This window comes from Leptosomus discolor, chromosome 4 (genome assembly GCF_034619465.1).
Source record: "Leptosomus discolor isolate bLepDis1 chromosome 4, bLepDis1.hap2, whole genome shotgun sequence".
Classification (NCBI taxonomy): Eukaryota; Metazoa; Chordata; class Aves; order Leptosomiformes; family Leptosomidae; genus Leptosomus; species Leptosomus discolor.
In genome coordinates, this window is record NC_141394.1 from 11,818,621 (window position 1) to 11,889,723 (window position 71,103).

The window sequence follows — 71,103 nt, forward strand, 5'->3', positions numbered from 1 at the left end:
TTTCCCTTGCTGCTCAGAAATGGTTTAGATTGAGTTTTATTTCCATTCAGAAGATTTGGGTAAGATTGGGGAAGAAACCAGACATTCAGAAAGGTCACAGAAGGTCTTCAATTTTTGCAGTCTATAGCTGAATGAAGGAAGGCTGTTGAGTCTTAGGAAGTTGTGCTCCTTCAGTATTTCCATCTGGATTCTTTAATGACCTCACTGAACTCCTCTAGCAATGACAAGCAGGACAAAACACAGTATTTCCTGCATTAGGGATCCCACACAACAGAGGTTGCCTGCTGTCACAGCCCTGAGTGCACCGATTGGCCTTAACAGCCCTCATGAGCCTCACCTGGAGCCTTCCCAAACACACCCTCATGCCCAGAAGCCCATTTAAGCTCTGGCTTGAGCCTCTTTGCTCTTTTTGACCTATGTTGGAGGTGTGCTTGTCTCTGGTTTAGCCTCAGCCTTGGGTTTGCCTGGCCATGGACCGCAGCCATCTTGTCTCATTGCCGTGACTTTGCCTGGTGATGGGGACTTGTGGTTGAACCTGGCTGTGATCTCTGGGCCTGCCTGGCTCACCTTGCTCGAGTCCCTTGCGGGGGAGCCTGGGCAGTGAGGGTCCCTGCCCTGCCTCTGGGTTACGGTGCTTTGCTCCCAGTCCCTTGGGGAGCAGCTGGTCCTAGCTGGGCCCTGATACCCACCTACTGTTCACTTACCTGCTTGCTATAAACTTGAGCGCTGACTCCTGACAGTATTTTCTGGTTGCTATCTCACTCAAGGTATAATAAATTATGTTGATTTTAATTGGAAATAAATTTAGACATATTAAAATTGTGGGATTCAAGTAATAGCAGGGGAGACCTTTTGCTTTGCAATCTGTGTTTAAATAAAGGTGTTTTCAAACGGATTCTGTGAATTAATTTCTGGTGTCAGTAACAATATTGTCAGTTGGTACCCTCCTATAACATCCCCTCCTTACTGGGGTCTACTCACATAATGCTTCATCTCAGGATTTTTGAAGTAAAATACTCCCATGGACTCTAATGGTCATTAAATGATCAGATCCTGATTATGTTCACCTGTTTCACACCTTTTGACACAGAACCATTAAACCTCTGAGCTCAGAAGACTGGTGCACTATGCACATGCAAAAGGAATTTCATGTTGTAGGAATGGCAGCAGTGTCTTTGACACCTAGATGCTTGAAGATTGCCCTGTACCACAGGCCAGAAGAAAATCTTGGCAGTGTTTTTAATTTAAGCAATCTTGTTAAGGCATGTGAGATGGGGGGGGGGGGAAATCTGAGATTACACAAGTGAAAGTGTGATAGGGAAATCACCTGAGAGACTTCAGCATTAAGACCCTTGCAATCAACAATGTATTAGGGAAGTCATGCACAAGAGAAATAAATCATGCAAATCCTCCATTAGAAGTGTCACTTGGGCCAGCTCCTGGCAGGAAGTTCAGCTTTCAGCTAGAGTCTCTAACTGGCATTCCTACAAAAACAAAACAGGTTGTGTTGAAAACCAGCGTATCACCCACAGCTGAATTTCCTGGCTCAGAGATGTGGAGCAAAACCATAATCCAACTGAAATGTTTTTTTCTGTGTTAGTTTATTTGTTTATGAAATGCGATGAGGGTGAAATACGTTGCTTCAATCCTTTCCAGAGGATCGATAAGGTAGACGTATTTCAGAAAGGAAAAAGCAAGCCCTTGCTTTTCTGATTCCATTTTAGAAGGTTAAAGTGTCTAAAGTGTTAAAGATAAGATCACACCCATAATGTGCATCTTTTCATGCAAAATACACAGAATGAAGGTGAAGTTTCTTTCAAAGGTCTTCCATATCCACACTTTAAAGTATACTCGGTAACTCACTAATCCTACTTTGCAAGAAGAAAACCCAGTTTCACTTACATTGTCTGAGGCCAGTACTTGTTGTGACCAAAACCTGTGCCAGTACTTTATTTAATAATCACGTAACCCATGGCAATCCTCTGCTCCTGTTTTTTAAAGTGTTTATATTCTTTAATAAAATAAAAATATTAGTCACTCAGTTCTCAAGGCCTTTAAACTAACTTTCCTCCATGCTGTATACTTTAGAGTGTTTCTTTTTCTGAACCCCTAGAAAAAAGTCACTCAAACACATCTCCTGGGAGACAGGCAGCTTCAACCTCTGCAGCTATGAAATTTTCTAGAGGAGAAGTCAGACACAAGGGAATAAAACTTAAATCTTCAGAGGCAATTAATTTGCTCTGGAATCTGACCTTAGAGGATGACAACCTCATCTTTGATGAGATCTTTGCAGATCCTGGCCCAATCTACTCTCCCGGAGTCACGAAACGCTGCACCAAAGCCAAGAGTTGGACTGAACTCTCCAGGGTTCCAGGTTAACTCTTTAGGCATGCGATTCTATTTTCTCTGCGTTTATCGACCTTCCACATCATGTACATGCAATAAATCTAATTTACTTGCTGATTTTGTCCATGTACGTGCAATAAATCTGATTTATTTGCTGATTTTGTCCTGCTTTTTCCTTTCGCAAGGGACTTGCCTTAAGCTGAAAATTCCTATGTGGGCACTCCTAAAGTAAGTTAGCGAACTTGTCTTGATTATTGCTCTCACAGATACCCAGCAACTTCAACAGCAGTTATAAACGTGAACATCAGGCCACTTATTTATCTATCCACATGCAGATTCACAGGTATGACTTTAAATATCAAAGGCCATGTTGTTAACTTGCCTGCAGAATGTTAACATCACATCTCATACCAGATAACACTAGCTAGAAAACATGCACGTCTATGTTTTCTTCTCACAAAGTGATTTCATATCCTTGGTGTGTGCCTTAGACAAAATTTCTGTATTCAAGTACCCACACGGGAATGGGAGCTTCAGATCCAGATTCTGATCCGAGCTGTATGATTCAGACCTCCTCTTTGCTGCTTTGGACAAAAGCAAGTAGCTGCTGGTTGTGCAAGAGCGCTGAAGAGTGCCGCAAGGCTCTGTCTGATGTCAAAGAGCTGGGGCTCAGCAACAGGTCAGGGCGCGGAGCACCTCGGGCTGAGTCACCGCTACTGGTATTCATTTTTGCCTGAGGCAGTGTGCAAAAGCTTGGCTTCAGGTAAGTAGCCCGTTATTCCAGGTACTCTTCAAAAACCGGAAAATGGGATGCTTGCTGGTGCTAGAGTGTTACAACCCACTGTAAGTCCTGCAACAAAGGCTCTAAGATGCCTGTCTGGTCAGACTGCAGGCACCGCTAGACACCCCACATACGCACTCTGCCGTTCCTGACTTTTGTATGGGTATGCTGTCTGCTGCATTTCTGCTGAAAGAGAAGATCTAATGCATCCACTTACTGACCCTCTTACAGAGGCAGAAAACTCTTCTGAACCCGCTAATGAGCTACACCAGGAACTTCGGCTGAACGGTGGTGAAATGCCGCATGCTCGAGGCAGAAGCATTCTCACTCAGCAGAAATGTTAAAATGCTGATTGCTGCTGCTAGGCAGAAAGCTGTCCTGACAGAGGGTCCACCACTGCTCTTTCAAAATGACAGTGTCCTTGCTTGTGTGCCATTGTCACGGCTTGAGGGTGGGCCGGCCACTAACAAATGACAGACGCTCTCTATTAACCCCTCTACCCTCCCAAAAGGGAAAAGGAGAGAGAACAAACTTTATGGTTTGGAAAAGAAAATTAAAACAGCTTTAATGAAATAATAACAATAAAAGAAAAGATAATAATAAGAATACGGAAATAATGAAATATATCCAAAATGTACAAATATATACAACTAGATCCAAAACCAATACCAAACCCAACTCCCCCCACCCTGATGACGATACGTCACCACCACACTGCAGGGCTGGCACTGGGGCAGTCCCAGGCTGGACTGGGCAGCAGACAGGGACGGGATGCAGGAGCTGGACTCAGGCACTGGATTCAGGGATGCACGGATCGGGATCGACGCCAGAAGAACAGACAGAGTCCTCCTCAGATGTCGGCCATCGAAGAAGAGAGAGAGACCCTTGTGATCTCTCAGCTTTGTACTGAATATGATGTATATGGGATGGAATACTCTGTTGGTCAGGTTTGGGTCACCTGTCCGGTTCCCTCCTCCCTGCAGCTGCGACCTTTTTTGTGCTTGTGACCCTTTTCACTCCTGGCACCCCAACATGGAGTACAAGATTTAGCAGTGACCTTGGTCGCTATAAGAACAAGTATAAGCAAGGGCCTCTCTGCATCCCATTCCTTGGTACGAACTGTAAACACCAGGCCTTATCACTGCTGGGAGCAGTCACTGTCTGGAAAAACATGCTGCTGTTTCAGAAAGTGCTGGTAGTTAGAGGAGACTTCACTGAAAAGTTAAAGCACTAAACCAGAATTAGTTCTGGTTTAGCCCAAACCAGGACAGCCATTAGTGCAGAAGTGACTTCTTACACAGGGCTCCCAGGATGACACTGCGCAACACAATGAGATTGCGACGTGACGCGGGTATGATTTTATTGTCTTGCTGGAACTCATTACCAAGTTCCTGCCTCCCAGTAAAAGAATGACCTGAAAATGACATTAGATGTCCCCACAATGAATGATTCATTTTGAAACGAGCGATGGCTAGTACATGGCCTTGAGGATGAGTGGTTTTTAGGGGAAAGACAGCAAAGATGCAACATACCAGCATTGCCTTTTGCAGATAAACAGCACAGGGAGACACATTCACAGCCTGAAAGACACGAGGCACGTCTGAGAGCAACTCACCTTAGACAACACAGCTCTTCTGCCTCCAGCCTGCTTGTCTTCCCCTTATACCACAGCAGTCACATGCAACACAACGCTCTAGCTGTAATGCTACAGCTGGGATAGTAGATGTCAACTAGAAACAACAACAGTATGGTCTGACTGCTTCCTGAGCAGCACTGAGTGCCTGATACCTCCGCTGGCCGCTGTTGAGGGATTCAGTGTATTATTAGAGATATCCAGCACTCCTTAAGTCGCCCCCATTGCTGCTAGCAGGAAGAGCCAACATGACTTGCCATGAAATGAAGTGACCTATATGTTGGTACGGCTTAATAAAGACAGCTTTTGTTTTGTGATAAAAATGTCATTAGGTCTTGTAGTTCCATTTTGTCATATAACTTCATTTGGTGGCGCCTTAGTACTTTAAGGCTTTAGAGTAATCATCGCTAATCCTTCAGATGCTATCTGCCAGGTAAGTACCAGCATGCCTGATGCTTCATACAATGGGTTACAGTAAATCATTTTCTAGGCTATGTTGTTACAACTAAGGATGTAGTTTGAGACATACAGCTTTGGGGAAGGCAGCGTAGGAAGTTCCTATGCCTTCCTCAGCCCTAGACTCTTGTTCCTACCTCCACAGTGCAGCTTTTGTGCCGGCTCCTCAGTTATTTCACTACCGCTATCATAGAGCCAGAGCATAAAATGGGACCCCCTCAAATAAAAAAGGAAGAATTTAAAAATAAAATGACCAGCACTGGAATGAAAAAAACATGTCTGTAATAACGAGCACCTCAGAAATCTCAGCCCATTGCCATTCCCAGATCTCAAAATAAGTCCCAAAAGTCCTCCACTTGAAACTCTGACTTGACTGCATGTTAATGAGAAACACTATTCCTTTCTGGATTAATCTGTCCAGTCTAAATACAGTAAATTGGCACAGTAACTGCCGGTTATCGGGAAATGTCTTTGCTGCAGAGAAGAAGTAAGGAGCGGCCAATAAAGGAGGACTCCAAGGAACTCATCGTGGCACAACACAATGCGCCGTAATGTTCTGCCTAAACAGTAAAATGTAATTTTTAGTATCTTCAGAAGGGAAGCAATTCATTCATTGTCTGAACTTGTGCCACCTGGTGTACTCTTCTTACCTTCAACAAATCACATAAGTACTCAAAAAATGTATAGGAAAACCAAACTTCTTTGCTCTTATGCCTTCTGCTACAGACACATACTTTTCATCCGGAATTTCTTTTGGTAAATCATTACCATAAGGTTTGGCATTTCCTTTCAGACTGGTTTTTGAAAAGAGTAGGACATGCACTGGCTTATAGAGAATTACAAGCATTCTTCTCAGAATGCACTATGGTGAGTTTAAGACATGACACACAATTTTGAATTAGTAACTTTGGAAACAAGTATCACAAAACACTAATGAAAAAAGTACATGATGAAAAGTACTACTGCGATAGAAAGCTTTGCACGGGATCTTCTTGTCTGTCATGGCAGGAGTGTTCAGGCCACAGCAACAAAGAACACATCAGCTTTTTCATTCTGAATGTATGTTTCAGTAGGCAGTGCTTCACAGGTTGATGATAAATTGAGCTCTATCTTGAAACCGGACATAAAAGACTAAAAATTTCAATTAGGCTGCACAAATATCCTCCAGAATTCATTTTTCCCCTCCCCATCCAATTCTATACCTTGAAACTCAAGCCTTTTTACTCAAAGATTGTAATAACAAAGGCTATGAATTCAAGAGTAATCTGTAGCTATTCCCTTTCCCACACTTCTATAGCATACTTCAAAAACTCATGTGAAAGGTGAACAGAGTGACGCTCTAGTCAACAAGTGCACATCCTGCTCATTTTGCAACAGTAGCTGGAAGGAAATTGTTTTCAAACTCTGGTTTAGTAACCATTCCCTGTTCAAAAATACTGTTACATCTCCCTCACTAAAGCGCAGAACAAATCCTTATGAACTAAGAATTGCACAGTGTTTTACAACTACCCACCACTTAGAATGAGATAATGCACTTGAGCCCCTTCACTGCTCCTGGTACACAGAACCGGACCATTTTATTACCTGCAATACCTTCCAAAGTGACTTTCATTTCACAGAGGAGAGCACTGAAAAATTCCAGAAACACAGCTGAGAGGTGCCCTGTGTTTACAGAACCTTTGCAGTTGTTCCACATGTGTAACTTAAAAGTTTTCACTGAAGATGGCTCCAAGTTAACCCAATTGTACATAAGTACATACTTACCCAGGCTGGACAGTCGAATGCTTTGGATACGGGACTAGGTAATTACTCTTTACTATCACCTGAAAATCGTCTGTGTCCCAACTGTTTAGCTTGTTAGGCCTTCTGTGCTCATGAAGACTTTCGTCACTCTTCAAACACTCATCACACTCCACCTGCAATCAGTACCAAATTTGCAGTCAACATAGAAGTAACAATAAAGCTCATGTACAGTAGGAGGAGTGTTAGAGCAGCCATGTTACTGTGCTATGGGATTTTATAAGATTCAAGGTTGGACATAAGGTTCAAACTCTGAATGCCGTACACTGCCAAAGTAACTGCCACCACCCAACTGCTTTGCCAGGATCCCCGAATCACCCATTGTTACACATGACACAGAGTCACAGAGCCAGGTTCTGGCAAACACTTGACTACAGTTTTTGTAATGGTGCTCCTTGCTGGCCTGAGTAATGTCACTCTCCTGTTAGCACCCCAAAATAATTAGGTTGTTAGCATAAATCATACTGGGGCAACTGTGGCTGCAGCACCCTCAGTGGTATAGATCAAGATCCCAAAAGGAGGAGGCAAGGCAAAAACAAGATCACAGCTGCGGACTTCAGGAGAGCAGACATGGGTCTCTTCAGGGATCTGCTCAGAAGAATCCCATAGGACACCATCCTGGAGAGCACAGAGGTCCAGGAGCGCTGGTTGATTTTCAAGGATCCCCCCCCTGCCAAGCTCAGGAGTGGTCCATCCCAGCAAGCCGGAAATCAAGCAAAGGCAGCAGGAGGCCTGCATGGATTAATAAGGAGCTCCTGACAAAACTCTAACATAAACCAAAAGCATACAGAGGTTGTGAAGTCTCCATCCTTAGAGATACTCAAAACCCGAATTGACAAGGTCCTGAGCAACCTGCGCTAGCTAACCCTGCTTTGAAGAGCAAGGACGCCTGTGTGCACACGCGTATGGGTTTGTATGAGTGTGGACTGGGCGTTCTCCAGAGGACTCTTCCAACCTTGTTCTCTGATGTCTTTCTGTGAAACTGTGATTCTCCCTCTGGCTCAGGAAGAGGTAACGAAGTCTGGTTAGATGATACCTGCAATGCCATTGGACATCAGTATTTCTGACCCAGAGTGTTCATGCAATGAAAAATGAGAAAGGGAAAATGTTTTTAGTTGTGGTGACAGATTTGATGCTAGTACCAGAAAAGGTTAACTGGGGAAGTTCTCGCTCTCAAGGCTGTGCTACAAATCAGACAGTGAATGGCGAGCTTACAAGGTTTCTCCGTTTATTTCCTACCAGCTCTGACGAATATCTAGTCTCTAAGGTTTGCTCCATCAGACCTCCTGGGTAGTGGGAAAGTCAGAGTTGCTTTTAGACCATCTCAAAGAATCCTAAGAAGGACACACTAAGCATGAAGGAGAAAAAAAATTGTCTCAAAGTATCTCAAGTGCTTTAAGACTGGCAAATATTTAGGGGATTTGGTGGAACAGAACTTGGTCACCAAGTGCCTCAAGTAGAACAGTAAAACTAGAATACATGAAGACAATCTTCAAGAGAGAACCTCTTAAATCTCATCAAAGCCAAAAAACAGATGCAAATGTAAAGTCTAACCAAGAAGAAGAGGTCCTAAGTCTCTTGAATTTCCCACCTACTCTCTGACAGTCTCTGAGAAACTCTTCTGGAGAACATCTTACTACACAAGGAGTTTCTGTCCTCCAGAACTTCAGAAATCATGAAGATTTTGCAGAAGCAATGGAAACCTTTTCTGAAGAATATGTGTGATTGACAGTACGAACTTCATGAAAGACTGTCATCCAGCGTGCAGTCATGCATGCCACTACAGACATAAAAGATATGCTGGAATCAAAGTTTGTAACAACTCCTAACAGTCCCCAAGCTCTCCAGCGGTTATTACACTCAAGAAGAATGGGGAAGGGATATTGTTTTCCGTGGGTGGTTAAACATTCGGCTCAATGACTACACCGAGCGCACGCCTTACGCTCCTAACGGATGGTTTCCTCGTTACCTGTACTGGGATTGGATATATCAACAGGCTGGACTTAACAAACAGGTATTGGCAGATCTTCAGGAAAAAAGTGCTGGGGAAAATCAAACCCCTGGCTGATTTATATCCTTGATCTACTTTAAAGATTCAGACGTTTGGGTTTGGCACCGACCACTAATAGTCTGTGTCAACACAGCTGTTTATGCTATATTGAAGTGGGTAAATTCCTGTATTCTAATTACATTATTTTTTATAAAAGTAAATTAGCTCTGGGCTGAAAGTAAGTGAAACAGTGATATATAAGAGTAATTTTCACACCTTTCTTTGAATCCCAATGACAAATACTTCTCCTACAACAAATAGGAGAAGATGCCTTTTATTCAAAGAAAATCCAAGCCCAGAATGGACAAACACTGAAGCATAATACTGAAGCAAGGGTAGGGTAGGAATGGCAGAGGGAGACGAGGGCTTTCAGAAGTTCAGGACACACCTGAACTTGCAACAGGGAGGCCAGGGAGTAAGGGAGGGAGTGTGACCAAGTGCTACTCCCAAGTACCTTCTCCAGTCCTTTCCTTATTCTCAACTTCTGTTTCTGCTCAGTCCTCAAAGTATTGGCCTTGTCAAGTTCAATGAAGTATTCGTTTGAGTAACTCTTTGTTTCAGGTATTGTAATTGGTTTTCAGTTACTTACGGTGATTAATGAAAACAGGTATTTAATTATGATGAAAGAAATACTGAAATACTGGAAAGTCCCTGAGTAATCCTACTGCATTTTTTTTTCTTAAAAATGCAACTAATACAATATAAACCACAGTGGTCACTTTTTCTTTGAAGAAGTTGGTGCATGTTGAGCAGCATGACCATCCTGATCATGCTTCAGGCAGCATCCTGTCCTTTTTCTTACTTTTCTTCTTTTTTTCTTTTTTTTTCAACGCTACTTCCCTTTTTGGATGTGACTTCATTTCCTATGCAGTTACTACATACATGGGGAAACCCCAGGAATATACAAAGGCAGATATTTTCCATCAAACCTGATCAGTGAATGGCTTTTGATTGTATTGTGAATGGGCCAAAGGGCACGGAAAGGAAGGACTGCAATTTTGTACTCCTTCAGACTGATGAAAACTGTGAATGAACTTCTGAGTCAACTACCAATGTTCTGCTTGAGGCTCAGGGACTTTGTTGAATCAGTGCTCTATATCACCATTAATGAATTTTAGAAGTCCAGCTGCAAGGGGGGAGTATTAAATGCATAGTGCTAGGATCCAGAACAGCTACCACGATGAACAAAGGGAAATTAAGCTGGCTAACAGAAAATTCGGAAGCGAGAGGAAGAAGCAATAGCAATGGTTTTAGATGTGTTATGTAATTGTGCATTGCTGGAGCACTTGCTTCTGCTGCAGGGAGATCCACCTGCCAGGTCCTCTCAAGACAGAACTCAAAGATGCTTCACCTGCCTCTAAACCAGAGATTTCATCAGCAGTGTAGGCGGAAAAAAGTATTCACCAGCATAGGTGTTGCAACTGTAGTTCTCTGCAGCAAGAATCATGGTCCGCACGGAAAATACAGAAATAGGGATCATCACCTCCTGCACTGTGAGGAAGTAGCACTGTGGCACAGCAGAGCTCTGGCTCTCATCCTTGTTCTCAGAAGACTTTGTGCAACTTTATGACTAAATAATACTCCTTTGCTAAAGCACTTGCACAGTGACCTTTGTAACACCTGCCCAGTAAAGGACTGATTCAGAAAACACACTTCACTCCAAGCCGAGCACTTCTATTCAATGCAATTTCCATTCTTGTTAGTGGTGGTAAATATCAAGCATAACTAGCTTCAGGAAGAGGGGCAGAGACAACCACAGGAATCTTAGTGAGCCTTTCCTGAGAAGAAAGGCTTATTAAAATGAGTCAGGCTTTCAGAATTCCATATTAAGTAGACAGAATGAATCTTTCTATAGAGGGCTGACCCAGACACTGCTGAAGCTCATCAGGAAGATAGGTGATAAACATGTATCCCATGGCTGCATTTCTATTTACAGACGTTTATTCCGTACCTTTCATAGAAGTGTGACAGTTGGCAAACTTAAATTCTTGGGGTTTTGTTGCTGTCTAATTAAGAAATAGTTAGGGGGAAAAGACATATACTTGCGGTATTCGTAACTGTAAGTAAGTTCTGTCTTTGGCCCTCTCAAGTCATTCAAGTTGCCTCAGGTAAGGTTCACAGTAGAGACTGTCTCACTGCCATAATACAGCTTAGACCAAATACCCAGACTGCCACACAAGGATGCGAAGAAGCTGAGACATTTTCCTTTTGCAGATCACAAATATGCATAGATTTTGCATACAGGGTCACAGAAGTCTAAGAAAATAAGAGGAAGAATTTGCTTGAAGGAAATCAAAAGCTAAAGCAGGACTACCCTTTCCTGCTGAACCGAATATTCTTTAAAAAAAACCCAACAGGAGTTGTCACATTCACTGACTCAGCTGCTCCGCTATTTCTAAATGATCGTTTACATGTTTGGATCTAAAATTCCAGGCATGAGGCAGGATTTCTAAAGATACCAGTGAGCAACCACTGAGGGAGATGAGGACAGAGCAGTACAAGGGGATCCCCAGGGGAAAGAAACCCCCCATTGCTCATGGGAGCATAAGGAAATGTGAAGTTCCAGGTCACTCGCAAGTCAGGGAAAGTTGGGGAGAAGCATATAGAAAACCATCTGAGAAACTCCAATTTTCACACTTAGGTACCTCAAGCTCTCTCTTGCCCTTTGCTATGCTACAACATAATGGATGTAGGAGTCTTGATTAGTGGAATTAGCGAATTTTATGACTGCGTTAGCACCTACAGATTGAGTCAAACTAATTTAGCACGTACCAGTTTGCCATGGTGAGGGCAATGGATTTGGACAGGGACTTCTGTACCACACATCAGTGTCAAAAGTCGGATGCATGGTAGTCTGCATTCCTTTGTGTCACATATTGCTGATAAGCCCATCATTTCTCATAAATCTTATTACTTGGTAGGTGTTAAGGCACTCTTATGCCAAGAAAACTGAGGCTTCTCAGTAACTATATGTATGACCCTTACAACAAAGTGTTTATTTAGCTGGAGGCTACCAGATATTGTTCATGATACCCATATTTAAGGCTTAGGAATTATTCTCTTCAGCCAGAGACTGTATGCATTAGAAATGCAGCAGCTTTTAATCCACCTGGCTCGTGTCTCTTGGGTCCTGGTAAATAAACAGAAACAGCAGCTCCTCTCTTTTGCCCAAATGACAAGAGTTTACAATAAAACGTAATGTTTTAATTAATGGTTCATCTCTGTAACCACAAAAGGAATTTTATCTTTGTTGACTGTGGGTTTTTTGCAGTCTGAAGCTCACTACCCCTTAAATTACAAGGCAAAACACAAGCTCTGAACTCTGCAGTTGTTCCCATTGCTCCATATCAAGATTTAGTATACTGTAATCATTTTGTCATCTATGGTAGATGTAAGACCTCTAAGCCCTTTCTTTACATTTGAGTTGTAACATACAAGAGCCACAACCTTCTTACCTGTCTGGATCAAGAAAGCAGAAATAAAGCTTCCTTAAAACACAACAGGCAGTGATTTTACACAAAGAAGACAAAGTATAACACTTTCATTGCAGATACGGTACAGCAGCAATAATTTTATCTTTGAGTTAATGAAAATCATTAATGAAATTAAAGATGAAAAACAGTTTCTTGGGTTTATTTGGAAAAGAGGTCTACACTCCTCAGGCAATGCAATTCATATTTCCATTTTCTCCTTGTATGCAGGCCAGAAGACATTCCCACTGAAACTCTAGTGTGCTTTTCTGTAAACAGTCTGCTGTGCATGGAAACAGTGTGTTAGGGGGAAATAAAAACGAATAACCCAGTCAATGCTGCTGTCAGGCGACAGGACTACATTCGTAAAAAAGAGATCAACCTGGAGACGCGATAAAGGCCTACAGAATTGCGAAGGAGGTGGAAAACAGGGATAAGGATTAGTATCTACTGATACCTTTTTCTTGGTTTCCCATAGAAGAATCAGGAGGCAGCACATGAAACCAGGCTCAGAGTGGGAAACTACTAGGGATAAGTCTCAAACACATTTGGTCTTTTTTTACACATTCCTAGATGTCTGCCAATGGCCATGGTTGAAGAGAGGATGCTCCCTAGGCAGACCTGTGGTTTGACATAGAAGGGCTATAATTAAGTGCTTATGTGCTGATGTTAGCTAATCCAGCTACGTTCACTGCAAGACGGAAATTTACAGGAAAAATTACGGGTGCTTAATCCCACATCTACACATCTTATTAGGCTACTATTCAGAACACAACCACTAAGACTATTTATAAACTTAATTGTGTAAAACTACTGACAGTGATATATATACAGTAATATTAAGTGGAAATCAGTCTGGCACACATAAACCTCTGTCTTCATGATGAGTCAGAGAACAATAAACCTATATTCATTCATATCTGGCCCTATTCTTTGTTCCTTTGGCTGTTTCCATTACCTGGCAGAAGAACAGTAACAGGATTCTTTAAGGTTTAACCCCCCAAAAGCCCACTTGTGTTTTAGTATTATTTTCTGCTGTCAATAAAAATGGTTGTACATCTCTGACGTTATCTGAATAATCCTCCTTCATGATCCCATCTTCACTTTTCCTTTAATTTTATCATAATCAGAAGAAATCTTCTCTTTACAGGGTTCAATTTAAATTTGTGGAAGTGCCTAAATTTATTTCAGAAGCAGAATCCTGCAGCAGCTTCTAGAATTTTCCTCTGTCCAAATTCAAAGCAGCAAACAGTTAAGACGTTTCGGCTTCAGAAGAAGCAGTCATCCTCAAAAAATATCCACATGATTACGCAAAGCAATTAATCATATCATAATAATATATTCCATATGTTCTCAATAGTGTGACAAAGTCACTATTCTCTTGCTTACTTCAGTGATGCTAGGTTTTAATGTATCTAAAAGTACTGTAAGTATTTCTGCAGGAATTATCTCAGCATATAAAGAAAGATTTTTGAAAATGTAATTGCATATAAAGACAAGGGGAGCTCATTAAAATCTGCTTCTAGTACCCACCATTTCTACAAAGTATTAGCTCCTACTTCTATCATGTCTTAAAATGAAAAAAAAAATCAAAGCCCAAAAGCACACAGAAAGAAAATCGCAAATTAAATGCCTTCCTCCAGAAGTGGAAAGTCATGAAGAGTAATATCATAAAAACATTAAAAGCAGGAAGGTACAGAAGAAAATAATCACAAGAAATACAGTATTGCAAAACCCCTATAGATTCCGCAAAGCTAAGTACAGGGTATTTTTGCACATATTCTATGTTTTTTATATTTCTTTAATTAATACAGTGTTTTCTGCCAATGAAAAGCAATTTTGTGGCCATCGAGGGAAAGGGGCTTGCCCACTCACCTGTGACTCATTTCACAGCAGCATCTCCCAGGTTCGGAATTTCCATGGGTATGACCCACCCGTGACGCTGGAGCGCACAGGGGAGGCCAAGGCAGTATATAAACACAGCAGGTCCCAGAGCAGGGGCACTGGCCACCCCTGGGGCTGCCGGAGCTCACCACAGCACTAGACCCAGGCGACGCAAGGAAGAAACACTCTTGCATCATGACGGGCAAGGCTCTGGCTGCTGTCCTGACTCTTCTCCTGATCTCAGCGGTTGGAACAAAAGGTAAAGAAATCCCTTCCTAAAGCTCTCCTAACTAATTGCTAGTGTAAATGCTGATGGGGGAGCTACTATGCTGTCTTACAAGTGCAGCAAATAGCTCTTCTAATACAGAAAGCAAAAAGAACATGTGCTTCCTGCGGAAACAGTGTTACAGTCCAGCTTTTTTTTTGCTTCTTGTTTTACAGGTAAGGCCCTGCCACGCTCAGCGATTGAACTGCGGTGCCAGTGCATAGGCACCCATTCCAAGTTCATCCACCCCAAGTTCATTCATAACGTGAACCTCATCCCCAGTGGACCTCACTGCAAGAATGTTGAAGTCATGTAAGTGCTTTTGCAAAATCCTCCCGATTACTTAACAAGAAGGAAACAGATTTTACATTAAGGGTGATGTAGTTGTTCTCTGAAAGATATAACAAGCCAGCAGGTACAGCTACGCAGAATGCAGAACAGCAACGCTTGTTGCTCTTGCAAGCGACATGCTACATGTTATAAGTTGCGTGTTGTTTTTTTGCCAAACTCTACTTTTTAAACAACCCATGCAATATTTTGACCTAAACTCACAGTCATCAGACAGCAAATCACTTTCTAAAACTCTGAATTTGACCAGCATATGAGAAGATAATGAAATGCATGGAGTCATGATGAGCAAGCGATCAAAACATGAATTTTAATGGCTAGGTCAAAAAAATGATCACATTTCTACTCAAGTCAACGAAAAAATACTATTAGCATACGAATCATATAATCTGGTCACAGTTCCAGAACTTTTACAGTAACAAAATTCCTATGGACTGGGCAGTACAGTTTCTGAATCAAGATGAAAAGGTTTAGCTCTTCCGTTAAACACCATCACAAATAGAAAGCAAGCTGGGGAAAAAAAAAAAGAAACCATTTTTAAGACCAAGAGTCCTGTAAATGATTTAATGCATTCAAACAAACAGATAGAGAAGATATGGAACCATTTAAAAAAAGCCCTTTAGGTTAGGCTACAGCCTCAGCTGGTACAGCTTAAGGTAAAGGAGAACATGTCAGTGTACCCCTAGAAAGATGTTATGAGAGAAAAGGGAAATTGCCTTGGAATTCCCTAAGCAGACCTTTTTCCTTCCTTTTTGATTTGTTGCAGAGCTACCCTGACAGACGGCAGAGAAGTGTGCCTGGAGCCCACTGCTCCCTGGGTGAAGCTGATCATCAAGGCAATTCTGGACAAGTGAGTCATTTGTTCGCAATGTGCACGGCTTATCAAAAAAATGAGTTTTAAATGGGCCAGCAAACATGTAAAGCGCTCAAAAATTCTGTCTCCTCAGGCAGTTACTACCATTTGTGTTCACTAACTGGGACAAACACTGCGATTGCTTTGAGGTCTAATTATAGCATTAAGTTCAATCTCCTACTGTGGTGCACACCCATGTGAATGTTGGCTACATGCCTCGTAAGGCACAAGCATTTTGAAAATCTGCAACTCAAGCGCTCAGGAAATCCAGGCTTAACTGACTGGTCTTCTCTTGCTTGCAATGGTAGAAAGAAACAACCAGTTTTTCAAAACTAATGGCATTTATATGAGTGGGGCAAAGATCAGGCCCAAGAGATGTCAAGTGAAGCATCAAACCATGGAAGCCCACAGTTACTGAGTACTTGGGAAAGGGTCCCAATATACAGGTGTCCCTTAGGTTCAGTTACAGCTTTTCAGGGGCTTGGACACAGAAGCACAAACCCTTAGTGGTGGATTTCATCTGATTCCAGCGAGTGATACCTGTTCCACGGACTAGTTCTAATTGTCTCCTTTTCCATTTTCTTTCTTTCTAGGGCAAACACCAAACCTGAGACAGTGTCCTAAGATGAAGAAGAAAAATGTCCTACCTCTTCCATCAAGGCAAAAACAGGAGAGATGCGCATGCAGCTTCTGGCAGCTGACCTCCTCCTGCCTCCTGCATTCACAATTCTAATGCATCTAGAAAGTATGGATTCCCTGGTTTTGTAGTTCCTTGACAACAGCACCTTAAGTCTTTCAAAGATGTCTCCTTATGTGGGAGAGAACCACTGACACCAGAAAAAGCTTGCAGAAAGCATGGCTTGGGAAAGGAGATGGAGACGATTCTGGAGTCATTTTTGCTAAACACAGCTGGGTCAGTGCAGTGCACTCTCAGCAGAGCTTTCACTAAATGACACCTTCCCTTTCTGCTAACAGTTTAGGAAAAGACCAGAGACTCCTTCTCTCCAGGAAAGCACGGATAGGTAGGATCAACTGTACCTAGCTCACTGTCACTCAGAGTGGGCTACTGACCTGAAGAGCGGAGCTTGCAAAATTAAGAAGCCAAAATTCTAAGAAGACATCCGTTTTTGTACCATCACTTTCAAGATATTATTTATTGTGAATCAGTGTTATGAAGGTATAAACATGTATTTTAATGCCATCTTTCGGTTAGAAAAAAGCACTTTGTTTATATATTTATTTTTATATTAATTTTTATTTATTTACTTTTGCATATTTATTTACTTTTGCATAAGAATGTGGTTGATCTTCAATATTTATTTATTTGTTTATTTATTTATTTATTTATTTATTTATTTATTTATTTATTTATTTATTTATAGGAAATACTTATGTTTATGTACCTAATAAATGTTTGTTGAAATGTTTTCACTTTGATATTGTGGGTTATTAATGTCCCCATTGAAACAGAGAACTGAAAAAGAGGATGCTTTTTCTTATATTTTGTGTCATGTAGTGGGTTCTCAGAAGGGCAAGAGGTGGCCGAGTTGTGGGGGGCAGCTAATTACACCACCAAGTTCTTGCCTCTGGTGAGTTCAGATGGTTTCCAATAGAAGCAGTCCTAAAAATGATCTACTTTCTTCCTCTCTTCTTGCCAGACTCAGTGTTTTCAGAGGCCTGGGTGATAAAATTCACAGATAGAATGTAATGAACAAACAACAGCTAGTCACAGAAGTTCCTACTAGCGGTGGTTCCCAGACAGCACGTCAGCTGAGAATCTGGCACTGAACAAGATTTTTCACTAACTTAAATAAGCAGCGAAAACTGATAAACAGTGATGTAGCAAGGAATGGTTGGAACACAAGCAGGGAATGCCTGAGAAAATAAAGCTGAGCAAATGTTTTGATATTTGTTTTGCTTTGCTCTTTTCAAATAAGGAGCCACTCCATACTCTGCACAAACAGCCCATGTTTGCTCACGGTGCAGGATAAAAGCGAGTTTCTGGCACTGTTTGAGCAAGCTCTTGTGCAAGATGACAACTATTCCAACCACACTCTGCTCCCTATTGCCATCTCTGCCCGTGCCACAGCACTGCATTACACAGCCTGTTAGAGCTCATCCTCAGAATGTAAAGGAGACAAAGTTTCTCAAGGGGACAGGTTTTGTTCAGACTTGTCTTACAACACTAAGCCTTCCTGTTTTCTGAGTGATTTTTACAAGCCGGCTTCTTTCAAAGATGTAATTTGGAGGTAAGCATGTTAAAAATATCTGCCAAGAATGGGGAGAGGTGGGGAAGAACCACCTTATGTGCACGCCCATAAAAGTATGCGTGTGTCCTAAAGGACTGGCACCAGTTTTAGTGCTATACAGATACTTACTGCAAGCACGTAACCTTTGTCACCAGCAAAATCCCAGTCCATTTACTGGAAGCTGAATCACAGCCAAAGAATGGGTCTTCTCATAGTTCTTCTGTGTCTCATAATTCTCACAATTCAGCAATGGCTGCACTCCCCAGACCCCATGCAGAGCATCTGCACAGCAGCTGAACCATACTGCTTTCTTTCTCCATAATTATTGCTCAGTGGTGAGACAGGACTCAGAAGCTGTCTAGAAATAATAAAATACTGTATTTCTGTTCTGTGTGCACCCACAGGACACCTTTCTTAGGGACACAACAACCCTCATGCTTCCAAAAACGTGTTTCAGTGCTCTCAAGAGGCTAAGAGAGGCACCGCAGCAATCCTGCCTTGACCACCTTTGTCAAACGTGGGCTGTTCTTCCATGTTGTTTCTGCTTTGCTAATACTGTCTCTCCAAAGCTGAACTCGGACGCCATGAAATTACTAATTCTCCTGGCAAAGTACTTTTATGTTGAGACACTTAACAATTAAATCAGTTAGGAACTGTTAACACTCTTAGCTAACATGCCCAAAGTGCTGTGCTGCTCCCCACCGAGCAAAAGCCAGACACTATGTCCGTTCAGCATAAGCGACCATCTCCCCTACATACAATACCAAGGCTCTCATTTGGTGGGCTCCTTCTTTTTGAAACCCAACTGCTTTCTTAATTTTAGTAAAGTACTGAAATTCACACGGACAACATATTTTATCAGATCACAATTTGGTCCAGTTTCTTTCTTTGAGATCACCTTTTTTTCACCTCAGAAAAGTAGGAACTTCCAATATCCCAAAGAGTAAACAATGCACACTCTAGAAGCAGATTCCTGAGGAACACTCAAGAGATTTCACTTATGACATGAATTCATCTTCTGTTTTAAACACCTGTAATTATTCTAAATGCAAGATGTTGGAAAGAAAACAAGTAACTTTCTAAGTGCTTATTTTAATCAGGTGTTATTACAACTCTTATTGTCAGATACTTTCTTTTTATATTCTAAACAAAGGACATTTCCAGGAGAGCTTAAGTGATTCAGGTGACAATGCCTCAGTCACTTTAAGCTCAGCATTTCCTGTACATTTTCAAAACAGTATTAAGCATCTAAATCCTTTCAGAGAACAATAGAAACTTGTTATGTCTTGCCTTCATACGACACTGGCTAAGTAACTTTTGGAGTCATATCAAAATATAGTCCATAAGACTGGGACAAGTTCCCGTAATTATGTTGGGTAAAAGTTTTTGCCCAAGGCATTTAAACTCAGCGCACAGAGCTGAACAGAAATTATACATTCAGAGAGGGGGAAAAGAGGTCTCTCTGTTTTGGCTTGGAGGGATGTCTGGTAATGCTGTATTGATTTCCAAGTGCAAGCTCAGCATTGTTGCCTAGAGCTAATATCGCATGAAGAAGTGCAAACAAAAAGTGATGAATAATAATTGCAATTCAAAGACATAATTAAAAACATACAGCAGAAGAAGTAAGTCAGGGAATTCTGAGGTGCCACCGAATGGACTGCACAGAGATTTGGATTTCTTACACCACACTCTGACGCACTAGGCAACCTGCGTGTGCAGAACCCCCACGCTGTGCTGGAGCACACCTGTGTGGCACTCGGGCTGCTGGGAGTGCACCTTTCCCAGACAAAACCTGAGGTGAAACAGAACCAGAGCAGGACCTCTGTCAAGAAGAAAACTTCTGCACAGCAATGGACGGCAAATCTGTTGCTGCTGCTTGTGTTCTCCATCTGGTCTTAATGGCGGGGTCAATGAATAAATACACATATGCAGATGCAAGTGGCTTATGCTACGTTAATGCTGACTTTTTGCAAGAGATGTGTATTTTCGATAAACGGTCATTCAGAAGTAAAAAGTATGATTTGTATGTGCATGTTAGGATGCTGTGGCTGTTTCTGGGGGTAAAATACGCTTCTGTCAGGAAACGAGTTTATTCCCATGCCAGAAGACATGCTTTGCTCTAGATTTTAAGAACTGTTTCAATTAAAACAGTGTCATGGCTTAAGGGTAGGCCGGCCACTAACAAATCACAGATGCTCTCTATTAACCCCTCTACCTTCCCAAAAGGGAAAAGAAGAGACAACAAGAGAGAGAGACTTTATGGTTTGGAATAGAAAACTAAAACAGCTTTAATGAAATAATAACAATAAAATAAAAGATAATAATAAGAATACAGAAATAATGAAACATATACAATATGTACAAATATATACAACTAGATCCAAAACCAATACCAAACCCAACTCCCCACACCCTGATGACGATACGTCACCACCACACTGCAGGGCTGGCACTGGGGCAGTCCCAGGCTGGACTCAGCAGCAGACAGGGACGGGATGCAGGAGCTGGACTCAGGCACTGGATTCAGGGATGCATGGATCGGGATCGACGCCAGAAGAACAGACAGAGTCCTCCTCAGATGTCGGCCATCGAAGAAGAGAGAGAGACCCTCGTGATCTCTCAGCTTTGTACTGAATATGATGTATATGGGATGGAATACTCTGTTGGTCAGGTTTGGGTCACCTGTCCGGTTCCCTCCTCCCTGCAGGTGCGACCTTTTTCGTGCTTGTGACCCTTTTCACTCCCGGCACCCCAACATGGAGTACAAGATTTAGCAGTGACCTTGGTCGCTATAAGAACAAGTATAAGCAAGGGCCTCTCTGCATCCCATTCCTTGGTACGAACTGTAAACACCAGGCCTTATCACTGCTGGGAGCAGTCACTGTCTGGAAAAACAGGCTGCTGTTTCAGAAAGTGCAGTTAGTTAGAGGAGACTTCACTGAAAAGTTAAAGCACTAAACCAGAATTAGTTCTGCGTTAGCCCAAACCAGGACACACAGGATCTTTTTTCTAAACACATCTATGCATCTCTTCTTTCCCAAACAACAACTTTCTCCTGTTTGTACTTTTATTCTCAGTAGGCAGGTTGATGATAGTGCTTCCTCAAACCAAGAATTATGCAATTTGCGGAAAACAGTAAAGAACATGAGCAGATGATCATGGCAGAAATTAGTAAACAATATGTGGACATAGCTAATGACGTTCACCTACTTTGTTCAAGTGATGCAACTTAGGCGTAGAATCTCGCCAGGCACAAACGCACTCTGAAAACATCCAAGCCTTTTCACTTAGAGATTCAAGTTTAATTTTAAATGCACTTGCATACCAGCAGCTCTGGAAATGGAACTGCTGCTGTTGTTTAGATGCAGATAATTTTATCTCAAAGTCTTCAGCATATCAGTGTCTGAGTAATAAAGGGTAAGGCTGACAGAAGGGACTAGTCTTTGCTTCATAGGAACAAATAATGGGATTGTTCCTTTTCTCAGACATAACATTTTTGTTCTACAGGTAAGGCCCTGGCGAAGCCAGAAGAAAAAGGCTTCCAATGCTTGTGCATAAGCACTCATTCCGAGTTCATCACTCTCAAGGCCATTCAGAATGTGAGGCTAAGCCAGAGAGGACCTCACTGCAAAAACGTGGAAATCATGTCAGCACTTTTGCAAAAGAGCATCTTCCTTTCAGTAGGAGGAAGTGACTCAGCACTTCACAGCCGAGTTGTTATTTACTTTGGGTGGAATTCTATATCCCTTGCAAAGCCTCACAGATATGTACGAGATATCAGGCCTTCTATCCCAAGGAATGAGCTAACGTCCTGCCAATGTTACAAACCACTTCCAGACAGTACTTTAAAAGTCTCCCCATGCTAATATCTTAATTATGACTAACATGAGAGAATTAGATTCCCATAACACATGCGGGGCTTGATTAATAATTTAGACAACGACGAGTCAAAGACAAAATCTTGATCCCATTGACATGAATTAAAACAATTTCCACTATCTTGGTCTGCATGTGGTAAAGTTTGAAACATCGTGAGTCATTCCCTATGTCAGAATTGCATATCGAGCTTTTTCCTACACGAGGAGTGCGGAACTTAAATTGTAAAATCCACAAGAGTACAAAGTGGAAGATTTGGTAAGCTTCATTTAAAATCACATCAGGAACTATTTCCACAAATTGAATCAATGTATTCAGGTAAACAGAAATGAGCTTTCAGGGGTTTAGGTTTCCACTACAGTTCCATAAGCAAATAATACTCGTACAATCACACCCTCTGAGCAGCACTGCATGTCATCCAGTTCCACCTCATTAGTAATCGGTAATTTCAGCCAGGTTTGATTTAAAAACCAAAAAGTACCTGAGATAATTAAGTTCATGAAAGATCTGCTAAACTATGACCAGATAGAGAACAGAAACCAAATAAAAAATTAATCAGGCTCATTAAAAAGATTGCATCGTAAGCACCTATATTGACATCACTCATTAAAAAAAAAAACAAAACCAAAACCCAACTTAAATGCTCAAGTATAGAAAAAGTACAAGAAAATCATTAAAAATCAAACAAATACCTAAGATAAATTTCAAAACATTGGGAGAGTGGGAGCGATCCCCCGAGCCTTAACTTCTTTGTTTCTTTCTTGTCAGATCTACTCTGAAAGTTGGCAGATGAGTGTGTTTGGAACCCACTGCTCCCTGGGTCCAGCTCACTGGAAAGACTATTTTGGCCGGGTCGGTTGTTTTCTTTACTAGAACAGCTGCAGTTGAAAGCTATTTTTAGAAGGTAAATTTTAATTTCTTGGCATGAAAATGTTCACGCTTTTCAGGCATTACTAATTCTTTCCAACAGTTCTCTCTAAATCTGTATTTCTAAAAGCCTGAGGATTCAAATAATTTCCTAGCTTCGATACTTTCCCTGTGAGTTAAGCCACCCAAAAGCCACACGTATGATGCACCTAAACATCTGCTGAGAGACAGCACAATCTGGGTGTGTGCTTGACGCGTCCAAAAATCAAGCTCTAAAAGACTCAGTTCCTCTTTCTAGGTATCATTCAGATGCACAGCTGTCATTTCTAAGCTTATTAGCTGTCACTGTGTTAATGGGGACAATCAGGTCCCTGCTTCGCACAATTTGGACACAGGCATATGAAGTCCTTCCTGCTGGAGCAGTACTTGTGTAAACACAGGATTCGTCTTTGCACACATGTCAATTGGTTGATACAGTAAAAACAGGTCATTAACAACTTGTGAGAACCTGTTGCTCTCCCTGTAGCCTGTATTGTTTATATTAATTGTATTAATAATTTCTGGATTCACTTTATACTTCATCTAATTACAGGGCCAGAGACAATATTGAGTCACCAATCAAATAAAAGTCAAGGAAAAATATACCTGGGAGTTTTTCAAGGATATGAAATGAGACGAAACACTTGCTGATGACAGTGTCAAGAACAGACCCCTCTTCTGTTACTTTACTGCATTTGATTACTTTTTCTTTCCCCAAGATGGTTGCTGATTCTACTTATTTCCTTTGCTGTGTCTATCTCTAAAACTCTGTCTGTGATGGATCAAGGAGTTCAAGCTTAATGCATGTGTTTTAGTGCTGTAAGGACAAGAATAAACAAGATGTAATTAGTTACCCTTGAACGGCCTTACTTAAAGCAGAAATAGAAAGGATACAATTGGTACACACACAAATAAATATATACTAAGGAAGAGACTGTGTAGCTTTGAAGGAAGCCTTCTTTCTTGCACTTGTTACAGTTCTTTGAAGGTGACAACAAGTCTGTGGATGTAGAAGGTGCAACAGCTGTAGTCAAACTATCTTTCTGAAATGCTATCACAACCCTCACCAAACATTTGAAATAATGGGCTAAGAAAGAAGTCTTGGCAATGGATACATAACAGGTGACCGCACAGAAATGAAGAACAGAATTAAAAGGTCAGCTTTATTTGACAAAGGGACATCACCCATGGATTCCTACACCAGCTTGTGTGGGGTCCTATTTGGTTTGGCATATCCACAACTGGTCTGGGAAGGTCATTTGCTACCAGCTGAAGTATTCTGATGATATTAAATGAAGGGTAGTAAAATCTAGGGTCAACTATGAAGAACTGCAGAAGGACCTTAGGAGACTCACTGAGTAGGCAATAAACTACCAGGTGAAATTCCCTGCAGGAAGCAGTGAAAATGATTGACATAGGAGGAAAAAAATTACAAAGCTCATATAAAAATGAGGCATTCTAGGCTGACCATCAGCACACAGGAGAGAGATCTTGCGATTATGCTATATTGTACGCTAGGAATATCAGATTGGGGCTTGGCAGTGAAAAAACTTCAGAAGCAAACCAAAAAAACCCAGAAACTCAACCCATCCAAACATGTTAGGAGTTACTAGGGCATGGATAAGAACTGACTACTAAAACGTGTTATGCCACCATGTAACTGCGTGATTCACCCACATGCAAAGCACTGTGCAGCCCCTGGCTCCCATCTTCAAGAAGACAGAGTAGAGTTGGGAAAGGTTGAACGTAACGCAAAAAAGACGAACAAATGCTCCATACAAGAAGTGATGAAGAAAACTAGATATTTTATTCAAAAGTGAGATACCTGTGGGTGGCCATGAAAGAAGAGAATTCACACTGATTTCTCCATGAAACAACCATCTTTGAGAAAGTGGCAGAGATCCTCCACCAGCCGCTCCTGACAGCAGTAGCAATGTCTTCTACAAAGACCAAAGATAACTTAATTTTCTATGAGTACCCATGAAATTTTTTTTTGGTGGAGACATGCCACTCACTGCAATGGGGAATGCTGATTAAAATGTGACTGACTGGAGGAAATGAAGAGTGTTCACAAGTGACTTTCTCAAACAGTATTTGACTGGGTATACCTGCAGCACAGACGCAAGCAAGCGTGGACTGACAGCTGAACTACCTCCCGTGAGGTGCTTCACTATGTCTCATCAACAGTTCTAAGTCACTGCCAGCCTCAGGGCAGTCTAATGACTATGAGTTAATGGCTTCAGAAGGAAGCAGCTAAAATTAGAGATAGCAAATTACCTGTGTTATTTCTGAAGTGATACTTATTGTGCTGTAGTTTCCGCTTATAGATAGGGAGGTGCAGGCAGGGACACACACATATATAAATATATAGAAAAAAGAAGGTTAGAAGTCATATTTCTGAAGAAAAGAACACATTAATATAATGGGATCTTTTTTGCAATGTTTTCCTCTCACATTAGTTCTACCCAATACTATAATAGACCGCATTTTTTGCTTTGCAAAAGGATTTTGCAGCTTACATATTATGTTGAATGTTACTGCTCAAGGGTTCAGGAGTCTGCTTATAAGACTAAACATTGGGTTAATGTGTTAATTCCCATTGCATCTATGTTAATTTATTTCTACAGTTAAAGATATTTTATCTTAATGCTTTGCTACAAGTTGTTCATGCTTGGCAATACAAATCTAGTTTCTGAGGACAGAAAGCATTAGCGTGCAGATTCTAGCAGCAATACCCAGACCAGAGATATGTGGCCAGAGAAACAGAGGACTGCAGTCAAAAAATATCATGACTGCCCTGTGGAGTTTGATTTTCTGAGCCCCAGGGTGGAAGACTAGGGTTTGGGGGATAGCCACAGGCTAGGCAGAACATCAGACTGCAGACAGACATGTAGGAAACTCTTGGGACAGTCTCGTTCTTGACAGGGACTGGCCCCCACTGGAACCACTACCTAATCAGCACAACTCTGGATCCAAATCTGAATTCATAAGCTGACTAAATACATTGATTGTTCCTTCCCACTGCCACCCCCCCAAGTTTTGGTGAACAGTAAGATTTGACCTGTCTGGTGGCTTGAGATCCAATGGATCAGCAAGTTTGTACATAACAGCTTTTATGCAAACCAGATCTCATTTCTAATACTAAATGGTATATTTTTATTCAAGATGCAGATGTCTACATATCTGCACCTCTCTCATAGGCAGGCTATCTACCTATGTTCACCCGAGTGCTGCAGAGAAACTCCATCTCTATGCATACTCCACCATGCCTGCACTGCCCAAGAGCGTTCAGGCTCCCACGCTGAGCTGCGCTGCCTGCAGCTCAAGCAGACACTAAGATGACAGCAAGTGACATTTTAAGAGTTGGAGATTAATGCATAACGTATGTTATGTCTACTAACCACTTCTAATTTAATCAAAAGTTTCCAGCATGAACTTCTCAAAACTGACCTTGTGTTTCCTCCTGCCACTTCCATATCTCACTTCCACACTCAGAAAATGCTTCCTGCCAAACTCATGAAAGGGAAATGCAACTACAGCGACAAATGCAGCCTTCACAGAGCAGGTAAAACCCCAGCTGCTGGTCCCTAACACTTCTCTAGTTGGACTTAGCATGTCCTCTGTTAATACCAGGTAGATCAGATTTATTTTTAATATTAATATTTATTAATATTTGCGAATATTTTGTTACTATTATTATGAATATTAATGTATCATTTTCTAATATTACCAGATACCTTACATTAATATTGTCAATGACTTTTCATATTGAGTCAGACCAAATGAAACATTTCATTTAACCCACAATTTTTTAAACGAGAGCTACAATACAGTATTGACTGTTTTCAAGCACAGCTGAAACATACATCATAAATAAATATGCAGTCACATAAATATATACTTATACTATTGTATTTATAAATACATAAATTAAAAGGTAAATCAACTAAAAAGCTGGACTGCTGTTTTGTGATTCCAGAGGGATTTGGGAAAGTCCAGCACCTGCCGTGATCTGACTAAGGGTACACAACCATCTATATTTAGACATTTAACTTTGGAAAAAAATCACAAACTGCATCAGCTTTTCTCTTTTCTTTGCTATCACTTCCTCATACAGCAAGTCAAAAACCAGATGTGTATGAGACATTCTGCTTTGTACATATCTGCTCCCTGCACTCTGCCTCACTGTAAACTTCCACAAAAGTCTGCACAACACCGCGCCCAGTTTCCGAGTGGCACAAGCGATTCTTTCCCAGCTCCTGTATTTGCCTCTTCTGCTCTCCGTGAGCCAAGTGGAATGGCAGGGGAATGCCAAGCCCTTTGTGGGGAAAAGGAAGTGGCTTTGGAAGACAGAGTAGGATTTTTTCCCTGGGGAACAAGAGTAAGCTGGCAGAGAGGACGCACAGGAGACTGGAGTTGACAGAGTTCACCTTGCATAGGCTGAACCCCCATTCCAGCCAAAGCTTTGTCTCCTGGGCCTTTGGGGTCTTGTGGGCACAACTTCTCAAGTGAGAGGTCTGAATTGGTCTAAAAGAAGATGGATTTTTAATTTTCTTAGAGAGAGTAAGTTTATCAGCCCAGAGGCTGGAGCATTCCTCTGGAACTGGGCAACTCAAAACAGTAAGGGACTGGAGCCCAGCTCTCCCCCATCCCTCATGATGGTCTTGGCCACCCGACTAAACATGAATCCCCCTCAATGGGTCCCTCATGTTTGGGTGTCCTTTGCTACACACAAAGACTTTAAATGATCCCAGTCAAAATCCCAAAAGATTCCCTTTTGACTTCTTTGTTCATTAGGCAAGGCAGTGAGTCAGAAAAAGAAAAACCACTGGTTTGCATCCTGCGGCACGGAGAACACATCCTATACCCTGCCTTAACAGGCAAGGGAGGTATTTACTTCCCTTTTCAGCAGTCTTTCAGTAATCGGGCTATTGCATAACTGTTGTTTTGTTCATTACAAGCGTGCTTTTAACAGGGTTAAGCATGGAAGGTCTCTGCTTGCAGCGGTATCAGCTCGCTCAGTGACGTTATCCTTCAAAAGGAGCAGCAATTCCATTCGCACAAGTAATCTCTGACAGCTGGCGGGAAAACACACGCTGCCAAAATCAGATACTGGATTTGGAGTTCCCACAGGCAGGGGCTGGGATGAGATCCTGGGCAAAGTGTTGAAGGGATGGAAGGTGAACTTGGGCGAAGCACGGCACTCCCAGGAACACAGGTTAGGAGTGCCTGGCCGTTGGGCTTGATCACATGTCTGAACCTTTTCGTGCCACTATCGTATCTATTACACCCCCTTCACGTAGCCCCAATGAATCTGTGTCACATCAGAGAAAAAGCGGAGGTAGAGCAGATGCTTTAGCTCTCAGAAAACATAGTGAATTTTTATGTCATTACAAACATCCTGCTCTTTCAGACAGATACTTACTCTCAGCTCAGGGACAGGGTCAATCATATAGGTGGAGTAGGCTCTCAGCTTCACTTTTGACCTGGGGATTTCTGCAGATCTGTTACTGCCACACTCAGGAAATAGCTGAGTTTGCTGGTAAGGAGGGCAAACAGTCATTGGTTTTACTTGGGGATTTGAGGGGGAATTTCCTTTTTTTGCCTCAGATATTAATGACATTTCAGCGCACACCATAATTAGATAACAAAGCTGCAAAGAGTAACTAAGAAAAGTGGGATCCCTAATCACATTTTAATTACCCTGTGTGTGTGCATACATAAGTAGAGACACAGAGAGAAAGAGAGAGAACCCAAAAGAAAAGAATCAGCAAAACTTGATTCCAAATAAACTGGTTAAAGCTCCAACATCTACAATCTGATGCCAGTGAAACCACTCTGTTAATTTAACATAACATATACAACGCAATACAACATAAACAATAAAACATAACCTTCAGTGCCTGGTAAAATCCTCTCCTTTTTCACACCTTCAGAGAACTAAGTGTATGTTTCAGCAAAACTTTCTAAGACACACAGCTAAGGAGAAGCACCATGAGGAGTCAGAATACACCTCAGTAAGAGGTAGAAGAGACAAAACTTGGTGATATCTTTTCTTAGGCCAGCTGACACAGTGATGGGAAACAGATGAATTTTCATCACAGAGTTCCTTTTATCAAGTAAATTAATGACAAATGGTACACAGTAAACCATAATAAATTATGGGCAAACTACTACATTATTCCTATAAATAAGTTACAATGTTTTACATGTTAAAGATAGTAGAGTTTTTACAAAAACACCTCAGAATTGGGGAAAAGTACCTCTATAAATCCACAGATTACAGAAATATGAAGCCTTGAAGTTGGAGATGACGAGCAGCAAAAATTATCATGGTCCAAAGGACAATGTTTTTATGGCACTGAAACAGAATGGCTTCTCCAAAACCCATGCATTCCAGATGGGTTAAAACCCCAAATCTTCATTTAAGCAATGCATGAGCATTTGAGCCCAAGTCTTACCTTGAAATTGTCTCCCTTGCAAGGTCGTATCTCTACCAGCCCCAGCAAATAAACACTCAGCACTCGTGCAGAAAGGTTCTTTAACAGAAGTCTCTATAGCAGTGCCATAATACTTGACGTTATCTCCCTTTGCTAACACCTAAGGTTATGGTCACTGAAAAAGATTACAGAGAAGACTTATTAAAAATATCTAGACTTACAAAGGGAACAAAAGCAGTTGCATTCAACAGGTCATGCTATTTTGTTTGTGTACAAGGCTTCCTCTGTTCGTCATTCATTAACATGTGTGACATGAAAAATGCAGGCATGATTTTCAAAGCCGTTCAGAATTTAATATCTGCTTCCCACAGGAAGCTTTGAATACTGAAGTCTCAATTCCTTTACTGAACCGATAGTATTAGAGATTAATTTACTTCGTAAGACGTCACTTGAACAGAAAAAAAGAAAAGAACAAAAAAATTAAAATCATTAACATCAATAAAGCTGAGGCAAAATCCTGACCCCAGTGAAAAAGCTTTTCAATGATTTCAGGACTGCCTGATTTCCACTCCAGTGACTTAGAATCAGGTAAGCAGAAGCTATCACCATAAGTGGAGATAAGAAATTAAATATCTCAAGTATAGATCTGGCATCCCTATGAAGAACAGTTACTACCCTGAAGAAAATAATAAATAGTTATAACACAAATGTAACTCAAACCATCATAAAGTTCTATTACTAAATAAGGGTATGCATTAGAAAAAGTATGACATTTACAAAGTCTACAAAAGAAATTGGAATGCATAGCTATTACTTACATATTTTAATAAATTAATACATTATATCATTTTTAGCAGAATAATTCCTCGTCATAGAGGAAGGAGTTTCACAACAGTCATGTGACTCATTTTTACTACATCTGGGAAATTCCTCTAACGCAATCTACTTGCCAGCCGAGCACACAGGCTGGGCACAAAACGGTATATAAGCAAGATGGATCGTCCGGATCAGGCATCAGCATTCTCCGGGACAAGAGAGGTCACTGTTCCACAGAGCTAAACAATCCGGCGAAAAACTCCTGTGTAATCATGAACAGCAAACTTGCGGCTGTCCTGGCTCTCCTCCTGATCTCAGCGGCTATGTCCCAAGGTAAGGAAATTCCTCCCCAGCTCCCCATGGCTGTAGTATTCTCTAGGCATCTGCCGAGGTGCTTGTCCTTGCAGAGAGGGAGCTTTGTATTTATTTCAGCAAGTTAGTTTCTTTCGAGAGATTTTCAGCAACTTCTCTTCAGTCAGAAATCAAGTAGCCCTTGAACTGAAGAGTGACTGACATCTTGTGGGAACAATTTTAAGGATGCAACTTAAATGTGCTTTGTTTCTATGTTTCGCTTGAAGGGCATGCAGCTAGAGACAGGGTCTTCTTAAGTGTTTGAATGCTTCTCTCCCTTCCCACACAAAGAACAGCTTATGATCTCATATTTGTTACTTAATGATCACACTGCCTCACGCAAATAATATACAGCTGTGAACGGAGAACAAACAATATGAACATAGAAGCACGGACAAGCCTCCAATTAATGAAAAAATCTAGGGCTCTATCTTCTGTGTAGTTGCCAGTTTGTTGATCCGGATATTAAAACAATGCAAATAACTGTACAGCGTGGTCAGTACAAGTAACCACAAAATGCGTGGTTTCATTTTAAAAAGATGTGTTATTTTAGTTTTAAATGTACTTGGGCCTCAGCTCCTCTGAAACAAACAAGCGACTGATCTTTATAGTGTGAGGATTTAGGCAGCTTGGAGAAATGCAGTATTTTAATTGAGAGTGTTGTTAAAATAGAGCAGTAGTGCTTTATGCCTGGTCCAGTGACGGTAAGACACCCTCTCAAACTACAACACTCCTTTTCTGCTTGCAGGCAGGACCCTGGCAAGGATGGGAACCGAGCTCCGGTGCCAGTGCATAGCCACTCATTCGAAGTTCATCCCTCCTAAAGCCATTCAAGATGTGAAGCTGACACAGAGCGGCCCCCACTGCCAGAATGTCGAAGTCATGTAAGTCGCTCTGCAAGAGCCTCCCCCTTCCTCACCTGCACTCTGCTGCCGCTGCCAGGGCTTTTAGGCTTCCCCACAGTCAGCAGGCTGATGGGATCTAGTCGGTTTTGGGTATTCTTTTGAGAGACAGTTTTAATTAATACTCTGTTTTTATCATCTCTATGACCACACATATTCCTGAACTGATCATTATTTGTCTGTCATGGGACATACTAAATATTTTTGGTGGTAGAACATGAATTTCAAGGACTGGTCAGTTCTTAATACATGAGGTAATAATGTAGTTTAAATCCTTCATTTATTAGGCGAGCAAAACTCCCATTAAAACAGTCCATGTCAGTCTCAGAGAGAAAAATTAAGGTCCCACAAGCAGATTTAGGGAAAAAATGAAACTAACTGGTCTTGAATAGCATGGAGGAGGGACTAACTTGTTGAAATCCTTATACTGCTGAAACTCCTTTTCACCACTGGAGGTTTCAATCGTTGTGTAAGAAAGCTTTGCTACTGTAAACAAATTCAAACCAAGTACCCGTGTATATTGAGAAAGGTTTTGGGGAATGTGTGACTGTTTTGAGAGGCAGTTTTGGAATACATATAACAAAATGGCCAAGTCTAACCTACTGCAGTTGGGTTGAATTTACACCAACTAATCTAAAATGCAATACTACATTCTGTGAGTAAAACAAATCCATGTAGTAGTTTCCTGACTTTTCTTTATTCACTGTTTTGCAGAGCTACTCTGAAGGACGGCAGAGAGGTGTGCTTGGAGCCCACTGCTCCCTGGGTACAGCTGATCATAAAGGCAATTTTGGCCAAGTAAGTTCCATTCCTTTTCAATTTGGGCAGTTAAGAGGTAAAGGCCAATTTGTAGGATTTCTTACTGATACTTTCCATGTTCTATGAATCAGATTTAAAGAACAAGGAAACTTGCTGTTTAGTTACAGAATTAGTCTTAGTCTTTCTGACTCTGCTGCAGGGTCTTTGTTCAAGCTGATAAGTCACTACTAAACCTTTGAGTACCAGCAACTCTGTCTGGAGGGAAAGGAACACAGAAATGTTTGGCTCCCTTTGAAAAATGAGGCTTTAAAAATTCATCTTCCCCTTACTTACAGTAGCTTATGTCAGTAATTCACATTTCCAAGTTAATGAGTTTCTTGATGCGAGTAAATGCAGAAACTCATGCTGCAGAAGTTTCCTAGCCGGGCACTAGATACACACGCACTGGGATTTCAGTAATTGCTTTCAAAACATCAACTTTATTCTCTCTGTGCCTCAAGATAGCCCATAGAGTTGGAAACAGACTGGTCATCCTTAACTGTTCATGCAATGCTAAGCAATGATAAGCATTCTTGAACCTCCTTCTAAATTACCCTCTTCCCTTACCTCTTAACAGGGCTCAACTCAATTCTGACTCACCAGTGTAAGAAACACCAGGACAGAAAAAATCTGGGAACTGCTCCAGCTCCTCCATTGAGAGAAATGTTCGGGAAATGCATTGTTCAGCCAGTGTACCAACTTCCACCTCCTGCATCAGTGTTATCGTGTTAGTTATGGATTAGTTTATTTATTTATTTATTTATTTAACTGCATCTATTTAAGAAAGTCTCTCAAAATGGTCAGTGTTGTGTGTGGGACATGCTGTTCATTGACACTGAAGATGCTGAACAGCAGAAGTGGTTTGCTAAAAGAAATGAAGAACTCTTGGCAGCCACTTCAGCCAACACAATTAGTTAAGTGCAAGGCACTTACAGCACAGCTTACTTACACTAAGCCTTACTATTTTGCTATGATACCAGCAAACTGATAATTCCTCCTGCTCCCCTGGAGCGCGCTAGTATGTTGTGTCAACAACAGTTTCTGAACCACAGTCAGCCTGTGGCTGCACTGTGAACTGTGATTTCTGACTTTAAAAATCTAGCCTACAGAATCTCTAAGACAGTGGGTTTGCTGTTTATTTATTGTGACTTCCATGGTATTTATAAATGTATTTATTGAGGAGTTTCTATACAAGAGATAAAATGATAATAATTTATTTCATTTGTACTGGATTTTCCGTTCCTACTATTCATTCCTTAAGAAATATTCACAGTCTCATTACTCTGTACAAGGACTTAGTTGTATGTCAAATTAGCTACTCAATCAGCTAATGGAAAAAACTGCATCTTACATACACAGAATTTGCTTGTGAGAGTGTTAGATATTCTTAACAATATATTATTAAATGTTTTCTACAAAAAGATCTGTTTGTTATCTGTTTGTTATTTTACATTTTCCTTTGCTTTATTTGGAAACAAGTCTGCTTCATTTTTGCAACCTCAACCTGATTTCTAGAACTGAAATGAACATTTTAAGCACACGGTACCATAACCCACCCCGTTATGTTAACCCAACATTACTGAACACAATAACAAACTCTTAGGGTAGGGTAAAATGCTCACTCTTCTCTCCTCAGGCTATTCTCAATCCTTGGAGACTGGTGGGCTCCTTATTTAAGTACCTTCCAGACAAGTGAATTTTACCCTGACATGCCTAAACACTGCCAGTGTCCAGAGCAGCCCCAGAGGTGTAAATCTTTACTACATCCAAGGCCACTATTTGACTATCAAAATGGGAATTTGTGACCTTTCCTTTGGGTACTCAAACATCAAACATTTGCCCTTGTGCAACAACTGCTTCTTATTCCGATCCCTGAACTGAAGGCTGCTGAGTACACGACGCCTGCCTCTTTTCAACGGCCCGGCCATTCACCCCCGTCATGCACAGGCACTGATGCTTGGCCCCTTTGGGAGAGAAGCACTCATAATGAAGAGGAACACTGAGGAAGGATTCTGGCAGATAAACTGGGATGCTTCATATAGTTACTGCCCCATCTCCTGTCCCATGGATACCGTGGGACAGCACAGCTCTCATGGGTGTAAGATGTCTTCCCATAGGAGTCCTGGTGCAGTTCGTAGGACAGTAGTATAAACCACTCATGCTTAAGAATTCGCTGAAATCCTCAGCTTAAAGTGCCACAGCGGCCAAATGAAAGCCAGCAACATGTTGGGCATCTTCAAGAAGGGAACTAAGAATAAGAGAGAGGGCACAGGTTTAAAGCCTGTTGCTTCAAACTAGCGTACACCTGTTTATTGAGGCAGGCACGCTTTTATTTCACTTTTACCTACGATCTAGATAGTCTTAAAAAAGTAGAATGATTTTTGCCACATAACTTTGTAACCATAAAATATGACAGCTGTCTTAGGCTTGCTTCTTCTTGAAGACCCTTCGCAGTAAGACTGGTGTCAGTCCTCTCCTCAACCCATATTAATTCGACATCAGTTTGAGACGTTCAGCCACTTGAACTCTAAACAATGTGCCCTGTGGCCCTCCAGTTATCAGGCCATGCAGAAGCCATAGGAGAAAACGGCACCCTTTGAAAACACACAAGTGTCTTTGGGCGTGTGCGTGCATGTCTGTGTAACACACCAGAAAGCTGACCAGGCGGTGAGTAAGGGTCAGCACAGTTGCACCACAATGAAAGGAAGGACCCTGAGATGTCACTGCAGCTAACTACATGTTCTTGTCCATCTTCTCCTTCTCCCAGTCACCTTCTGCTCCCCTTGGCCACTTCATTTAGCATCTAAACTGTATTTCTACAACCTGTCAGAAGGTCATTCCAGGTTACAGCTGCCATGTGTATTCATCACCCTCCATTAATTTCTCTGCTGCCCTCCTCGCAATTAAATGTAGCTGAGGTGTCTACATGTCCTTTCTGTCCTCAGCTATTTTCTTGGTCCCTTACTTCATCTTCTGTTCAAACCATTTTCACTTCCTTCCTTCACCAACAATTTCACTTTGGAGGCAAGAGGACAGTACCAACAACCAACCAACCAAATGGCAATCTTGTGTCATTTCCTTATCCTCAAACTTCCCTTTCTATGCCTGGTTGCTGTAGTTCTGCTCTTTTATCAAAAGCCTTTTCAATCACAAACTGTAATTTGTTCCCTTGAGTTTCAATGTTATGTTCTTATAATACCAAAAGTATATTTCTCTCTCATGTATAAGTGCAAGCCATAGAGGAAGTCATTGAAAGAAATACTGGAAAGTCCCTGAAAAACACTTTTAACTCTTGTTAGAAGAATAGAGAACACAAACATTGGTTTGCTGGCCTCCACTTCTTTGTCTGTGCTCGACTAATACAAACATCCTGGTTATGTATCAGGTGACACATCCATCATCCATGCTTTACTTGCCTTTGTCTAGGGATTGCTGCTCATTCTGGAAATGATTGCATTTCTTATGTTGTTATCACACAACAAGGGGAAATCCCAGGAAAATTACACATAGCGCTGGCTTGATATTGCAGACTTGTTCTAAGCGTTACATTTATTCTTGTTTATAACAGGGTATTGTGAGTGACTCCACAGGAAATGGATCCTTTGGAAATCATACAGACTGCCACAGAAACTTCTGGGTCAGCAAACAGGCGTTTTGTTTCAGTCTGCAAAAGTGAAACAAGAATTTGGCCACCTATAAAAATAAGACTGAGATCTCTGTTGTTGAAAACCACAGTGAAAATTTATTCTTAACATTACCTGCAGTCAATTACTTTTAATAATAGCTATAAGTGCCAGTCAGTGCACAGACGACTTCACAAGTTCTGTGGATTTCTAGGGAGGAAGACACTATGCATGGAAGAAGAGTCTGGAAGGTAGGCTGAGAATCTAAGCACAATTCGGAAGTCACAAAAGGAGTAAGCTGTTTTCCTTTAGTCAGATCTAGTGTGTAGCTAGAGTTCAGTTGCAAACTCTGGACTATTACAGCTGCATATCTACAGTACTTCAAACCCATCACACTTTTGGCCTGCTCAACATCTTGTGACAATGATTTCTACCGTTTAATCACACGCTGTAGAAGTACACACATCTGCTTGCCTTCAATGTGATACGTTGAAAGCAATATAATGTTCTCATTATTTTCTCTTTTTTTCCCCATAATTCCTTTCTAAATTGCTTCCTAAAACTCTAGATGCCTTGTTGACTGCCATAAGACATTGTACAGTTCTACAAAAACATCAGACCTGTGACACCCAAAACTATTTCCTTGGGGGCAACAGCTAATTTACAACCCCTTCTGCACATATGCAGTTAGGCTACGGGTACAACCAGGCTCGCTGACAGCAAGCTTCACCCGCCCTTTCACGAAACAGGAAGCGTTGTGACATCTTTCTGCAACTTTCTGCAGGCATATTCAACATAGCTATGCTCAATAATTTTGCATCATTAACAAATATAATTTATTTTAAACAATTCTTATTTTGTATCGCTATGAAAGTGGGATCAAGACACAAGTGTGGAAATGCTGAGAGGATCTTCAATGAACTACAAGCATTCCAGGATTAAGAAAAATGCCAGGCCCCTGGGCTGCTGCTCATCCCTCTGCCCTCTGAACTACGCTTGTGTCTATGGCAGCCTGTTTAGATTACCTTGATGGGACAGACAAGATGGAACGCACCCTGCGTTTGCTCCACAGGGGATGCAAGCGCAGAGTTTCAGGGGGCTGACTTGAGGGTGTTCCCTGTAATAGAGCTGAGGGGTGCTTGGCCTTTGGGTTTGCTGCTCAAGCTTCTGCCACCTAAGCTACTCTCTTATTCCATCTGACTTCTACTGTCTTACGATCACAGAAAAACTCAGCAAATTAAAGGAATCAGGCAGTGCCATGGAGATTTTCCCTCTGGGAAATAATGAATGACTTAAGAGAAACTAAAAAAGGGCAGATGATAGGAAGACAAATGTTAAATCCAAGAAATGGAAACTTCTTTTTTTTTAAACTATTTGCAGTGTATTCTTTCTTCCTTTACCATTTTATGAAGTGTAGGACACATATACGAGGCACAGTTACCTGTCCTCTTGACTCCCATCTCAGCGTTCTGCTAGTGTATATTCAAACTACAGCAACCTTCAGCAGTGATTACCGCTAACTTTCGACAGGACTTTTTACGTCTCACTTTGTAGTGACTTTTTAAAATCCAAATAAGAAGGAACACATACATTTGCTGAAAACAAACTCTCTCCTCTTCAATGCACTTGAAGAAAGCTCTGTTTATACCTATGAACCTTCAATAACACCAAAGCACTAACAGAAGACATTCTTGCCCCATTAGCTGAATGCTAAAGCATTCAGTGGAAGATTTCATGAACAGTAAGACATGCTAGGGAAAGCCTGGATCGCGTGTGTTTCTTTTTACTTGATGCAGAACTTCTAGAAGGAATCAGACTGCAGGAGAATGGGCCACTGCGTGGGGGCAAAGCATAAGCATCAAGGAAACAATTAATGCTATAGCCAAAAAGAAAGGTCTCCTCACTGAAAGGCAGCACCTACGTAGAGTACTCAGGAAAGCACTCCCACCTGCTATAACGGGAGGTCATTAATGAGCAGACATGTTCTTCCCTTGGCCAGGCTTTCACAGAAGTAAAGGAGAAAAAATATATACCACGCAAAGGAAAGGACCAAAGAGCAGAACTTGAAACATCACCTGCCAGCACCCGATCTTGGACATGGGACAGAACTGTTGCAGTGTTCCTTCCCATACTGGGACGTCCAGGGTGCAACCCTCCTCAATGCCTACAGCACTTCAGATTTCAGCCTCCACTGCTGTTCAGCTTGGGTTTTTCCACTAACTGAAACTACACAAAATTTATCTGAATTAAAACTAAAAAAACACATTGGAATAACAAAGGTACCTAAATCCTTAGGCAGTTTTAAAAAGAACAGCCGAAGTCCATTTGCAGAGCCACCTGCAATGCTTATCTTCATTTAAATCTCCTGGGCTGACAAGAAATTACTCTTGATCAGGAAGGGAAAGCAGTCAAAACAGAGAGAGGACTCATTTCTCTGTTTGTTTAGGTAGGCCTCTCTTCCCTTGCCATGTGCTTGAAACCAAAGTGGCCTGCTGTAGTTGCTTTTTTTGTAGGTAGAAAGAAAAAGTAGAAATTTGCTTTATGTTCAATTCTACAACACTATGTTTGAAATACAGTTCTGGTATTCCCACTAAAACTACATGTTTCACAAAAAGCAAAAAGGCAATGTCTTAAAACACATTAACTGTTAACATGCCGAGAACACAAAATGGCAAGCAAGGATATGGACATTCAAATGCCCAGGAAAATAAGCTACAGAAATTAGTCAGTGAAGCTATACCGCTGATATAATGTAAATGGATTTTTTTTGCTATAAATTTGTGCCTGTCTTATGTCTGGTTACATTTCTGTCCTTAGCAAAGTTTCCAGTGTGAACAGCAAGTTCACTACAGCCCAGGGTGACATGCTGCTCACAGGAAGATTTTATCTTTTGCAACATTTGGGAATTTTTATGGCATAACCAAACACTGAACATGAAACCCAGATTCTGAGGGTGCGATACATAAAGAGGATGAATTACACTTCCCAGATGTCCATAATGCTCTGAAACAAGCCACACCTACCCAGACTGAAATCTCTTCTCTACTCATGAATGGCATTGCCGTTGCCCTGGCTCTTCCTGGTATGAGGAGCTGTGTCCAAAGGCGAGAGCAAATTTTTCTAGTCCTTATGACTAATACCAGAGCAGCTTTCCAAAACTACCCCGTGACCTACCTGTTAAAACCCAAGCCCGTGTTTGTATGCATAGGCCACTACAAAAACCTGACAAATGACTGCCAGTCTGAGCAGCCTACACTCATTGAGAAAGCTACCCATCCTGCTCCCAGTACCTGCTCTGAACTCCTGGCATATATTTAAAAAAACAGTCCACTCACACTAGAAAATGATTTGTGTCCTATTTTCTACTTTCTCTGACCTCATTCTGGCTCAGGTAATATTTTCATTTATGCAGTATTCATTTTTCTTAACTTTGTATGACAGAGACACAGAGATTGGTTTGTGTTTGTTTTTCCACTGTAACAATTATTCTATATGAAAAAGGACCGTACAGAGGGAAGAAGCATCTATATACATGCTTCAAAGCAACAACAAATAAATAATTAAAAGGCATTAAAGCCTATTTCATATGATATAACTAACTATAAATTGTGGTTATATCAGGTTCCAGTTGCTTGAAAACAAACCTTTAGGGTTTTTTTAATATTTGGGCAGTTTAGAATGAGGATTAGAGGCAATCCTTTATTCAGGTTTTGTCAATACGAGAATATTCTTCTAACACAAGAGCTAGGGCCATCATGTAAAGGTAAAGGAAGCAAAGTTCAGGGAAACAATAACAGGTGGTTCTTCATGCAACAAACACTTGACCTGCGGAACTCCTCACCAAAGGATTTTGTGCATTTAAAAAGTGTACAGAGACTGAAGACAAGATTCAACAAGAACATAGAAAAAAATCCACTGAGGACGCCTAGTTGCACAGAAATGCCACCCAGGCTGGGAAAGCCCTGCTCTCAAATTGGCTAGAGTGTGAAAACATTCCAGACAAGCAGCCCCAAACGCTTGTCCTCTTCTTTTCCTCTTTTCCAAGGTATCTGCTCTTTTCCAAGGCATCCCCAGCTCAGGAATAAAATACCAGCTTCCACGGACCTTCACTCTGCTCCTCAATGGCCATCCCTACATTCTCTGGTGTACATCACAATCCTGTGCAATTATGAAGGAAAATTAGAAGTCACATTGGAGATGCAAGAACTAGGCGACCTGCCTGAATCAGATTTGTACAGGATTACACTAGTGCCAGTGTCTGATAATACCTCCTTAATGATGCTTTTTAGAAATATTTAATGGTTGTTGTCTAGTTAAAAATAAATATTATCAAGAAATACATGTAATAGCATTTCTGGATATGCTGAAAAACACGCAAAATTAGTTCCTGTGATATTAATCCAATTTCACCCCAAGCACTACAGGCATGACATAACAGTGCCACTAACTCCAGCACTGACCTCAGCTTAGGCTTTTACAGACTGCCTCTTTATCCATGGGGACAAAAACTACAACAAAAAACCTCTCACCAACTCACGTGCCCTGCTGCTAGCGAATTGTTCTTCTAATTGTTAAGAGTCATTAATTCTATCTGTTGCTCACAAACGACTTTTCCATCTACAAAGAAATGCAAGAAGTAATTTCAGATCAACATTTCAGCCTCACTGATGGGAATCTGAAGCCCAGCAATGTTCTTCTGTGGGAATGCAGTGATTGCTTCTAGGCACATAGGCTTAGTCTCTAAAACAATGTGACTCACTGACTCAATTTGCTTCCTTTTACCGTCTCAACAATCACATATGACTGATAGGAAGTGTATTTCGTGACCCTGCAATCAAACATGTCCTCTGAGCTGCAGTGTTGGAAATCCTGCATTTTCTACTTGTAAGAAAGGCTGTAAATTAAATGGCCACATTCAGAATATTTCTGAATGCCAAGTATTTGATCTGAGTGAGAAAACACGTTTGCCTACATAAATTCTTTCCTGATTTACACTAATCTTTAGGGTCTCTGACAGCTTAAGACAACAGATATTCTTCAGTTCAGTTGAGTCACCACGAATCAGAAGTTACTATAATGCCCTCAAATTCCAATACAGCTGCCTCCTGGTATTAAAGATGCAGATAAATATTTAGGGGAACTTTTTCCTCAGGGTGACCTAACTTAATCAAGGCACATGCCTAATTCCAACTGACTTCAACCACTGCGCTGCAGGAGCTTTCCGATGTCCACCTGAAACAGCCTGCAAACGATACCAGATCCGCAAGACAGGCCACAAGATACAATGTTCCTCATGTGCTCAAAAAAAGCTGCTTTGCTCCTGCTACATTAGGAGGTCATTTACCTTTTCTTCACCACTCTCACATTTGCATTTAAGATCATCGAGGCTTGTTTGGATAAGAAGGGTAGTGTCAGCAAACACAGGAACCTCTTCTGTTCATCTAACCTCCTCTCTCTGGCTAGCCTCAGCTCTTCTGCATGGTGAAGTGCCTGTGAGCTCCACACCAGGGCATTTCTTTCTGAGTGAGATTGAAAAATAACTTTTTACATCACTGCTGCCTTCAGCAGAAACTGCTGCTATCCCCCTTCTCCTCCTATCTCATCTCCACATTTCTTCATTCCTTCCAACCCTTCAGCAGCCTAACATGCAGCTCCTTTCTCCTGACCCGCTCTTGCCATGAACACCTGTGTTGGTGTAATCAATGAGAGGGAATCAAGGCTAGGAATGAGTATCTGTAGTGGGATGGGGACCATTCAAACCAATACAAAGACCAGTGCTACCAACTGTTAAACAGTAGTCTCAGATCACAGTGCTCTGGTTTCCTCACTCAGTGGCAATGCACTAGTTTGTCCACATTTAGATGTAGAGTGAAGCGAGAACAGGATTTGAGCTCTAGCATTTAACTACCACATTAACAGCTTGAGTTTGGGGCATGGTGATGCCCTGTAATGATCTGAACAAGTACCAGACAATGCAAAGGCTTTATGCAATCCTTGTACCTTTACGTTTAGCTTTAGTTTATTTTTACTCCTGATAGGCATATATTAACAGATTCTAGACTCCTTAGAAGGTATCCTGTATGATTCTGTGAGACCAAAGACTTTCAACCCCATAGCACCCTACAGTAACTGGCTTTGAAAGAAACAGAAACAGAAATTCTACACAGTGAAATTTCTTTCCCGTGGGACAGCAAATAAAAGGCTTAGAAACAGCAGGCATTTGAATCCCACCCCATTTCTGGGGAAAACATAGGAAGTGAGCTATTTATTTGCTCAAGGAAGCTGAGACATTATTCAGTAACACCCTAACCATAATGAGCAGAGCATATATACTCAAAGCAGTCAACTGCACTGTTCCATTCAATTCTAATCTGTGCTACTGGGCATTTGGTATATTGCATGTATGCTTACGGCTGATGTTTGCATGGTAAAGGGGGGGGGTTTGGTTCTGAAGAGCACCACTCCTTCCTCCTGCTTTGAATGCTAAAAGTATTCTGGAGACAGAGCGCAAGTCCTTTTCAATCCGCGTGCCACACCTCCTGCCCTTTTCAGACTCACAGAGCTGAAAATGAACCAGACGCTCACTACCAGCTAGGTTTTTCTTTCTTTTTTTGTCCCTCCGTTATACTTCACCACTATTACTGTGTCAGGTATCTGGAAGTGCTTTTTCAAGCACTGAGTTCACAGGTCTGGTAAGTACACAGTAATGACTGGTTCCTTGGTGGTCATGAGATGCTGGTGCATCTGAGTCACCTTCTTATTCCCCAGGGGCACTCTCCTTTCTCCAAGCAGTGCTACGTTATCACAATGATTACAAAAGCCGAAGGGCACTGCCATCTCCCTCAGCACCATCGCTTCTTCGAGGTTCCTAATTTGTTCTCTTGCATTATGGCACAGCCTCTCACAGGAAACAGAGCACCTCCAGGCCCTTGCTGGGCAAAATGACCACGATACTCTAACTTGATAATAGCCATCCACTACTTTTTTGTACAAGTGGCTATTTCTGCTGCTCCTGAGGCTCCTACCATCTGCAGCCATCTACACAGCTACAGATGGGATATTTGCCTTCTGCATTAGGAATCCCCGACAGCCCATTGTGTTACCATAAAACAGAAATAAACACACTAGCGTGTCAGATGGAAAACCACACTGCCTCAGGAATAGCTGACAAGTGGATCCAGCGTCCGTAGTTTGAGGGTGGGAACCTTTTTCACAGTGTTAGGCTAGACTGCTGAACAGACCCAGCAGTTCAGTTTTGATTCACCATCCAAAGCCTGTTGAGACACCTGGCCCCCATACATAGACAGGAAGTAGATATCTAAGCACCTTGGAAGATCTGTGTCTCTGGAATACTTATTTTCAAACAATGAAACTTGCCTTTATGAGCAAGCCTTGCTTGATTTACTCAATCCACAGACACCTTGCTTCCATGCAGAACTAGCCTCCAAGTATGTACTATCTGCAACAAGAGTGTTCTGGGACATTTCCATCCTTAATGCTTCTTAGGACCAGGACTGGGTTACTCTTTATACCTGCTGCGTCAACGTCTCTCATAACTGCTGTGGTTAGCCCTGCGAATGCCACAGGAACAACATGTGAGAACTGACTCCTGAAAAACACGTAATCTGTGAAAAGCTCTAGAGGAGCACAAGGATTTCTTCCTCACACGTGGCTTTACATCTCTGGTTGCCTCATGCTGTACAAGCTTGTGATATCAACATTAAAACTGGTTTGAACAGAGAATGAAGGGGAATGTCCAGGTATGGATGCACCAGGAGGAATGGCAGAGGGACTCTAAGAATAGCATGTATGGACGGTGTCAGGATCCTAGCACGCCTCCATGTGGCTTCTGAGGTAGTGATGCAGAAGACAAGTGACAGTGAGTAAATACAGTATAGGCAGCATCATGGGTTAAGGTTAAAGCATACTGAAACTGATACAACCACTGTCTTTCATCAATAATATTTTTTATGAACAAGTAGTATCTCTTCCACATGAAAAAATTAGCAGCAAAACAAAAGCCTGTTTCACCATGCAAAATAAAGACCTATGAAAAGCACACACAAGTAAAGGGATATCGCAGATAGACGTAAGCCAGACTGAGTAATAACCACTCCCAGCAGCTCCATCTAAAACAACGGTTTTGAGAGCTCTCCCCAATTCTCGGAGCTGCACAAACGAGCCAGCTGCATCCAACTCCCAGTCAGGTTAACATCTGGCTTTTCAACATCCCCTGCCACATCCTGGTCTCCATAGGAAAGAAACCTGGACATGCAGGGAAGAGGATCAGGCACCAGGCTGGAAAACATCTCTTTCCCACATACTAGGAAGACAAGGTTGGAGATGGAAATGAAGCAGGATATAAATATCTATGTACATTCAGCCAAGAAAAGCTCTGAGAACATGCTCCTCAGAAAACACTAGGGACACTCTGGCCTAATTGCTGGCTGGAAAAAATAGTGTAAGTAAATTTTTTGCTACTAGAATTCAGGCAAAAAAAAAAATTGTGCTTTCTTTGTAAGCAAAATCAATTTCATCAAAGTAACATCTGACTTCATTGCAACTTTCTCCTGTTTCCTAAACTCACCTCCCTGAAACCTGAATTTAGGTCTCTCACTTGGCACAAAACCTGGTGATCTTATTTGCAGGTGTCAGTAGGTTAACTACAGGTTGTGCAATGAACTATGAAGGGAAATTGGTCTTTTAAGGTGTGTGTGTGGTGGGGGGGGATACAAATAAGAATTTGTTCACTTGGCCCTGGAAACCAGCAGCCTGAGCACATGGAGTCAGTGTCTGTGAAAAGCGACAACTGGGCACCTCAAAATAAGGCCAAAAATCTGAGACACTGAAAATCCTGCTTTTAGACCTGACTCCTAGAAAGCCTTCAGATCTGGCCCATCTACTCGATAACAAAAAACCCCACCCAAACATTAAAGCAGTTTTATAAGTAACCTTTAAAGTTTAGAACTCCAGAAGGAAGGTATTTTGAAAACAGAAAAAAATAACCTTTTTAAAACCTGATTTTTCTGAGGCCCTATCAGGTGAAAAGATGATAACTTAAACATACCTGACAGCATTGCTAGAGATCAAGTATGATACAAGGAAATACAGATCCTGTGTACTTATTTAAAAGTGGAATATTTGAGATCACTAAAGATCTCAGGAGTGCACTCAGCTACATTTTGCAACTGGAAGACAGAAGATAAGCCAGTATTTTTAGTACTGGTCCATGTCAAATATCACCTGCATCTAATTTTTATCTACTGAGACAGGAACATCCAATTAGCTGCAGTTGCCACTGCACTGAAACACCGTGAGCCCCGTATGATTTATTGTAACTTGCCTTCAGAGTACTGCTCCAGGCACCAGGCTGCTGAGGGTTTGGCAGCAGCTATGTTTGTTTGTGAGCATCCATTATTTGTGTAAGCAGTGCTCACAGTTTTCCAGCTCTGAACAGCTGTTCATAAACAAGCTGACAGTATCTTGGAGGTACAAATTTGGGGGAATACATCTGTTTGCTTCAGCCTTCACAGGTGCCTCAGGATCTACCCAGTATGCAGTAAGAAAAAGTGTGTCTATTTGGCAGGTCGGAAGTTAAAGTTCCTGGGCCATTCCTCCCACTGAAACCAACTAAACAGGGCAGCTGACCACTTCCTGCTCTTACTTCTGCAGAGGCAGGCAAAAGTATTTTATTTTCCATATGTTATGGGACCCTTTTATTAGCATGTCCCCAAGAAAGGAAATCTGGGAAACATTTCATATTTGGAAGTTAATTCTCAAAGTTCCCCTGTATCATCCAAGAAAAAAAGGAATCTGACTTTCAAGTAATATACAGGTGAAATAGAGTAAGAATAAACAAAAGTGACACAAGACACAGGAAAGAGCCCTTGCTAGCATTTAGTTACCTTCCTCTGAATAATTATGCAAGAGAGACTGCCTAGAACAAATAGATGGTGTTTTCAAACTAAATGCATAACGAAAAATGAACTGTACAACTGCTGAGAAGACAGCCTGTAGAATACATGACAATGTGCCACCATAGCTTAAACAACACATAGCTCTTCCACTCAGTAGCTTACCACTCCACCCTTTTTGTGCTGAACATTCTGCTGGTGATTCTCAGTGAACCCCTCTGTACCCCAGCAGCTTTGCTATTACTGTTTCTTTGATGCAATGCAGGAGACCTCTCAGAGACTGCCTGCCCAAATGCAGGGTGTTGGCACACAAATGTTTGGTTGGAAACGTTCAGGGGTTTTGGTCTTGTTCAATTGTTTTTCCCTGCTGTCAGGAAACTCATGCCTACTAAAGAATACATAGACAAGAGGCAGCGGTAGGTGGTGACAGCAAGACATTGTTCATCCTCCCTCAGAGGCAAACTGATTGGCATTCAGCAGTCACACCTCCAGGTTCAGGATAGGAAATACCTCCAGACTATACAGGGATCAAGGTGTAGTTATGCAGGTAGTCAAGTGATTACTGTCCCTGACATTTTGTAATCCAAATACATGACACAAAACCACAGAAATGCTCAGAAAATACCGTCAAAAAGAAAGGCTGAAAGACAGGCCTCAAAGAACTGTTCTGTCGCTTAGATTAAGGTCAGAGCATTAAGACAGAAAAAAAAAAAAAAAAGTTGTTTTAAGCCCATACAATCCTCCTGTGACTCAGTAAGAGTCTCGCCAGTGTTTTGTTGAAGTTGCACAACGGGACTATGCAGGCCACTCTGCCATGCCCCAGTCAGGACAGGCTGCCCTAGGCCCCCAGACTGAACCCAGCTTTGTGGACAACAGCCATGGAAGCCAGCTCAAAACCTGGCTTTGCACCAACAGTTCTTGCCTGGCTGGAGATCAGTGGGAGAAAGGGAGCACATGTAGAAACCAGGCAGGCATAACAGGCGGGTGAGCACGCAAGAACCTCGCGAACAAAAGAGCCCAGTGCAGGTAGAATTAGTGCAGTAGAAAAGACCACCAAGACAGGGCTTTTGCCAGATACTGGACAAAATGAGTGTGAACTGGGGAAACCACATCCAGCGTTTGGCTCCTTAAGAAAGGAATGCTTTGTCCATTATAATAAATACATGGAGTTACATGAAAAACATCAAATGCCATCAACAAATCTTTTCTTCTGACTGGAAACCCCCAAAACCTTAATTAATCACCAATAACAAGAAAGAGTGACACTGGTATGAGAAGCAGATTCAGTTTGCAAAGAAGATACACTGTCAGCTAGCATTCCTGAGGGAACAAGATGAAATAAGTGAAGGAGCTGGTGCGGGTGGGTGGGTGTGGAGTAGTTGGAAGAAAACAGATGAAAGGAATTAAAATCAAAAGAAAGTGAGATTATGAAATCCAAGAGATGGAGAAGGTTCAAAATAGGTTATGAAGTTCTAAAACAGGGGCTGGAAGTCTTCCAAAGAAAACTGCAAGATGTGTGCGGTTAGAGGTGAAAACATTTTTTTTGGAATAGCAAACATTAAACTTCTGCTGTGAGAGGAAGGCTAGCTGCAGACTTGTCAGTTCAGAATGGAGCAGAAATTAAGGAGGAGATGGGTAAATTGATCTTCACCTCAAAACTGTGAGGGGCAGTAAATTGCCCCAGAAGAACAAACAGTGAGAAGGGGATTTCCACTAAAAGAAGAAATTTGAAGTATATCGGACTGGCCAAGTCTCCATAGAAGTCCAGAAGTGCAGTTTGATGAGCTTCTCATCCTGTTACGCAAGACTTATTTTGGAATTGCTTTTATTGCAAAACGATTACACTGGCTGAATGAATAAGGAAAGTGGTCAACGGTACATTTACTCAGCAGTTTTATTGACAAGAAAAGCTGACTTGAATTGCCCATGTTTCCAAATTTCTGTCACATCAGATGTAGATGCTAATGCCTACAGTTAGGAACAGTATTGATTGAACAACCTAAACCCCAAGCCTAAGGTTGCCTCTATAAAATAACCTCACCCAGCAGAAGCTTCTAGAAGTTATTAACCTTTTCGTTACTTTTTGCATAGAAAAACCCCCTCATGGTCAGGATAAATCACACCTCCTTGCATCAGAATCCTGGGACAACCTCCCAACAAGCTACAAACTGCAATGCTATGATCTCAGTATTAACCACAAATCCACGCACAACCACGACAGCAGCAGCACCTTGCCTAACCAGCACTGCTGTGCTAGCTTCTTCACAAAATGGTCTGGCACTGACCCTTCAAAAAGTTGTTGCTGGGACAGTAGCAGATGGCCCTGTAAAGTAATTATTCATCAGACCTGGAGATCTGGGGGGCTAAACAAGCGTCAAGATATTTCAGCAATGGATTCTAGTTTCATAGGACACATCCCATGCTTGCATGTTGATGCTTCAAGTGGCTGCTGCAAAAGCTCAACAGGTCTTGAGGGGTGAAGCACCTGCCTCTGCAGGGTGCAACACAGTTACAGGATCCAGCATATGCCATTGCTTTTAAGAATTTACTGCACATCAGTCAGTAAGGCTAGGTTAACTAGAAAGCAATGTTTTTGTTGAATTCAAGTATATATTCTAATGCTAATAGCAAACTCTTTATCTAAATTAAACTACTCTGATCTCACAGCAAAACAGTATTTAGAGATAAGTGAAATTATTCTTTTCACTCAATGTCCCGATCAATTTACTTTTATGGGAATTTTGACTATGTAGAAGAAAACTGCTGAATTTCAAGCAAATTTGAAGTTGCTTTTTCAGTAGCCTATTTTCTAAAGAATCTCTCTAGCTTACTCTTCTGCCTTCTCTGTGTACTCCTGACACCAGCACTCACTAGCAATTTTAAGAAAGAAAAAATTGTATGCGCACCTTTGTTGGCATAATTTTTCACACTGTCTCCAAGCATATTCCTGTACCCTGTGAGTACTGAGACTATTTGAAGTCAAGCAGTCTGAAAATTTAAAAAAAAAAAGAAGGAAAAAAAAGAGAGAAAATAACATAATGGGTAAGATAACCAGTGATGGTAGCCTCAGTGGTGGTCACATATATATCAAAACTGTTATCAATATTTTTCCTCCAAGCCCCTCCTTCTCTAAACACCTCCCTTTATCAATCTGAAATGAATACTTGGCCCTCTTGCTGTTTTGTATGCTATTTTGGGTAATTCACTGAGAAACAAGCAAACTCTCATTTTTTTCCTCCTTTTCAACTAAATAGCAGGCATTTTTAGTTGCCAGAAACAAAGTAATCAATTTTACTACAGAGTCCAAATATGCTGAAGAATGAACCTGCACATAACACTCAAAGTGCTTTAAGAAAGTATTCCCTGAGATGGCAGCTTTATTACCTTCTAGGGTGTTAAGTCAAGCATGACTTCTTAATTTTTCCTTCATTGCAACACAACCAATGAAAGTTAACACAGAGGATTAAAGTGTGGGTGTCATAAGTGAAGACTTGAAAGATTTTGTGATGATTTCAACAAGTGTTCCCATTTTCACGTGGTCACCAGTCTCGTGTCAATGCTTTCTCAACTGATGTCATCACTTTGACCAAAAGACCACAACTATCCAAAGCACACCCTCAAAAATTACTCAGCTTCACTGAACCTGAAAACTTAGTTGGATTGAAATTGGCTTAACCCAGGTTTGGGGTTGTTTTTATTGGTTTTGGATGCGGTTTTTTATTGGGCGAGTAGTTAATTTTTTTTTTAATTGTGTGAACAGTGCAAGAGACTTATATTTCCTTTACTTCCAACCTTTGCAGATGTAACAAATCTTTACATACGTACTTTGAAACAGCTCGTTTCCCAGTTGAAGGAAATCTTTGCTATGAGTCTTAAAGTGTAAGGATGGGAGGACTTTGTTTTCACAGCTTCTCTGAGGGGTCCCCTTGGGAAGCAAAATCTTCTTAGTTAACAATACCCTGAAATGAAACAAACATTTTGCTGCTCATGAGCTGCTCGGCTTGAACTGATAATACTGTATATAGTTTTCAAACTGAAAAAAACACACTTTTTCTTATCAGTCATGCTCCCTGGGGAGCCCCACATATTTCTACCCAGCACTGCAAAATACCGCTACCTAGAAAGTAACAGGACAATGGCAGCATATTGCTGTCTCTGCGTCCTTTCTCTCGTGCTTTGGTAACACCACTGGAACAACCTTCAGCTGCTACAGGATATGCAGTATCATGCCTGTACAAGGCACTAGCAAAGTGTAAGTCCTGCTGTCAGCTGTTAGAGACAGATACACAAACAGCAGCAGGAGCCACCTGTGTATTCAGTATGATTATACCTGAATTAATGTACAAACCATAGAACCAAGATCTGCCCCAGCAATCAGAAAACCTGCCTGCTTCGGCAGACGAGCAGGACCTGACAGCCCACAGCAAGAGATCCACCCCACCTTCTAAATAAAGAGTTGCTCCTGATGTTTTTACAGATCCAAGGGCAGAAACTTGCCGAAAGTTCATACAATACAGAGCATTTTCAGCTCCTGGAAAGGCCTAGAGCTGCTCTTTATGCATTTCAGGAGTTGTGATGACCTCCAAGGCTTATCAGCTGAATAGCTATGTGGGGGTGGAAGGAACCACCTAGTTGTGATCTTTATCCAGGATCATGCCTGCCATAAAAAGCCTGAGGGTTCTTCTCCCTCAGCAGGGGTAACAACAAATTGCTTCAACACTTTGTTCCCATCCTCAAGATGAAGCCCCTCTTGCCCTTGTATGTTAGGTATAAAATACAAAAACCAGTCAGTCCACCAGACTAGTTTATGCGCTTTTTGAAACTGTTGTGCGTCCAGGAGTCACACAAAGTAAGGTTACAGTGAGGCAGTAACCACAGCCCCATTAGCTATCTCAGAAAAGGAAAGTTGGCACTTGAAACTGAAAAATGCAGAAATGATTGCCAAACGAACTGATGTCAAAGCCAACCCTTTGTATTTGCTAAGGTAATGCTTGAGTAATACAAACACATTCCTTTGCAGCTATCAACAGTGTGTTTGTTCATGCTCTTATCGTCACCAATGCGCACAGGTAAAGGAGAACCTCTAACTCTGTTGAGGGGAAAACGACAGACCTAAGGACTCCAGAATGTTAAAATTACATGAAGACCTGGGTAGACGGGTAAGAAAATACTGACCATCATTTGCTATAGACCATCATTTTAAATGCAAACGTTAACACCTCAAAAGGTATTAAGGAAATGAGTGCACAACAGTGTGTGATGTGTGCCACGACACAGTTGACTAAACTGAGTTGAGATGTTTTGTGACACAACTTGAACAATGGGACATTTATATTTCTTACATATTCAGGTATTATTTTCAAAGGGAATAGGGACTGTAAACAATTCAAAACTAGAGAAACACACAGGAAATTCAAGGAAACAAAACACTTGATAGATATAAAACATACTTTGCACAAAATTGTAGGATGATACTGAAGTTTGGCTATAACCTCCAGCAAATCTCCCCAGAAACTGAAAAGCCACAGTATTGAATCCAAAGATGATTGTATGTTTGTACCTCATGACAGAGCTGGATCCACAGGAGGAGTCAGAGGTGCTACGGAACAGCTCCCTGTCATAGCTAGGGAATACTAGGAAACACATAGGAAATAATAGGAAAAAATAGGAAAAAAGGTAACAATAATAATGATGGGGGGATACCAGCAGTATATATCCTCTGACTGTAGATGCTAGTAGGTAGCAGTTTGACTTGATATTTTTCTAGTGCTGTCTCACAAATCAGAACATAATTCATTCCTAATCAAAGCACTGGAGGAAAGCGAGCACCTGACTTGCTAGGAAACATGCCTGCCCCTTCAGAGACTGCCCAGGTTAAATGGTATCTAGGCGATGTTAAAAAGTCGACCTTAGACTTTTACGTGGGACATACCCTCCGAGCTCATTTTTGTGCAGTTAGGAAAAGTCCTCGCTTGTTGAAATGAAGGAGATGTTGCCTCTTGTTTAATTGTCTTTCAGCTTTCCTGGGCCTGCGGCCAGTGAATGCATGCTCTCACTACAGAGGCCAAGCCAAATACCTGCTGTGGAAAGGCAAGCAGACAAAGTGTGCAACAAAGCAAGGGAATCACTTCCTGCATTTAATGAATGAACAACTGGATAACACGAAGAAGGCTAAGTCACATGGCTAGTACTACTCTGTGTGCATTCCTTAGGGCCTGCTGAAGCTGGGACAGCGTTCGATGCTCCGGTAACCTGAGGCCCAGGCTAAGGACACTCAGGGATTTTGGAGTTTCTTTGCACAGCAGCTCCTACCACAGAATCTAAACCAGGTGGGTAACTTGAACGGTTAACTTCAACGAGGCAAATACAAACACTTTGGTGGGTTCTCTCATAGCTATACTGACACCACCGCACACAACAACTAATTTAAACTTAAGTCAAGCACATCTGTACCACCTGCAGCTAATGCACAACAGACTTACCTATAACGCAAGAGATAAGCAGGCAGGGAAGAACTCAGCTTTCTAAATGCTGGCTGATGCAACGCTATCTCTTCCCTGTCTTTTCCCTGCTTTCAAAGGGAAATGTACAAAAGGCAGTGAGGGGAACGGAGGAAAGGGTAGAATCCAGGAGAGTTCATCTACAGCTCAGCCCTGTTGCTGCTTCACCTGGACTGAAGAGAGCCTACCCACATTCACATGGAAGGCAGCTAGAGGCGATCTGGAAGTCTGCAGGTACAACACCTCGCTGAGGCAGATGGTCTTGCCTTCTGAAATGCTCCCAGAGATACCCATTTCCCTTGTGCCAGGCCTGTTTGCACAAGTACTGACTCCCATGGTCAAGCTCTGTAATGCTTACTGCATCTCCGTGTGTTCACGACCCCTCCAACTACGGCTCATCTCAGCACATGCCTCTCCCGGACAGCTGACTGCCGAGTTTAACACATTTCTGCTCCATGTTGAGAACAGCCTCACACTTCAGACCCCTGGAGATTTCTGGAATTTCCTCAGCACTAACCACTGTGGAATGAGTCTGACAGTTCAGATATTGTGAACAGTCATCCAAGCATAAAACCAAGCACTGTAACATAAACTGTCTTTACTCATGTGTACTGTCCAAGAACAACACGTAATCTGACTGCGTATGAGTGACAATTTCTTACTCAACAGATCTGCTCTCCACATTTATTCAGAGTTGGATCTGATAATGATAGTTTCAATGACCCGCACTGGATTACCTGTGCATCAACATAACTGTTTATTGCCTCAGTGTGCTACAGCTGGGCAAATCCTTCTTCCTGGTAACACAGCGTAAGCCTCAGTTTTGCTGTTCAGCTTGTGAGGGCTATGTTTAGGAGAAAACTAGTTATGGACACACAGAGCTTTATAAGGGTGAAATAGGGCACCTGATTCCCACAGATTAAGGCCACTCGAGTGTGTGTGTGTTCCTATCAACATAGTAATGCACACATGCAAATAAAATCTGTGTTCATTACTGTTTTCCTGAAAAGAACATGGCACTTCCTTGGGGCACCTGGGCAGGGAACTCACAGTGCAACGCTTGTGGTACTACAGCCTGGAAGGAATGGTGGCTCCATCCCTATGATCTCAAGGGATTCCAGAGAAGGTGTCTAACTTTTCTGCTTAGTGGTTGCCCCTAAGCACCTGTGGGCAGTTGTCCATTCTTGACACCTGTGTTTCTTATGGTTTTCTTAAGGAATCTCTCTAGTTTTCAAGGAAAGCATGCCCCTGAATCTTCTTGGCTCCAGCCTCTTCAGTTGCCACTCTACTGGCTTCAAAAAAACATACAACACTACTTACCGGGGTCTACTGCTACTATTACTACTTACAAAGGTGAGTCAGGCTGCAAAAACAGAGCCTGGAAGACCACTTCTGCTACAAAGTTTTGCCTTGAAGACAGAAGCCCAAGTTACATGATGCATCAGCTTCATGCACAATTTCATACACACATCAGTGGAGCATTCATTTTAATTAAAAACAATGAACTACTTTTCAACATGGCACATGAGTCACAGGAGGGTAACAGGCCCAACCTACTCAATATAACACCTTCTGCCCTCCTGCCCAACCTCTATGTCCTTTCGTAGACTACACTCCACAGCTGCTGTAACCTCTCCATTTCTCCCCAAGGCCATATAGGCCACCCCACATTTCCCCAGCGCTTTTCATGTTCTAATCATACCTAAACAGCTGGACACGAGACAGCGCAGAAGGCAGCTAAGTCCAAGATATGTACTGGCTGCAAGCAGGAACATCTGGATTGGTGTAACGGGTCTGCATGGCAAGGTTTTCGTAGCTTCTGTATAAAGGGGTGGCTTCTGTATGAAGTTGCTACAAGTTTCCCCTATGTCAGATGCAGCCAATGCCAGCCGGCTTTAAGACGGACCCGCCGCTGGCCAAGGCCGAGCCCATCAGCGACAGCGTTTTTCACCTCTGTGATAACGTATTTAAGAGAGTGAAAAAGTTGTTGCACAGCAGTAATTGCAGTGAGTGAGAGGAGTGAGAGTGTGTGAGAGAAACATCCTGCAGACACCAAGGTCAGTGAAGAAGGAGGGGGAGGAGATGCTCCAGGTGCCGAAGCAGCGATTCCCCTGCGGCCTGTGGTGAAGACCATGGTGAGGCAGGCTGTGCCCCTGCAGCCCATGGGCGGGGGAGCAGATGACTGCCTACACCCCGTGGAGGGCCCCGACGCTGGAGTAGGTGGATGCCTGAAGGAAGCTGTGACCCCGTGGGAAGCCTGCACCAGAGCAGGCTCCTGGCAGGACCTGTGGCCCGTGGAGAGAGAGAAACCCACGCTGGAGCAGGTTTGCTGCCAGAGACCCCGTGAGGGGGGCTCACGCTGGAGCAGTCGGTTCCTGAAGGACTGCACACCATGGAGGAGACCCACGTTGGAGCAGTTCATGAAGGACTGAACCCATGGGAAGACTCACGCTGGAGAAATCATGGAGGACTTTCTCCCGTGAGGGGGACCCCACATTGGAGCAGGGGAAACGTGTGAGGAGTCCTCCTCCTGAGGAGGAAGAAGCGGCAGAAAACAACAGAGTGATGAACTGACCCCAACCCATTCCCTATTTTCCCCCTGTGCCGCTGGGGGGGAGGAGGGAGGAAAATCGGGATCAAAGTTACGCCCGGGAAAGGAGGGAGGGGTGGTGTTTTAAGATTTGGTTTTATTTCTCGTTACTCCTCTCTGAGTTAATTGGTAATAAATCACATTTCCTTTCAGTTGAGTCTGTTTTGCCCATGACAGTAAATGCTGAGTGATCTCCCTGTCCTTATCTCAACCCCACAAGCCTGTTGTTATTTTTTTTTCTCTCCTCTCTCCTGGCCAGTTAAGGAGGGGGAGTGATAGAGCGGCTTTGGTGGGCACCTGGCATTTTGGCCAGGGTCAACCCACCTCAATTGGCCAGCTGGCAAGGTGGAAAGAGCACAGCTAATGCTGCACGTTTTCCCTCAATAGCAATGCTGGTCTGGCGCTCTCTCTCCCTCCATCCAACACTGACTCTCCACAAACTTGTACTAACTTGGCTGATATCCCTCAATAGCCCTTTGTCAAATCCTTCTGAAGTTGGCCAAAAGATACAACTTTACTGGAGGGGTGGAACTGGTGGGAAAAGACGGAGCAGGACAGAGAGACATCTTGATCATGTTATTTCCTTTTAAGACCAAGCTACAAGCCAGCAGCTTCCAAGGATGTCATTACCAAACGGCAACTGGAAAGGGGTGCAAATTAGTCATTAGATATTTCCTGATTACACAGGGCAATCACCATTTGCTTATGACACAGAATCTTCCCGCACGGCTGATCTCCCAAGAGACTAAGCCAGCAGCCATATGAACTATCCCATCTGCAGACGACAAAGCTCAGGAATGAGTCTCTGTGTGCCACTGGGTTGCCACCTAATTAAGCTCTCGCTAGGACTAGCTCACATGCTGCATCTCACCCATTTTGACTCCTGACTTGGTTTTGTTTTCAGACAGTAAGTCTTCTAATAGGATTACTGTACTGTGATCCTTGTAATTTCAAAAATCGTCTTACTTTGCTTTCCATTTTGGTAGTTTTACCTACAGTTAATTCCTGTTCTGTCCTGTTAATGTCATTGTAACACAATGATTACTTGGCTTGTGACTAAAAAAAAAGCAAATCTAAACTACATACTTTACCTGCAAGAAACTATGTCTGTGCTAACAGTGTTCTTGTAAGGAAACAATGTTAATTTTCCCTGAAAATCAAGTCAAGCCAGTTCAAAACAATCACTAGGACACACTTGGTTTCAAGTCATTCTAATAATGATTCATGAGCAGATCTCCTCTTCACAAAACAGGAATGTTCAACTGAAATCTGATTGGTTTTATCTGACTGTGCATTAGCACTTCAAGTTTCAGATGTATATTGTACAGCAAAGAGATATTTATTAAGCAAATAAAGATCAGAAAATTGCAGGGGAAGGGAGATCTAAGAACACACTTGCAAATCTTAAATTCCTGCAAAGCCATAAACATGTCATAAATCAAAGCACCATGTGACACGTGATATTAAAAAAACTGACCTAGAAGCTTTCTGGATACCCAAAGGGTTTGAGTTGTCGGGGCAAGACACATGGCAGCCTGACCCAGGAACGAACTGATTTCCTGAACTCCACTCGTGTTCACAAGTACCCGTGGAAGAGAGAAAAAAGCTGCAAAAAAGCTATGTTCAAAATACCGAAACTAATTACAAAAGAAAGTGCTTTGACTGTAAATGAACTAAACCTATGTGTAAATAAAGCTCAGAAAAATTGCTTCTAATGTTCTTTAAAAGCCCCCAGAAAACTGCATTTTTGCTGCTTTGTAACAAAATTTAGGAAAATGCCCTGGCAGTCATGAAGATACAGTGACGTGACCTATGTGTGGAAAGGAGTGGAATGGAAGGTTTGCATCAGTGGAGTGTAGGTTTTTCAAAAGGCAAGTGAAGAAAGGGGTGCTCGGGGGAGCAACTCCCAGTGATGAGAGTGCATAGTTGCACGGGGTGAGCCTGCAAGGCAAGCTCCGGAGCGCAAACTCCCCTTCGGCTCAGCACCCTGCACGGGACTCACTGAAATCAAGCCAAGATCCCCCCCAAAAGAGCCTCAGCTCCTTCCAAAGAACGGGGTGAGTCTCCTAGAGGTCCCTGAGCGACCCTCGGGGCTGCGCAGTGCTGTGGTTCCACCTCTCCCGCACCTGAAAACGCCGCTCTGCCGGCAGCCGCTCGGGATAGGGGGCAGCCACCTCCCGTCCCTGCACCGCTCCTTCAGCACCGGCACCCGGCGGGGGAAAGGGGTCGGTGGGGTTTCCCGCCCGGCCCGGCGTGGCCTCCCGTGGGGAGCCCGGCCAGGAAGAGACCCCCCGGCTCCACTCCGCGCCCGGGGAATTCCCCGACAGCTGCCGGCGGGGGATAAAAGCACGGGCGGCGAAGCGGGCCGCACAGACGACTCCCGCAGCCCCCCGCCGCCAGCGCCAGCCATGAGCCCGCTCCTCCGCCTCCTCCTCCTCCTGGCCGCCGCCGCCGCGCTCTGCCGGGGTAAGCGGCCGTGGGCCCGCCCGGCAGCCCGAGACGGCGGCACCCAGCCCTCCGCGGACGGGTGCCGGCAGGGGGGCGCGGGGCGCCGGCGCCCCCGGGCCCGGCGGGGGGGCGGGCCGGGGCGGGCCGGATCGGGTCGGGTCGGGTCGGGGGTGGCGGCGGAGGGTCCCGAGCCGCGGCTCAGGCGGCGCCTGCCGTTCCAGGTGCGCCGCTGGCCGGGGAGCTGCGCTGCCGCTGCGTGCGGACCGTGTCCGAGGTGATCCCGCCGCGGCGCCTGGCCCGCGTGGAGCTCGTCGCCGAGGGGCCGCACTGCGCCGTGCCCGAGGTCATGTAAGTGCCCGGCCCGGCCCCGGCCCCGGCCCCGGCCCCCGCCCGGCCCCGGGCCCGGGCTCACCCCGTCCCTCGCCCCGCAGAGCCACGACGAAGCATGGACAGACGGTCTGCCTGAACCCCGCCGCGCCCTGGGTCAAGCTCATCGTCACCAGGATCCTCAACAGGTACCTGCGGGGGCAGCGCGCCCTCGCCCTGGCCGCCGCCGCGGGGGTGTCCCGGGGAGGAGCGGGGCGGCGGCGGCCTCGGCTGCAGCAGAGGCACAAAACCCCCGGAGAGAACGAGGGGGACCCTCTTTCATCTCCCCCAAGCACGCTGAAGGCTCGCCGGTGACGGCCGGCAGTGCTGATCTCTCTCTTCTTGGCTTTTTGCTCTCAGCTCATCACTGAAACGCTGACGGGGGAGAGAAGCTCGCTGGAGGGGAGGTGACACGGACCCTGAGGCGTCGGGGGTTTGTTTCTCCTGAAATGCACTGCGTTTGAGCTCAGCCTATTTATTGAGGACTGTATTTAATGTAATGACATCTGATTGTATTTATTTAGATAAGAGATTACATTTGGAGATGTAAGAGATAGCTTTATTTTGTGCATTGTCTGAAAAGCACAATTCTAAGTGCTGTACTAATTCACTGCCTTTAAAACCTTGCTTTGGGGGTGTTGTGCAGAAGAGAAGATACAGGGAATATCCTGTATTCTTTCACAGGAAAAAAAAAATTGCCTGGGCTCCAGCATCAGCAAACTGCTGATGAGGCTTCAGCAGCAGCAAGAAGTGTATTTCCAGGCTGCACGCCTTGAGTAACTCGCACAGAAACACTACACAGCAGCTCTGAGCAGAGAAGGGAACTGCTGCCTCCCAGAACACATCTTTGTTTTGTTTCACACATCGTACAGCTGTGTCCCTGGCAAAAAAACCTTTCCCAGCTACTGTGGGAAAGCCAGGCAGCCTGCTGTGCAGAGCCAGAGGGGAGCTTGGCAGCGCAAGGTCACCAGCAGCTTCCAGTTCCCTTCCCGTGCCAGAATCCTGGTACATGCAGCACTGTTTACCCTGGGCGTTTGCACTTGGAGGGAGCTGGTGGGTTTTGCCCCTTGCAACCTTAGACATGTGATGTCTTTTTTTTGTATGGCATAATGTCAGAATTTATATAACTGGCTGTTGTGTTGATGGATGTTTATTTATTCTAGTCCAAATTCCTTTTGGAATTGTGTACGTGCAGTTTCCTCTGCTCTTCATATTTTTGTCCAGCAGAAAATTAAAAAAAGGGGGATCTAAACCACTTTTAAATACTAGTATTTAAATGTCATCATGTTGAGACCGTATGATTTCTATTTATCTGCTCACTTTGCAGAATGTTGAAGAAACCCTCAGAGTTACGTATGTATAATTGCTGTGTAGAGGTTTCCTCATAGATCCAGAATAACTGTAATAAGTTCCTGTAAATCAAGTGGAAGATTTTTTCTAATGTTTTTATTACTATATATGTTTCCTCATTAAGTAATTTTCCCTTGTTACTTACAGAGTTTTGCTTTTTAAATAATAAATATTTAAATAGACTTGCCGAGTGTCTGTTTCCAAGTGTTAAAATAAAAGACAGATCTTACAACATCAGATCTGGTTGGTTTCGTTAATGGCTTCTGTACGCTGTGCCCATTGATACACTTTCACCATTCCAAAACTACAGTCCTCAGCATTCCTTCACTTTAATGGGATTTCTGGACGGAAAGCAGTAGGACTGAGCCTCTTTTATTTGGTCCCATTTGCAGGGAAATTAAATTATCTGGGAAGCTGATGTGAAAAGCACCAGGGCTCTATTTTCCTCCCTGCCATTTCACTGCAGTCACTCACAAGCGGAAGACTGGGCTAGGCACAATAGGATGTGGAGCAATGAAACAACAGTTTCCCACACATCCCCCTAAATACTGGTGCTGCTTTCTGGTTCCTTTTGAAATGAGGAAAAGGATGGGTTTCATATGGCCCAATGGCTTAGACCTGTCCTTAGCAGAGTTACAAGAAAACGTTTTACTCTGCCATCTTGCTGTGCTTGAAATGAGCCAGTGCTGAGAAGAAACCCTCACCTTTTAGTGGCCAAGGGCAGGGAGCAAGTCTGAGTTGGTTTAGGTTGAATGAAGGCAGCAAACTGTGGGCTGGATGGCATGGAGGTCAGATATAACATGACTCCATCGCCAATAACACTTTCAATATGAAGCTTTGTGACTGTCGGATTTCTCAAGCCTAAGAGACTCTTCTGTCTACTGACACACTTCCGTCATTTCACCAACTGAAAAGGAACGACACTGTTTTCATGATGCATTTTTCTAACACATACTCCATGAAAATGCAGCAGGAGACGGAAGAGTGTGGGTAAAGCAGGAGCAATACTACCTAATCCAGCCCTGATTAGCCTGCTGCTAATTTGTTGTCTCCTAAGTAAATACTGGTCATGCTCACATTCATGAGGGCTTCATAAAGTTAAGCCATGTGAAAAACATGACCAGGCTGGACATACTCCTCAATAAAAGGGCAATTGTTGGGAAAGTGGAATTTAAAGTGTCTACAGAACTTGCGTTGCAAGTTGCCTAGCTGTTCAGTAACACATCCATCCCGCAGATGGGCAATTGGAGTCATGTGGATGTACTACACTATCTGTTGTTTGCCACACCTGACGTTGCCTTTCCCAGTTCATACAGGTTGTTGTGACTCAGCCGTGGAAGGCTTTTCTTGGGGAAGGGTGATCCCTTTGGTCCACGCTTGCACAGTGCCTAGGACTGAGGCTCCTGTCCCCACTGTTTGGGACACAGGCACACTGCCTTAACAAATCTGCCTGCAAGGCCATTACTCTAAGCAAATTCCGCTGCTACAAGCGGGAAGGCAGGCACACTCCTCCCTTCCTCATACTTACATCGATCAAAAATGCTGCAGATCAGAAAGTTCACAACAGAGAAGCAAAGCAGGCAGATTTCTAAAGCTGTTTGGTGGAGCAAAGAGGAGACATGGCTGCCCCAACACTCCCTCTGTGACCTTTGGAGTCTTCTGGCTACTGGGGCACTTCTAGGCAGCCAGAGGAGACTGTGAAGGACAATCTGAGGGAGGGCACAAGCTTGACAGTGATTCTCAACTCACTTTGAGAGTGGCAGCAAGGTTTCAGCATTTTTGTCCTCATTTGAGTATCTCTCCACCTCCAACCTGCACCGTCTCCATAGTACACACATATTTAAATACGTTCGGAATGGCTGGATGTCCTTTTCACAGCACCTCTGCTACATGTCCGTAGCCGCTGCAGACAGCATGGAGATTTTCTGTCTGCACAGCTATCTTGCAAATATGACTACTTTATTTGGATGACTGCCTGGGAGAACAGTACCGAAATCCAGTTCCACATCTGTCTGGCATCATCTAGCCTGGTTTTCTTAGTAAATAAAGTCTATTATGTGATGAAGCTGCCTTGACTGTTCCATATTCCTCTGTTCCCCTGGCAACTTCTGAGTGTTGGCCATTTTTAAAGTATTAGGATCAAAGATAGTCACTTTCTAGATGTTTTCTGAAAGTCTACAGGTAATTGTAGAAATTGCCATTGTGCTCACACTGAGGTAGACTGCAGCGTAAGCACATAATACACTTTCACAACATGCTAGAAAACCTAAGGCAGAGGGAGAAAAAGTGACAAGTGCCTTAATTAGGGGAAGTTTCTTGGTTGGATTGTGTACCTCATTAGAAATCAGAGAATCCAATCGCAACTCAAGTCCATAGAAAACCAGTTTCATCAGTTCTGCTGCTTGTCTGCTCAAAGCACCTCCATCATCCATGGCAATAGTCCTCACCTAGTGGGAGCAAGGGTCAGGTCTACCATGTCAGTGTCAAGGACACGTCAATGTTACTGTGCCTTCCTGCAGTTTCCTAAAAATATCGTCTGTGCACAGCAGCAGAATGAGCTGTCCAGATTGCACATTTTCCTTATGTTACGACACGCGTTCTTGTTCTCTTTGTGTCATCGGATAGACCCCTTGGCACACTAACCTCATCACAGATAAATGCTTTTAAAGTTACTCCTTCTCCTTGGGCTTCCCTGATTCATACTCGCTGGCATAAGAAAATTATCTGATCTGCCTCCCTTTCTTATCCCTACTTCCAGGAGGTACCAGTGCAAGAGGGGAGCATACCTGTGGCCTTTCATCACACTAACTGGCAGTGGACCAGTCAGCCTCTCTCATGTCTCACCAGTATCTAATGACCAAGCACAACCAACTTGTTGTGTCAATTAGAAAAGGGAGGGGAATCTCCCTGTAGCCAGAAAAATCTGGCCAGGAGGTTGGGCTGAACCCATTTGCAAAATTCAGCTAATTGCCCAGGGCATAATCCTTGGAAGAGTTCATTCCTTTGGGATGATCCTGAATTATTTGCCTCTTAACTATGTTAAGAGCCTACCTAAAAGTGACAGTGTGGATCACGTATTCATCATTTCAGCTGCCTCCTAGTCACAGCCTTCATTAAAGATTATTGTATTGGCTCCAACACAAAGGAATAGTTGCAGGACATTCATACCACAGTGCAAACAGCATGGGGTGTTCCTTTTTTCACAGGGACAGAGACAAAATAAATGAAGCTCATCTGACTTACTATTGCCTTTTTTTGTAAAACGTGGTCCTGGTGATATGGTTTTGAGCATACCCTGACGGAGCCGGATGGGTAGAGTTAGCCTAGCACAGCTTAAAGGGAAATGGCTGAGCAATGCTCCTGGACACAAGTCCTTTTTTTGAGTCTTTGTACACCTCAAGTTTCCTGTCTGTTTCCTGCTCTGTTGGTACGGCGGGCACCTGCACAAGACTTTTCCAAAACTTTAATCTGGGCTAAAGGTCAGGCCAGCTGTTGAGGAGTTTGATATGTCAGAGAATTAAGACATTCTAGCCCATCAATAAATGTTCTTGTGAATGTCAAACAAAATGGTTAATTACATCACAGGAAAATGACTGAGCAAATAAGCATCTTCCTAAGCACTGCAGATGTTACACATTTGCCAACAACCCACATTTGATGAAGAGTATTTCCTTTTTGGCATGGTGAAGCAATCTCAGAGCTTCTTCACCTCTTTCTGCAGTGAGGTTCTGCTTCCCTGACACATCATTATTGCATTGTTATGAGCCGCTCAACACTCAGATCTCCCTTTAAAGCAATATACCTTAACAGCTTATCTGCTGAATTAATGCTGATTCACATTGTAATTCCCATCAAGACCAGTCAGTGGCAAATTAATGTATGTGAATGAATTTTTCCAAGTGGAAGAATAATAGAACAGATTGCTCTGAAGAGCTGTATCGGCACAGGGAGGAGGTGCTAGGCCCAGGAGAACATTGTCCAGTTGATTTTAGGAGACCTGACAGATTAAGTTCCAAATCCCACAAACACCTGTCCTCCAGATTCTGAACCTGACTATTCCACTAAAAAGATGGAAACTTTTCCGGTTCACAAGAAGCATAGCTTTACTCGAAGGCAGCTTGTTCTTTTTAAGGCCCTCTCAATTATTTGTTATGAAATCTCCCACTGGAGACAAGACTGGGAAGCGTCTTTCCAGATATTTGGGAAGCAGAGGACAGTAATGTAATTTAAGATCCTGTTGCTGGAGTTGATAGTTTGAAACCCACAGGACAGAGGCCTGTTGAGGAGTTTCTCACTGCATGGGCAGTTTGTCACTGCTGTTTTATCACTTGAGTGTTTAATTGCCAAACTAACTGTAACAGGTCCGCGTGGCAAGGTTTTCGTAGCTTCTGTATAAAGGGGTGGCTTCTGTATGAAGTTGCTACAAGTTTCCCCTATGTCAGATGCAGCCAATGCCAGCCAGCTTTAAGACGGACCCGCCGCTGGCCAAGGTCGAGCCCATCAGCGACAGCGTTTTTCGCCTCTGTGATAACGTATTTAAGAGAGTGAAAAAGTTGTTGCGCAGCAGTAATTGCAGCGAGTGAGAGGAGTGAGAATGTGTGAGAGAAACATCCTGCAGACACCAAGGTCAGTGAAGAAGGAGGGGGAGGAGATGCTCCAGGCGCTGGAGCAGCGATTCACCTGCGGCCTGTGGTGAAGACCATGGTGAGGCAGGCTGTGCCCCTGCAGCCCATGGGCGGGGGAGCAGATGACTGCCTACACCCCGTGGAGGGCCCCCATGCCGGAGTAGGTGGATGTCTGAAGGAAGCTGTGAACCCGTGGGAAGCCTGCACCGGAGCAGGCTCCTGGCAGGACCTGTGGCCCGTGGAGAGAGAGAGGCCCACGCTGGAGCAGGTTTGCTGCCAGAGACCCCATGAGGGGGGCTCACGCTGGAGCAGTCGGTTCCTGAAGGACTGCACACCATGGAGGAGACCCACGTTGGAGCAGTTCATGAAGGACTGAACCCGTGGGAAGACTCACGCTGGAGAAATCATGGAGGACTTTCTCCTGTGAGGGGGACCCCCCACTGGAGCAGGGGAAACGTGTGAGGAGTCCTCCCCCTGAGGAGGAAGGAGCGGCAGAAAACAACAGTGTGATGAACTGACCCCAACCCCCATTCCCTGTTCCCCCCCCTGCCCCGCTGGGGGGGAGGAGGGAGAGAAATCGGGATTAAAGTTAAGCCCGGGAAAGAAGGGAGGGGTGGGGGAAGGTGTTTTAAGATTTGGTTCTCTTTCTCATTACTCCTCTCTGAGTTACTTGGTAATAAATTATATTTTTCTCAAGTTGAGTCTGTTTTGCCCGTGACGGTAAATGCTGAGTGATCTCCCTGTCCTTATCTCAACCCCACAAGCCTGTTGTAATTTTTTTTTCCTCTCCACTGTCCAGTTAAGGAGGGGGAGGGATAGAGTGGCTTCGGTGGGCACCTGGCATTTGGCCAGGGTCAACCCACCACACTAATGTAATCACTGATGTTGCTATATATTTCCTTTAGCTCAGCCTATTCCTGGACATAAATTCCTGCTGAGAGATTTAGGTAAGACTGAAGTAGTTACTCTAATGAAATATGCTCTGTTAATGCAGATTTCTACATGACACAAGGCATTGGCCACTCTCTAACACATAAATCCTTTTCCTCCGTGAGATGGGCCTTTAACATACTATCTGTAGCAATCTTCTAAGAGCTCAGCCACTGCTGCCCTCCATTAATTGTTCAAAAAGGGGGTAAAATGCAGGTCAGCCCCAATTGTTCTTCTATACCTGGTCTACTTAAAGTGACAGCTGAAGTCAGCGATGAAAAGCTGGCTTCATCTAAGTTGCCACTGACGTCAGTGCGATGAGGACTTGACACAACAAGTGAAGTCTTTACCCTGAAATCCAAGACGACTGTGTTCAGAACCAGGCCGCTGTTCAGCTGGTGCTTTCCAAAGCAAAAAGCCTGTTTGCACAGAACGTTGCCACAAAAAGAAAAACAAACTGATAGCATAGGAAAGATTTTCCCAAATAAACAAAAGCAGGCACATAATGCCGTATCTTACCAACAGCCACAAGCCTGGAAATGTTAGTTTATATAGCGGGCGGGGGGGCGGGGGGAACCTGAAATATGGGGAGAAAAAAGGCAGAAAACAGTTCACAGAGACTACAGTCCTTACATTGTAAAGCTAGTCCATGTCTTTATGATCCCTTTGCATCTGGCACACCTAGCATATCCCTTCAGGTTCTATTCTGAACATTTTTGCATTGCAGAAACAGGATTCTCAGAATGAAAATGTCATTTTTCCCTTGGCATCTTGTAAGGAAATTTCACAATAATAGGCATGGTTGTAGCTGAGCTTTGGTGTTGAGGAGCAAGGACTAGCATCCAGGCTAGCGTTTGATAGTTGGTGCCTACCTATTGAGCTAGAACCTGTAGTTCTGTCAGAAAACTCATGAGCAAGGCAGAAAGCATTACAGACGGGCAAGGAATGAGGTATTTGCTCCCTACCCCGTTGCAGACCGAGCACAATGAGAGGAAGGCACTTTGGAGAGCAATACAAACCCCCACTGCTCTGAGATCTTTCCCTCCTGGTTACTTTAGCGCTTCCATCACTTCCTGCGGGGTGGCAGAAGTGAGAAACAGTGAAGTGCCCCAAGGCTTACAGGCCTGATGGACCTGGAACCACAGAGACTGCATTGGTGATACCCAAACCAGTGAGTGCACACTCAGCTCCGAGAGGCGAAAAGTAGCTCATTAACAGCAAGGCAGCCTAATTGGTCAGCGTGCAGGGAAATACCTGACGGACTAATTGTGAACACAAAGTTATCTCTGTTCCCAGCTTCCCTTTTCCTGGGAATATTTTGCAATTAAGCAAAGAGTTGAGTTACAAGCTTGCAGACACTGTTAATAAATCAGTCTCTGTTGTCATGTCCCCCCACCTGAGTTAAAAGAAATGAGGTGTCCATTGCCTAATACCAAATTGATTCTTTTGCTGCCCAGACTAAGAAAAAAAAATAACGCAATTATCACATCTTTGAAAAGATCTTAGGGGAAAAATCTTAATCACTCTTCACTGCCCTGGAAAGCACAACAGGCAGTCCAAAGAAGAGCTAGAGGACTGCAACAAAGCAATGCATTAACTCCAAAGACTGGGAAGAAAGGGTGGGATGGCTGTGGCACCTCTGGAGTGCACCTGCAGCTCAGAGGCATCCCTGGATCCTCTGTCAGACTTTAAGCCTTGACATCTTTCCAGTCGGTTGGAGAGGGCCCTCACTGCTCACTGCTTTGCATAATATTGAGGGCTCTTTGCTTTTCAGTTAATAACTAAATCCACAATGAAGCTACAGTGTGCTTGGCAGAGAAACGCAGGTGCTGAAATGAAATGTGAACTTACCCCTAGATGCAGAAACCAAAGGATTTTATGTCAGTTTCCTAGCATCTTTTAGGCTTACAAACCAAGAAAATTTGGGCTAGGCTAAATTTAACCTCCAAATTCTGGTGTCTAAAGGACAATCCGTACCTATATGATCTCCCACCGCTGCGTCCCTGGCACTGTCGGGCTCCCCGGTAAGTGGGGCAGGCTGAACAGACACCTCCGCCTAGAAGCAGCGGGGCAGGGGGGGCTAGCCGGGGCGCAGAACCCGAGCCCGCGTCCCATTCATGCACCCTGCAGGCTGCCGTGCCGTGCCGGGCGGTGCCGACCTGGCGGGTCACAGGCGGGGAAGAGGGCGAGCAGCGGCCGCCCGAGGATGTGCAGGGAGGAGAGAAAGACGCGTGACGGCGTGTGAATCACGTTTCTCCTGCCCGACAGCTGCCGGCGGGGGATAAAAGCACGGGCGGCGAAGCGGGCCGCACAGACGACTCCCGCAGCCCCCCGCCGCCAGCGCCAGCCATGAGCCCGCTCCTCCGCCTCCTCCTCCTCCTGGCCGCCGCCGCCGCGCTCTGCCGGGGTAAGCGGCCGTGGGCCCGCCCGGCAGCCCGAGACGGCGGCACCCAGCCCTCCGCGGACGGGTGCCGGCAGGGGGGCGCGGGGCGCCGGCGCCCCCGGGCCCGGCGGGGGGGCGGGCCGGGCCGGGCCGGGTCGGGGGTGGCGGCGGGGGGTCCCGAGCCGCGGCTCAGGCGGCGCCTGCCGTTCCAGGTGCGCCGCTGGCCGGGGAGCTGCGCTGCCGCTGCGTGCGGACCGTGTCCGAGGTGATCCCGCCGCGGCGCCTGGCCCGCGTGGAGCTCGTCGCCGAGGGGCCGCACTGCGCCGTGCCCGAGGTCATGTAAGTGCCCGGCCCGGCCCCGGCCCCCGCCCGGTCCCGGACCCGGGCTCACCCCGTCCCTCGCCCCGCAGAGCCACGACGAAGCATGGACAGACGGTCTGCCTGAACCCCGCCGCGCCCTGGGTCAAGCTCATCGTCACCAGGATCCTCAACAGGTACCTGCGGGGCCGGGGCAGCTGTCGCTTTCCGTAGGGGTCGGGGCCGTGCGCCCCGCAGCAGCCGACGCCAACGCGAGCCCCCTTGGAGGCCCAGCTCGGCTGCTGGCTGGGTGTGAAACCAGCGTGGGTGTCGCAGGATTAACAAGCCACATTCTGCCATTGATCTCGTTACGCGGCAAACCTGCCCAGCAAGCGGCTGCTTTGTTGGGAAAAGCCCATGGGTCAGGTAGAGCATCCACAGCAAACGCCTGATGAAATGCAAATCTAGCCACAGTACCGAGCCAGTGTGGTCCACCACCACCGTCACTGTCAGGCATCTTTTCCAGAAGACACACCTCCTATGGGACTAAGTATCTGGGCATGCAAGCAGATTTAAGGAAAGATTGCCTGACTAGCTTTATAATTTGAATTCTTCCTGTTGCAGTTCACATAACCAGCTCTGAGGGAAGAAACGTCTCTAAATGAAGCTACCTGTTTGCCAGAAGATACCAGGAAATGGAAGCTGGAAGAAGATAACAGGCCGACTCTCTAGTTTGGATGAGTTTGTAGACCAGCTGTTCTACGTCCAATCCCTTTAAGACTCTCCCCTCCCCTCCTATTTATTATGGCCTGTTCTTACATATGTATTTATTGACTGAGATGAAGTGATTGAATCCGTTTGATAAGACAGCATAGGCTTTGCCAGGCACCTCTTGGCGACCTTGCTGCAGTTTCCACAGTTTGAGTAGCCCCACCTTTGTGCAAGCTCCTTCTCTCCAAATGCTGTTTGCCAACAAGTTCTTACAAATGGCATTAATATCCGAAAAGACGACGGGTCCATTGTGAAGACGGTTGTGTAAATGTCTGCAGATAGTCTGATACACACAGGTTTGAGAGCGTGGTGCTGATGGCCGTGGATAATCATTCCGTTAGGAATAACAAGATGGGGAAGTGTGAGTGCTGCCTGGCACTTGGCATTTTAGTGCCCGTTCAGGATTACATGGGAATAAAAACTGGCTGAAGCAAGCACAGTGCTGTGCTGCCATGCGCAGTCTGCTGCCTCAGGTGCCTAAATGAGCCTTGGGCTCAGAACATTCTACTAAATCTTTTTTCCCTCCTATAACTTACTAGCGTTTACATAGAAAGCCTAGGATGTTTTTGCATAAGATACTGCACAACAAAATTACAGAAAGCTTGCTCTGGAAGTCTTGCTCTAGTCAATATTTATGACAGTTTAAGAATTTCCATTAAATTGTGAGGTTTCATGTCAAGATTGTTTTGATTTCTAACAAGATAATGTTGGGGTTGGTTGGTTTGTTTTTAAATGAGTTTACATTTAGTTATTTTGTATTTATACACAAGATGTAAAGGAACAGTAAATATTCTGAAGAGGCTTAGATAGTACTACTTGTATGACATACTGTCATAATTCATATAGAATAAGTAATTTTCCTTATTCTGCTTTGGAAAAGTGTATTTATATGAAAGGATGGATTTATTATGAAACGCTAATATAATGAAATACAATGCAATAAAAATATTTTCTGGAATTTAATTTTCTGGAACAAAAAAACTGTTTTGTTTTGTGAATTCCATGTGAAGGTGGAGCTGTGTACCTGCGTCACTTTGGCTAGCTGGGAAGCAGGGAAGCAGTAACCTCTACGTGCCCAGGGGTTCCCGGGCGCACCTGTGGTTCAGCTCTCTCCGAAGTGTCGGGGACACTGTGGACTGAGCAAACGTGCTTTTAGATTCAGAGGCACATTATTAAACCCTTCACTCGGAACTGCCAATATGAAGAGATTAACCCCAGGACGTATGTACCCAAGTAAGCCCCAGCAGTCTGCAGGAACTTGTACTCTGGTTTAACTTAAGGTGGGGCTGTGTTTAAAGTTAAACATATTTTGCTGGGTGGGAGGGAGCAACAGTGTTTGCTGACGGTTTACAACAGTAAAGTTGTTTCCAGAAAAATAAATTGTTCAGGTCCTGGCTGTAACATAGAGCCCTGACACCTCTTAAAGCAAAAAATCACCACCTCTGGATTCTTTTTTAGTGCACATTTCTAGTGCAAACAATATCTTCAGTCAGTAGGTACACAGTGACAGAAGAATCAATTGCTGTTTGCTGATGAAATTCGGTAGAACCTTATCTGAACCTATAACCATATCCTGGCCTTGTAGACATGACAAAGAGTCATACAGTGCTCTCCTGTGACCCCTGAAGAAAGCTGGCTCATCCTCATAACACAGTTAGCTTTTCTTTGACAGAAATCACTGGAAAGCAAATCCATATGAACAAGGATTGTCCTTGTTCCTATTTCTTCCTCTTTAACTAGCAAGTCCCTGGATGTTACTTTTTTGAGTTGTGGACACAGAGAAAAATCTTACTGAATTTTGAACACTTCTGGTTGTATAAAATAGCTTTTCTCTCTGTAATGTGAGAATTTTGAAATCCAATATTTAGGCTGTTGTGGTTAGAAGAAACTGTTATATCACTCAGAAAAGGAGAAATTATTATTTTTTTTGGTCATACCATCTTCCTACTGTTGTTCTTGAAGGTAAAAAGTCCTACTATATTAAAAACCTTTCCAGGGAAAATAATTTATTTTTGTCTAACTTATCCATCAGATGAGTGCAGAAATTTAGAGTAGTAAAGGGCTAAAAAGCTGTCCTGCATCTGAGAAAAACAATTAATCCAATCATGCAACTTTGTAAACACTAAAGAGAGAAGAAATTCAGGGAGAGTGTAAGCTGGACAAAGCTACATGCCAAAAAGCAACAGAGAATGGGAGGAGGGGTTACTTACATAGATGTATATAATTAAATAAATAAAATGTCTATCAAAGGGTGGACTTTACGATATCACAAATACACATATACACACACACATCTGCTCAGATCAACTGCGTATTATGAAATCACAAAATGACTCCAATGACAGATAACTCTGTACCCAACTGGCTATTCCACTGGGTCACAATGCGATCTACCTAGATGCTGAAGGTTTGTCCGTGACTAGTGTTACTGGTTCAGTCATGCGGTGAAAACTGGCTGTAAGGAAAACCAGCAGCTTCCAGATGACCACGACACTATTTGTCAGACAAAAAGATTCAGAGCTTTCCCTCATAGTCCACATTGCTAAGCGAGGTGGAGTGATTATTTACTCTCTTCCTTGAGAACATTTTTCTCCTCAGAACTTAGGGTAATAAACTGTTTCCTTTACGCATTTTTCAACCTTTTGCCCTATTCTAAACCGTATTTCCCTTTTTATTAGCGAGAAAAAGAGAAACTTTGCTCTTTTTCCTCTCCATGGGAGTTCTGTTTCACATGGGTGTGCAGGTCCCGGTGCCATTTGGCACCTAAGCCAGAGGTGCCCCTTGTAGTAATCCTCTTTGAGAGACACCTCAGCACTGAGGGGTCAGCAATCCACCTAACTCAGTCAGCCCCTGGAGTGGGCCCAGGCCTGCGCTGTGCTGTGCTGGACGTACAGCTCGGCCTCCAGGCCTGTGCCGTACTGCCCGTACCCCTTGGCTGCAGGGTACATGTAGCCAGCTCATGGTAACGGAGGGGTCCGCAGGGAGCTCCCCCTCAATGCTGGTGATTAGCTACATATCCTTTCCTGATCTAAAACTGCAGCAAATCCTCATGAGAACATTCGTCTCAGCTGACAGTAGAAAT

The 71,103-nt window shown here is 43.4% G+C and overlaps 4 protein-coding genes and 1 pseudogene across 4 annotated transcripts; all 5 read left to right on the top strand.

Annotated features, from left to right (window-relative positions):
• Positions 1-14,615: 14,615 nt before the first annotated feature.
• On the top strand, positions 14,616-16,510 carry LOC104353561 (interleukin-8). The gene is made up of 4 exons (XM_009960174.2): positions 14,616-14,679; positions 14,862-14,997; positions 15,800-15,883; positions 16,480-16,510. The coding sequence occupies exons 1-4, from the start codon at positions 14,616-14,618 to the stop codon at positions 16,508-16,510; spliced, it is 315 nt and encodes a 104-aa protein (XP_009958476.1).
• Positions 16,511-19,985: 3,475 nt separating this feature from the next.
• Positions 19,986-23,546, top strand: LOC147415643 (interleukin-8-like; annotated as a pseudogene).
• A 6,899-nt stretch (positions 23,547-30,445) lies between these two features.
• Positions 30,446-32,832, top strand: LOC104341771 (interleukin-8). Its single transcript, XM_009947830.2, has 4 exons — positions 30,446-30,506; positions 31,273-31,408; positions 32,141-32,224; positions 32,802-32,832. Exons 1-4 carry the CDS (start codon positions 30,446-30,448, stop codon positions 32,830-32,832), a joined length of 312 nt encoding a protein of 103 aa, XP_009946132.1.
• Positions 32,833-57,259: 24,427 nt separating this feature from the next.
• LOC147415644 (growth-regulated alpha protein-like) lies at positions 57,260-59,028 on the top strand. Its single transcript, XM_086464395.1, has 4 exons — positions 57,260-57,317; positions 57,521-57,647; positions 57,731-57,860; positions 58,993-59,028. Exons 1-4 carry the CDS (start codon positions 57,260-57,262, stop codon positions 59,026-59,028), a joined length of 351 nt encoding a protein of 116 aa, XP_086320521.1.
• Positions 59,029-66,919: 7,891 nt separating this feature from the next.
• LOC147415645 (growth-regulated alpha protein-like) lies at positions 66,920-67,484 on the top strand. The gene is made up of 3 exons (XM_086464396.1): positions 66,920-66,977; positions 67,166-67,292; positions 67,364-67,484. The coding sequence occupies exons 1-3, from the start codon at positions 66,920-66,922 to the stop codon at positions 67,482-67,484; spliced, it is 306 nt and encodes a 101-aa protein (XP_086320522.1).
• The last annotated feature ends 3,619 nt before the right edge of the window (positions 67,485-71,103 follow it).

Excerpts from the sequence above, each read along its gene's own strand:
- LOC104353561 (XM_009960174.2), top strand. The coding sequence starts at position 14,616 with ATGACGGGCAAGGCTCTGGCTGCTGTCCTGACTCTTCTCCTGATCTCA. Across the intron at positions 14,998-15,799 it reads TGCAAGAATGTTGAAGTCAT|AGCTACCCTGACAGACGGCA; the intron begins GTAAGTGCTTTT and ends GATTTGTTGCAG. Across the intron at positions 15,884-16,479 it reads ATCAAGGCAATTCTGGACAA|GGCAAACACCAAACCTGAGA; the intron begins GTGAGTCATTTG and ends CTTTCTTTCTAG.
- LOC104341771 (XM_009947830.2), top strand. The coding sequence starts at position 30,446 with ATGAACAGCAAACTTGCGGCTGTCCTGGCTCTCCTCCTGATCTCAGCG. Across the intron at positions 30,507-31,272 it reads CTCAGCGGCTATGTCCCAAG|GCAGGACCCTGGCAAGGATG; the intron begins GTAAGGAAATTC and ends TTCTGCTTGCAG. Across the intron at positions 32,225-32,801 it reads ATAAAGGCAATTTTGGCCAA|GGCTCAACTCAATTCTGACT; the intron begins GTAAGTTCCATT and ends ACCTCTTAACAG.
- LOC147415644 (XM_086464395.1), top strand. The coding sequence starts at position 57,260 with ATGAGCCCGCTCCTCCGCCTCCTCCTCCTCCTGGCCGCCGCCGCCGCG. Across the intron at positions 57,318-57,520 it reads CGCCGCCGCGCTCTGCCGGG|GTGCGCCGCTGGCCGGGGAG; the intron begins GTAAGCGGCCGT and ends CTGCCGTTCCAG. Across the intron at positions 57,861-58,992 it reads CCCTGGCCGCCGCCGCGGGG|AATGTTGAAGAAACCCTCAG; the intron begins GTGTCCCGGGGA and ends CTCACTTTGCAG.
- LOC147415645 (XM_086464396.1), top strand. The coding sequence starts at position 66,920 with ATGAGCCCGCTCCTCCGCCTCCTCCTCCTCCTGGCCGCCGCCGCCGCG. Across the intron at positions 66,978-67,165 it reads CGCCGCCGCGCTCTGCCGGG|GTGCGCCGCTGGCCGGGGAG; the intron begins GTAAGCGGCCGT and ends CTGCCGTTCCAG. Across the intron at positions 67,293-67,363 it reads TGCGCCGTGCCCGAGGTCAT|AGCCACGACGAAGCATGGAC; the intron begins GTAAGTGCCCGG and ends CTCGCCCCGCAG.